This window comes from Heteronotia binoei, chromosome 15, assembly GCF_032191835.1.
Source record: "Heteronotia binoei isolate CCM8104 ecotype False Entrance Well chromosome 15, APGP_CSIRO_Hbin_v1, whole genome shotgun sequence".
Taxonomy (NCBI): Eukaryota; Metazoa; Chordata; class Lepidosauria; order Squamata; family Gekkonidae; genus Heteronotia; species Heteronotia binoei.
In genome coordinates, this window is record NC_083237.1 from 10,649,378 (window position 1) to 10,705,170 (window position 55,793).

At 43.1% G+C, this 55,793-nt stretch overlaps 3 protein-coding genes across 3 annotated transcripts; all 3 read right to left on the reverse strand.

Moving 5' to 3' along the window:
* Positions 1 to 11,689: 11,689 nt before the first annotated feature.
* Positions 11,690 to 20,675, reverse strand: LOC132582987 (vomeronasal type-2 receptor 26-like). The gene is made up of 4 exons (XM_060254652.1): positions 20,467 to 20,675; positions 17,453 to 17,744; positions 13,509 to 13,638; positions 11,690 to 12,591 (listed from the first exon to the last, which is right to left on the reverse strand). The coding sequence occupies exons 1-4, from the start codon at positions 20,673 to 20,675 to the stop codon at positions 11,690 to 11,692; spliced, it is 1,533 nt and encodes a 510-aa protein (XP_060110635.1).
* Positions 20,676 to 23,330: 2,655 nt separating this feature from the next.
* LOC132582988 (vomeronasal type-2 receptor 26-like) lies at positions 23,331 to 32,308 on the reverse strand. The gene is made up of 4 exons (XM_060254653.1): positions 32,112 to 32,308; positions 29,104 to 29,395; positions 25,148 to 25,277; positions 23,331 to 24,232 (listed from the first exon to the last, which is right to left on the reverse strand). Exons 1-4 carry the CDS (start codon positions 32,306 to 32,308, stop codon positions 23,331 to 23,333), a joined length of 1,521 nt encoding a protein of 506 aa, XP_060110636.1.
* Positions 32,309 to 35,414: 3,106 nt separating this feature from the next.
* On the reverse strand, positions 35,415 to 46,831 carry LOC132582989 (vomeronasal type-2 receptor 26-like). The gene is made up of 6 exons (XM_060254654.1): positions 46,638 to 46,831; positions 43,368 to 43,659; positions 41,244 to 42,107; positions 40,823 to 41,050; positions 37,432 to 37,558; positions 35,415 to 36,316 (listed from the first exon to the last, which is right to left on the reverse strand). The coding sequence occupies exons 1-6, from the start codon at positions 46,829 to 46,831 to the stop codon at positions 35,415 to 35,417; spliced, it is 2,607 nt and encodes an 868-aa protein (XP_060110637.1).
* Between the last annotated feature and the right edge of the window lie 8,962 nt (positions 46,832 to 55,793).

A 55,793-nucleotide genomic window follows, 5' to 3' on the forward strand; every position in this document is an offset into this window, starting at 1 on the left:
AAACCTGCCCTTCTTGGGCAAACTTATTGAGAGGGCAGTGGCGAGGCAGCTACAGACTTTCCTGGAGGACGCTTCCATCCTTGACCCACTTCAGTCCGGCTTTCGCCCAGGTCACGGGACGGAGACGGTGTTGGTTGCCCTGGTAGATGACCTTCAACGGCATCTGGATCGGGGTGGCTCGGCAGTACTGATGCTGTTGGACCTATCGGCGGCGTTCGATACGGTCGACCATCGGTTGCTGACTTGCTGCCTCGCCAACGCGGGGATTCAGGGGCTGGCCTTGCAGTGGCTTTCCTCTTTCCTTGAAGGTCGGGGACAAAGGGTCGCGATTGGGGGGGAACTATCCCAGAGGCGCTCACTTAATTGTGGGGTGCCCCAGGGAGCGGTTCTCTCCCCGATGTTATTTAACATCTATATGCGACCTCTTGCCCAGATTGCCCGAAGGTATGGGCTGGGGTGCCACCAGTATGCTGATGACACCCAGCTCTATCTACTTATGGACGGCTGACCGGTCTGCGCCCCAGATAACCTAGATCAGGCATTACAGGCCGTGGCTGAGTGGCTCAGACTGAGTGGACTGACACTGAATCCTGCGAAGACAGAGGTCCTTTGTTTGGGCCGTCGGGGGCCGGGGGGGGGGAAATCCCCCTGCCAGCTTTTGGCGGTGTTCCGCTGAGGCCGGCGGACAGGGTCAGAAGCTTGGGGGTGCTACTGGAGCCGTCCCTAAATATGGAGGCTCAGATAGCGACCACTTCCAAGTCTGCATTTTTTCATCTTAGACGGGCAAGGCAGTTGGCCCCCTTCCTGGACCCCGACAACCTAGCAACAGTGATCCACGCTACGGTCACCTCGAGGTTGGATTACTGCAATGCCCTCTACATGGGGCTGCCCCTGTGCCGGACCCGGAAATTGCAGCTGGTGCAGAATGCCGTGGCCCGGCTGTTATTGGGCCTTCCAAGATGGGGGCACATCCGACCGGGTCTTCGGGCTCTGCACTGGCTCCCAATAATATACCGAGTCTGGTACAAGGTGCTGGTCATTACCTTTAAAGCCCTATATGGCCTGGGACCTGCCTACCTGAGGGACCATCTCTCCCCACACGTTCCCCAGAGAGTACTGACGTCTGGGACTCAAAATCTTCTCACCATCCCCGGGCCCAAGGAAGTGTGTCTCAAGACAACTAGAGACAGGGCCTTTTCCACAATGGCCCCTATGTGGTGGAACCAGCTACCGGAAGAGGTGAGGGCCCTGCGGGATCTTACTCAGTTCCGCAGGGCCTGTGAGACGACCCTCTTCCGGTTAGCCTACGCCTGACTGGATAAATGTAGCTTCCTAGATTTTTGTGATTATACTGTATAGCTTCAATGTATAAATTTTAAGGTTTTTAGGTTTTTAAATGCTTGATTTTAAATGTAATAACTTTGTTCCGATTTTATTGTTTTATTGTTTGTTGTAAGCCGCCCTGAGCCACTTTTGGGAAGGGCGGGATATAAGTTACGGAATAAATAAATAAATAAATAAATAAGTAAGTAAAAGGAAAGGTCCTCTTGTGGATCAAAACCCGGCTAATTAATAGGAAGCTGAGAGTGAGTATAAATGGGCAGTCTTCGCAGTGGAGGACAGTAAGCAGTAGAGCACTCTGATTGAGCAGCGATGGGACCCACATGGGGTAGAACAGGAGCCTGGCTGTTGTCTGATAGGAAAATTTGTTGTGCGGATTATAATAGAGGCACGTTGCAGATGGATTTAATGGTGAGTGTGACCACACCCAAAATTGTTCAGGGTGGTGAGAACCAGAAAGGATTGTGATGAACTCCAAAGGGATCTGTTGAGGCTGGGTGAGTGGGCGTCAACATGGCAGATGAGGTTCAATGTGGCCAAGGGCAAAGTAATGCACTTTGGGGCAAAGAATTCCAGCTACAAATACAAGTTGATGGGGTGTGAACTGGCAGAGACTGACCAAGAGAGAGATCTTGGGGTCCTGGTAGATAACTCACTGAAAATGTCAAGGCAGTTTGCGTTTGCAATAAAAAAGGCCAACGCCATACTGGGTATTATTAGGAAGGGAATTGAAAACAAATCAACTAGTGTCATAATGCCCCTGTATAAATCGATGGTGCAGTCTCATTTGGAATACTGTGTGCAATACTGGTCACCGCACCTCAAAAAGGATATTATAGCATTGGAAAAAGTGCAGAAAAGGGCAACTAGAATGATTACAGGTTTGGAACACTTTCTCTATGAAGAAAGGTTAAAACGCTTGGGGCTCTTTAGCTTGGAGAAACTTCGACTGCGGGGTGAAATGATAGAGGTTTACAAGATTATGCATGGGATGGAGAAGGTAGAGAAAGAAGGCCTTTTCTCCCTTTCTCACAATACAAGAACTCGTGGGCATTCAATGAAATTGCTGAGCAGTCGGGTTAGAACGGATAAAAGGAGGTACTTCTTCACCCAAAGGGTAATTAACATGTGGAATTCACTGCCACAGGAGGTGGTGGCGGCTACAAGCATACTCAGCTTCAAGAGGGGTTTAGATAAAAATATGGAGCAGAGGTCCATCAGTGGCTATTAGTCACAGTGTGTATATATACATATTTTTTTTTTTGGCCACTGTGTGATACAGAGTGTTGGACTGGATGGGCCATTGGCCTGATCCAACATGGCTTCTCTTATGTTCTTACATTCAGTGCTTCTTTATTGGGTTATATTTGTGCCATCAGAGTAAGGGAGATGATTTCCTACATAAACCACGATGACAATTTTCCAATGGAAAACAGCTTCCCTAAGCTGATTTTTATGTTTTGGAACAATATCCCTTTTAGCTGCAGACATGTTTAACCCATTTTGGTGCCTAAACTCAAAATCTAGCTCTTCTGCTGCGGACTAGCGCAGATACCCTTAATACAATTCTGTGAGGCTATGAAAGGCTGTGAAAAAGCATATGTGTGGTGTGTGAATGGCATTCAGAGCATCTTGCAAGTCCTTCCCTCATCTCAACTGACCTCATTTTAGCATGCTGTTGACTGGTTAAGCAATAGTGAATGAATGGGAGGAAATAAACTTACTTCTTTTTCCCCATGCTTCAACCCCTAGCATGAACGGTATCTGTCTGTGCCATAGAAAGATGCTTTTAAAAATGTATCAAATGTAGGTGACCAGCGAAAAGGACATCTGGTCCCCCCTCCACCAGAGACAGAGAAAGAGTGATTATGAAATTTAATAATGTTAGAACACTTTTTATATCCCAAAGTTGTTAATGATACACATTCTAATCAAAGATAGACAAGGTCAAGATAAGGAGCAAAAGAAATTTCCAGCACCCACTTCACCCATCTGAAGACTGAAGTCACCCAGCAAAATACCCATTCAACAATACTTGGCTCATATTTCTTGGCCATGAAATCATTTCCTTTTGAATGATGAATTCTTGTCCTGCAAGAGCCTTGGGATCCACTCTTCCAACTTTCACTCTGAGAAAGGACTTGTTTGGGAAGGTGATGAAGTTTGTTATGTCAAATCCAGTTCCCATTTCTCTCTTTGCATTAAAAGACATGGCTTCTCCTTCTGAGTTATTAAACACAGTGCCTTGAAGGACTGGATGGAGCTGGTTGAAATCAAGGGTGAGAATAATGTCATTTATAACTATATATCAGGCAGAACATATAGAAGGAAATTCATTTCTCCTCCACCCCATATGTCAACCAACCTCTGGTCAACAGTGTTCAGAATGGACCAAGATAGATATTATCTTCCATCCATTGATGGAAACAGAGGCATTTTTATGGTGGAGAGATTACCTGCCAAGGTTGAAGATCTTGAAATTCAACAATTTTCCTACCCAGAATTGCTCTGTAGATGGATCTCGATGAGTACATGGCATGTACCACAGCATAGACTGCATTATAGATGCTATAGCTATAACCACTCATGTCCATTTCAAAAACTGTCCTAGGGAGATTCATTAGCCTCTCCTCCCCAGTACATGCATCTGGGGTCTCCATTCCCTTCTGGGGACTCTGAAGTGTACAATCAAATGCTTGTTCCCAAAAGATCTTTAGAAAACAATCTACTTTTTCCCAGTTAGGGTGTACATTCTGAAGAAATGTCTGAAACCCGGATACTTCATTTGAGTGAGCTGTGAAGGAAATTGCACCATCAAAGTATTGGAAGTCCCAGTGCTTTTGACTGCCTGCTAATGCAAAATCAACCTGGCCTGTCAGAATCCACACCTTTCTATAGGAGGCATTTTCCGTATATCCAGGATCTCCTAGGAACATATGACTGATAAACATCAGAAAGATACTTATTTCTCCATAGAAGATATATGCATTGGCATTGCTCTCTGAAAGGACGATATATATTTGAGATTAACTCATTAACATCAAATAATTTGTCCATGCCGATTGTGTTTGGACATCTTTCAGTGAAGGCTGAACAGATTCCATGTTTGGAAAGCAGTGGCTCCAGGACCTTCATGAAATGTTCTCCATTGTCATTATCCACAGCAAACAACCCGACCCACATCCAGCTAAAATGCTGAAGCAGCCAGATAATCCCTATATACTGATGTTCTTCATTTGAGACCATGCGGTAAAAGGAATGGAACGGTTTTGTATCCCTCTCCTCTGGGGCAAATGAACCATATGTGAGCTAAAAGGAAAATTGAGACGCTCGACAATTAATTTTATGGAGTGTTGGCATGCTTGTGCCTCTTTGTGCAATGAACAGTTGCTGAAAGAAACTGATCTAATGAAGAATTATCATGCCAATACAGGTTATTGTATTGTAGAAAAATTTGGTTACACTGAGTGAAAATTCTAGCTGGAAATACAATGTTGTTTTGCCCCCCCCCCCAACACCCTCTTTCCCCAAGTGAAGGCACAGGATAACAACATATGGGATAAAATAGATTTCATTAAAATGGCTGGTCTGCATCATCAAGCTATACCATGAACTTTGAAGAACAGTTTGGAGTAACCTTGGAGGTTTTGAGGAGGTGCTTGTTGAAGGTGTGGGTTGAGGACCAAAGACAACTCAGCAGGAATGTGATGCTGTAGAGAACTCCAGGCCCCACATAGAGGCTAGAAACCCTGAACTGTAACAAAGGCACTCCATTGGCTGTCAGTATTTGGGGCAACTTCATCGTGGCTCCTGATTTGGCTGGAATGACCAGAAATTTTTTTTTATTCCAGCCTGAAACTCAAAACTCTACTGAGAAGTGTACCCCCATGCCATTCAAGTAAAAAAAAAAAAGTTTGCTTGATGTAACAAACCATTCTGCCAATCCAGGTAATGAAGGAGTGATTTAGAAACAGCCCTTCATCCATTGATAATTCAAGGTATTAATCAGTTATCCTTACTTGGGTTCTATCAGTTACCCACTTGGATCTTGCCATTCCTAATTATGGCTTAACCAGTTGTTGAACTAGGACAGGCGTTCCAACCTTTTTGAATCTATGGGCCCAACAGGAATTATCTACCATGGCCTAGATACCAGCTTCATTCACTAGTGACTTCTCACGCCTCATTTGAAGCAGATAATCTGGAAAAACAGCCTCCCTGGCTTCACTGGATCCATGAAAAAAAAGATTAACCAAAAAAGGGATTAACCGCCTCCCCCAAAATGTGAAATTATACACTGAAAAGTATGTATCCTACCTGTGGAATCTTATAAAGATTGAAGATATCTGCCATTTGAAAGAAGGTATCAGAGGAGAACCCCCCAATGACAGCCATCAGGTTTTTATGAGTGTCGCACATATAATTGGGGAAGCTTCGATGTATCTTGGAGATGATGTCCAGAGAGCTACAGTAGGTCACTCTCGCATCATAATAGCTGTCAGAGATGTGGAAGCCAAGTGTGATATTGGGTAAGATCTGGGTATTCTCATTGACCTCACCAACGGCAAATTCCAAGGCCAGGACATGCTGGTACAACTTAGTCACGACACTATGGATAGACAAGGGATGTTTTATGTGATAATTCTGTAATGCACCCCATTTTATCATACTATTGATCATTTTGTCTCTGAATGAATTAGTTTGATAAAAGCTTGTAATTTGATATATTACTATTTTTTCCCCTAAAACATTAAACATATCTTTGTTTACGTGAAATAACTGGGCTTCCTGCTGAGTTGTCTAGAATATACTGTTCTATGAAGTCATTTAGGGGGATAAAAAGAGAGAGGATAAACTGGCTTTTGCCAGGTCAAAGCAGTGAATGAGAAAAAGAAAGGAAGAAGTTAAACTAGTGGAAAAGTAGAACCAGAAAAAGTAGAACAGAAAGGAGGTGCATGTAAAAATCTTACAAGAAAGGATGCAGTTTTACTAAAGGACTCCTATTTTTAATAAGGGTTATTTTTAATTCATTAAAGAAATGTTTTCATTGCATTACAGGGTGTTATGAATGGCAGGCAATCCTAATCCAAATTTCTTCTGTATTCCACTTCAAATCCCATGCCTGTTTAATGACCTTGATTTTGGACTTCAATAATATTGTTATTGATGTTTGCCATCTAGTCACAACTGATTTATGGTGACAGTCGAGTTTCCACGGCAAGAGATGCTCGGGGGGGGGGGGGGTTACCATTGCCTACCTCCATGTCCTGTCTCTGACTCTTTTTCAGTGTGTTTACATCATTGTAAATAATGGCATCTGTTGTTTACATCATTGTGCTGTTTAGAAGTGTCACATAAATTGTAGGTGGTTTTGGTGCTTGTAAAGTAGTCTTTCTAGCATATAGGTTTCCCAAATCCTCCCAGTGATGAGAAATGAGGGGTAGAGTAGGGTTTGCCAGATCCAGGTTGGAAAACTCCTGGAGCCTGGGGAGGACAGGGATCTCAGTGGGGTACAGAGACATCGAGTCCATCCTCCAAAGCATCCATCTTCTCCAGGGGAACTGATCACTGCAGTCTGGAGACTGGTTTACTTCTGGGGGATTCCCAGGTTCCTACTGGCAGCTACCATCACTACTACCTGCCCTGGTCCTGCTTTCCAAAATAGATATTCTATTGTGGGAGAAGATATTCAACATACTTTGTAACAGACAAAAGTGAACAAAAGCCACAAAAGGATTGGAAGGGTAGAGAGGCAAATCTGGGAGCACTTTTTTTTTTTTTAGAATTCTTGGAGCATCCTGTCTCTTGTATAAATAACTCATGGGTTTTGTGATCTGAGCTCACAGAAGAACTTACGTGGGAACCTCAAACAAGTCTGATGAAGGGTTTTTCTTGAAGTCTATGCCACAAAACACATAGCCAATCTGAGAAACAATCCCACCAAGCAGGAAGTTCCCTGGTTGGTACAACTCATGGAGGTCAGGGAGGGCGTCTCTCAAAGGGCATTTGTCTGATTTGCTGGTCATGGAAGTCTGTAGAAGTGGCACGACCATGAATGGTACCATTTTATGGCAAATTTTCTCTACAGATGCCGGTCCTCCTGGTCTCATCCTCAGTACTGGCTCAACTCAAACAGTATCTTGGCTTTGTTAATACCCTTTGGACAAAGAAGCACGTCCACATTCCTTGCAGCATCAACTGGATAACAAAGGCCACCTGCGTGCCAAATGAGTCTGCAAAAACTTTGATTTCTCTTCCACCTTATCAAAGCAAAATTACTGCTTATTTACTAGCTTCTTTAGAAAATCTTCACTGTGGCTGCATGAACAGATTATAGTGATTTAGTTAATTCAAGGGGAAATAATTGCCACAGTGAGCTTTGAGGTCTGAGAGGTGCCACAATTTGGTTTAATTGATTGTTCCAGATGTGGCCCCAAGTTTCTTGTGCTTCCTCAGCAGGACATATGATTACCACCTCTGACTTGGGAAATGTCATGAAGAATTGGGGAAGGGGGATACTGTGGAGGCCGGGGGTGAGGTGAAACTGTGAGTAGCCGAAGGAACTCAGCAAGGATATGAAGCCATAAGATCCACCCTCAGCAAGGACATGAAGCCATAAGATCCACCCTCCAAAGATGCTGTATTCTCTAGGGAAACAGTCTAGATAACAGCTCAAAGTTAGGGAGAACTTCATCCCATGTGTAGATCTTGTCAACCCCAGTGGAGCAACAAGTGGGAGATGGTTTTGAGATATCCATGGTGTTCAAACACCACCCAGAAAGTTAAGCCCTAAGGCTATTTTTACTGATGTTCCATTTTCTTGTGCATACTACCAGAGGAGATCCAGTCCTCAGCAGCTGAAAACACCTCAGACTTATGCACCATGGTGAAAACCCACGCGTACCTCGTGTGGTCGTCGGTGGCCACCAAGCAGTATCTCCTCCCCGACAGACTCTTTGGCAATGGGCCAATAACGTCTAAATGGACTAGTTCCAGGGCTCGTGTGCTTTCCCTTGAGCTTTCTTTAGCAACAGCACACGCCTTGCTTTTGGTCTTCTTGCAGACCTGGCAATCCAAGTAACATTTGCAAGGATTTACTTTCAAACTAGGCACAAGCTCCAGGGTTTTCTTTAACGCCCTAAATCCGCAGTGCCCAAGTCTCCTATGGAGCAAATGTATACAATTATTGTGCACAGGCTCATTCGACACCTGAGCCACCTGGGCACAATCACTCTGGACCACATACAGTTTACCTTCCCTCTTTCCTGTCACAAGCAACTTTCCCCCACCTCCCAGGATTTTGCAGCAGGTTTTCTCAAATCTCACCTGGTATCCCTGGTCAAACAGTGTGCTAACACTCAACAGGTTAGACTGCAGTGAGGGTACATACAACACATTTTGCAACATACATTTCAGTGCAGGAAATTCCACATTGCCTGAGCAAACAGAATTGGCAGTGGTCCCATCAGCCAATCTCACATACTTATGCTCAGGACTGTCAATGTTTTTCAACAACTCCTTCTCGCAGCAGAGATGGCTCGTTGCCCCGGAGTCTAAAATCCAAGCAGACCCTGTGCTCTCTACTGCAGACGTGACCAGCCGGGTTGCTTCCTCACACGGGCTGGCGGTCCTCCGCTCTCGCCGCACACGCCCCCGCCTCTTCTCCCTCTCAGGGCAAGCTCGGAGCAGGTGCTGCGACGACCCGCATCCATAGCAGCGACGGACTGCAAACGCAGTCGGCTCCACTTCCTCCACCTTCGGACGCCTGCCAGCAGCAAAAGCTGGCTCATTCTTGGCTGTCTTCCCGGACACACCGATAACAGCACGCTGCCCGGCCGACACCCCCGGACAGCTCACGGCCGCAATTCGCTCTTGGAAGTCAAGCAGGTGGGCACAGACGTATTCCATGGTCAGGGTCGCTACGTCCACCGTCTCCAGAGAAGTTATCAGGGGAGTGTACTCAGGTGGCAACGACGACGGCAAAATGTACACTCTGTCGTCTGGAGCTACAGTCTTGCCTCTTGCCTCCAGCTCAACGAAACAGTCCGTTAGCCGTTTGATGTGATCTTTCACACACCCTCCAGCCGGCATAACGGTGCGGAACATCCTCCTTGTCAAGGCCATGAGGGAACCAGCAGTGGCGCTAACATGCACCGCACTCAACGCGTCCCAGGCAGCCTTGGGAGTGTCCTTCCCTCGCACATAAACCAGCTGGCCATCTCCTATAGACAGCACTATGTTGGCCAGTGCCTTATCCGATAACACAGTCTCGGCAGGAGATAAGTCAGCAGGGGGGTTACTCACGAACAGCCATTGCCCTTCACGCTTGAGGTAGTGTTGCATTCTCAGGCTCCACACCGCGTAGTTGGCTGAGGTGAGCTTCTCAACGGCTACTCCAAGCTGTTGCTGAGCCATCGTGCCGACTCCTCCTCACGGCTGGCTGCCGACGTCCCTCTGGCTCTCAAACAGAGAACGGTGGTGCTTCTGTGTCCTTCACCGGCGTTCCTCGCCTCCGGCTCTTTCCAAACTCACAGTCAGCTCAACTCTCAACTCTCTCCTCCGCGCAGCGGAACCGCCCTGGGCCCATAACCCTGTCGGAGCGGGAGTAGCAGAGTGAGGGAGATGACTTGCCCGACACAGGGCTTCAGGAAAGAAAATCAGGCAGACACGTGCAACTAGTGCCAAAAGGTGTATTAACATATATACACAACAAGTGCTCTCTTGTGCAGTCTATACAATATCACCTCCACGGACAAAGTGCTTCGCCTAACCACCATCTCACAGGGAGAGACCTGTGTGATGCACACACAGATCATATATAGTCCAAGCAGCCAATCCTGGCCGTGCTGACTCAGCAGATTGCATCACTTGGCTTCTGCCGGCTCAAGCCGGTCTGCTGATCAGGTCACTGTGACCTAGCCTGGCAGCTAGATCACCAGCTGTCATACTGTGGCTGTCAGACTGGGTTTATGTAGATTCTTGCTCCAACACTCCTCAGGCCAGCAAACATTTTTTAAAAAATCAAAACTTTTGAACCATTAAAATACATTTTAAGCTATCAGATATTTAATAAAAGCACATAAACAAATACCACTAGAATTAGGAAGAAGGGTCAGTAACCATTATTGGGGGTACAGAAAACAAACTGGAAAAGTCTTCACCTGCTGGTGAGAGACACTGACAAAGGGAGACAGGTGAATCTCCCTGGGGGGAGCCAAAGTTTTTGTGCCATGATGGAGAAGGCCTTTCTACTCTCAGATGGTCAGGTATACCAAAGCAGGGCCTCCAAAGATGACTGTTGTATGGGGCATTGTGCACCAACTTCAATTATAAAGAGGAATGGATAGAGTTTGATTATCAAGAATTGTTGTGCAGTGTGACCAGGGAAGGAAGTGAATGTACTCTTTCTTGTTCATGAGTAGACAATTGAGGACCAGCTTTGTGATGCTCCAATAAAGGGCAGAAGTCAGTTAGCAATTCTTCCATTTTATTTTTGGAAGATTGTGTGTGTGTGTGTGTGCACACCTGGAAGACATGGCAAAATCTGGCGGTCCTGGAAGACCTATTGTGGCCCCAGAAGACATTCAGAGAAATGGCTGGATAAAGCCTGTCCTCACCTCACAACTTCTGGTAATTCAAGAAGGTCTACTTGCCAGAGGCGGCCCATTTAGCTTCCAGGATCTGACAAGATTGGACTTTCCTGGGGTATCCAGGTCAGGGTTTAATTCTTCTCTTGACAATTGTTGTTTGCTGTTTCAACAATGGAGGTGGCAGAATGGGGGCTGGGAGCCATGGGGCGGGGCTTGTGTAGAGCGATCATAAGTCTATACTACAAAATCATCTTTATTCATAATCATATATACCGGAGCTACTCAGAATCAGAAAAGCCATAAAGGATTCATTTCTAAAGATCACAACTAGTCATTTTAATGATGATGCCAAACACCTGTGAATCATTAATGCCTAATGTTTACCAGGAAATCTCTGAGCAAATGAACCAATAGTTTCATCATCTACCAGTAAATGTCAATACATGGCTTTTTAGAATTGTTCATATGAAAAGATGATCAAGAGAAATATAGGATCGTTGACAACATTTGAGAAGTCATGTTTATCACAAAAACATTGGTTGTTTTTTTAAAAAAACCCAAATACTTATCAAAAAATGATCACTCATAATTAGCCATACAGAGAATTTCTGTCCTCATATTCAGTCATATGAATCAGTCCAACATTGATTTGTGTTTATTTGAAGTCTGTTACCTAGCTGTAATTGAACAGTAGCCCAAATCAGATAAACTCCACTATCTTCCTTCATTACACACTGAATTCATTACACCATGGAGCACTAAATATTTCTCCTAATTAGCTGTTCCTTGTGATTCATTTGAGGTCTCAGCAGAATAATGTAACATTTTGGGAAAAAGATAAAGTATAGTAACCCAGTACTGGAGGACAAGATGGAGAAGATCTCCACAGCTACCATGTACTTTCCTTTAGTGCTCAGGTAGGTTGGAACAAAAGACAACCAAACACTGAAAAATATCAGCATACTGAAGGTGATGAACTTGGCCTCATTGAAAGTGTCTGGCAAATTCCTAGCATGGAATGCCACCATCAAACTAAGAGTGGAAAGAAGTCCCATGTAGCCTAGGATCACGTAGAACATGGTGATAGACCCTGGATTGCATTGTATCACTATTTCTTCAGTCAAGGACTGTGCATCTAAATCTGGGAAAGGGGGGAGTGTTCCCAGCCACATCACACAAAACCCTGCCTGAAAAAGAGAGCAGGAAAGGACAATTGAATTGGTCAGTCTTCTCCCCACCCACTTTCTTATGCTGCCCCCTGGTTTGGTGGCCATAAAAGCTACAACCACAGTGATGGTTTTGGCCAACACACAAGAAACAGCCACTGAGAAGATGATGCCAAAGGCAGGTTGCTGGAGCCAGCAGATTAACTTCCTTGGTCTTCCAAGGAAAAGCAAAGAACAGAGGAAACAGAACAGAAGAGAAACGAGAAGTGTGTAGCTGAGATCTCGATTGTTGGCTTTGACTATTGGGGTATCTTGGTATTTAATAAAAATTCCTAGAACCAACAGTGTGATTATAGATAAGGTAACAGCAGCAGAAGTCAAAGAGATCCCTAAAGGTTCTTCATAAGATAGGAAGTTTGTCATTTTGGAAATGCATTGATCTTGATCCTTGCTTGGATACTGATTTTCCTGACATACAACACAGTCATCCATATCTGAAAAAATAAGAAAGAAAGAGGGGTAATCCCAGTGTCCATTCACATATAACTTAACACCAGTTTCTCATGATTGGCTTCCAGGGGGGGCTGTGGGAGTTCTTTATACTTACTCCTCCAAGAAGGTTCCATATAAGGAGATGGCCATCTGAAAATGCATTCTGAGATTCTCTTGCAGTTTCATGTTGTTGTTTGTTATTGTTTTTACAAGCAAATGGCTTGCAAAATTCCATTTCTCTCCTCCCCTGTAGGTTCCTAGACCCAACATGTGTGACCCATCCAGGTAATTACCAGTTCTTGAAAGAGCGACATGACGGGGGTAGACCTGGTAGGTGAGGTTTTCAGTGGCAGAATGGAGCTGAAAGCTATCCTACATGCTTTTAGTGTTAATCCACACTGAAGTCACCATCAACCTGGCCCATTCTACATTCTTCCCTCCCTGATTTCTTCCTGCTTCCTCAACTGCCCCATTTTTTTCTTCTTTCTATAGCCTGCTCAGTTGAACATACACCCATGCTTACATATTTCCAGAGATCACATTCATCAATTCATTCATTCATTGGTTCATTCTTTCATCCATTCATTCATAATAGTAGCACCATTAGTTAGACAATGCAAGATACCAGGTGCAGGTTTCTTTCATGACCAAATCAAGACTACATTCTTCCGCACATTGAGGATAAGATATGATTTGCGACAGATATGGCAGTCTTGAAGTGAATTGGTGAACTGGCAGTAAATAAAAACATTTGGATTGAGAAGACATACTGCTGATCTAGAGCAGAAGTTGTCATTCCTATAGGCAGGATGGAAGAGATGGTGGCCTTAGGTGTTAGTTAGATAGAAGGGTAACCATGCATCTAGCAAAACAGTTGGATCTGAATCAATGTAGAATGCTACTGCACTCTGTTACCTACCCACATGGTTTGAAATCTTCCCTTGTGCACATGGAGCACAATCGTAGCAGCAAAATTTCTTCCCTTCCTTCTTCCTCTTGTGATAGCCAGGCGGGCAGTAATCATTGCACAAGGAAAGGGGCACCCCCTGCTGCACTCAAAAGAGAAAGGTTGGGCAGAAGAAATTAGGTTCTTGATCATTAATTGATATGGAAATAAACAACTAGACAGCTGCATTAGAAGAACAGAAGGATTCAGAGCATCTTGCAAGGCCGTCTCTCGTCTCAACTGACCTCATTTTTGCATGCTGTTGTCTGGTTGAACAATAGTGGATGAATGTGAGGAAATAAACTTACTTCTTTCCCCCCATGCTTGAACCCCTAGCACGAAATATATCTGGCTGTGCCATACAAAGATGTTTTTGAAAATGTATCAAAAGTAATTGACCTGCAAAGAGGGCATCTGGTCTCCCCTGTACCATAACTTCTTCCTTTGAAAGTATCTAAAGCCTTTTCCCTTTTCCTTCCTCCTACTTCCCTTTCCACCCACCATAATGTTCTTTAGTTTCCCCTCCTTCTATCTTTCCTTGCAGCTGCTTCCTTAGAAAATTATTGCAGTGCTGACCACTGGGGCCAATCTAGTAATATGGTGGGAATCTCCCAAGGACTTGCATAGAGCACTGTATTATCCCCTGTATCTCCATCCCCACACTATTTCCTTTTTTACTTCCCTCTGGCAATCCCTGTAGCCTCACCTTTTCCTGCTTCCTTTTCTCCGTCCAACCCACCAACTAGGTCTATCTACTCCCCTTTAGCTATATGTATTATCCATTCACTTCTTTTATGCTTCACTCCCCCCTCCCCTCCCCAGACTGGGAATCCAAAGCATCTAGTATCTTTCTTCTCTTTGTCATTTAATCCTCACAAGAATCTGGTGCAGTAAATTAAACTGGATGTATTTGACAGGCCCAGGATCACTGAAAGTGCTTCCACAGCAAATCAGGGATTTATTTGAACCTGAGTATCCCAGATTTAATCTGATACTCTAATTGCTTTACTACATCAATTTTCATGGGGTTGTTGATATTGAAGAGTAGCAAACAGCCAGAACTGTAAATTGGGTGTTAGCAAGTTATTCTGTAGCAGCTGCTAGGTTTAGCCCTGGTAAGCCCTCCCTCAAAGGCCAAAATAAATATAGATATAAGCCTGCTGAATAAAAGCACCTCTGGATATGTCCTTATGCTCCACTGTCTTTTATTGACCCCCACTATGTATTAAACTGACTATAATATTGTGGTTGCTTAGCAAAAGTAACAGATAATTTGTTTCTTAAAGCTACATGATCTGCTTCTAATATTTGGGGTGTTATGTCCCTCAGTGTTTGGGGTGTTTTTTTTTGGGGGGGGGGGGTTAAACCATGATGTTTCTCATGTTTGTAGAAAGTTCCCTCTTATCCAAAGATTGGAGTCGCCCACCAAAATACCCTTTCAACCATACTTGGCTCATATTCCTTGGCCACGAAATCATTTCCTTTTGAATGATGAATTCTTGTCTTTCAAGAGCATTGGGATCCACTCTTCCAACTTTCACTTGAAGAAAGGACTTGTTTGGGAAGGTGATGAAGTTTGTTATGTCAAATCCAGTTCCCATTTCTCTCTTTGCATTAAAAGACATGGCTTCTCCTTCTGAGTTATTAAACACAATGCGTTGAAGGACTGGATGGAGCTGGTTGAAACCAACGGGGAGAAGAATGTCATTTATAACTATATACAGGCAGAACATTTAGAAGGAAATTCAGTTCTCCTTCCTCCCAGATATCAACCAACATCTGGTCAACAGTGGTTCAGAATGGACCAAGCTAGGTATTGTCTTCCATCCATTGATGGAAACAGAGGCATTGTTATGGTGGAGAGATTACCTGCCAAGGCTGAATATCTGGAAATTCAATGTTTTTCCTTCGTGGAATTGCTCTGTAGATGGATCTCGATGAGTACATGGCATGCAATGCATATGCCACAGCATTGACGGCATTATATATGCTATAGCTATAACCACTCATGTCCATTTCAAAAACTGCACTAGGGAGATTCACTAGCCTCTCCTCCCCAGTACATGTATCCGGGATCTCCATTGCATTCTGGGGATGCTGAAGTGTACAATCAAATGCTTGTTCCCAAAAGGTCTTTAGAAAACAATCTAATATTTTCCAGTTAGGATTTATGTTCTGAAGAAATTTCTGAAATCCAGCTACTTCATTTGAGTGAGCTGTGAAGGAAATTGCACCATCAAAGTATTGGAAGTCCCAGTGCTTTTGACTGCCTACTAATGCAAAATCAACCTGGCCTGTCAGAATCCACACCTTTCTGTAGGAGGCATTTTCTTTATATCCAGGATCTCCTAGGAGCATATGAGTGATAAATACCATAAAGGTTCTTGATTCTCCATAGAAGATATATGCATTGGCTTTGCTCTCTATGAAAGGTCGAAATATATTTGCGATTAACTCATTCACAGAACTTAAATTCTTCCAGACAAGAGTGTTTGGACATCTTTCAGTGATGGCTGAACAGATTCCATGTTTGGAAAGCAGTGGCTCCAGAGCTTTCAAGAAATGTTCTCCATTGTCATCATCCACAGCAAACAGCCCGACCCACATCCAGCCGAAATGCTGAAGCAGCCAGATAATTCCCATATACTGATGATCTTCATTTGAGACCATGCGGTAAAACGAATGGAACTGTTTCGTATCCCTCTCCTCTGGGGCAAATGTACCGTATGTGAGCTAAAAGGAAAGTTCAGATATTCTACAATTAATTGTATGGGGTGTTGGCAAATCAAAGCCTCTTTGTGTAAGGAATACTTGCTGAAACAATTTGAGGATTTCATCAACAATAGAGTTACACTGAGTGAAAATTATAGCTGAAAAAACAATGTTCTTTTGACCACCACCACCCTCTTTGCCAAAATGAAGACACAATATAACAACATAATAAAAACAGATTTTATTAAAGTGACTGGTCTGCATTATCAATGTATCCTATGAAGTTTGAAGAACAGGTGGTATTAAGAATGTCAACTGCAACTTAGTGTAGACTTGGAGGTTTTGAGGAGGTGCTTGTTGAAGGTGTGGGTTGAGGACCAAAAAGAGCTCAGCAGGAATGTAATGTAGATAACGCGAAACCACACCTGGAGGCTAGAAACCTTGAACTGTAACAAAGGCACTCCATTGGCTTTCATTATTTGGGGCAACTTCATTGTGGCTTCTGATTTGGCTGGAATGACCACAAACTTAGTTTATTGCAGCCTAAAACTCAAAACCTAATGCCATTCAAGTTTTAAAAAAAGAGGTATGGTTGATGCCACAAACAATTCTGCCAATCCAGCTAATGAAGGATTGGATTAGAAACAGCCCTTCATCCATTGATGATTCAAGGTGTTCATCAGTTATTCCTATTTGGATTCTAGCCATACCCCACTTGGGTCCTTCCGAATGAATGCCTTAAAGAGTTTCCCAATTAATGGCATAACCACCTCGGTGGGGAGGGCGGGCTATAAATTGAATTAAACATAAGCATAAACAAACAAACATTGTAGAACTGGGATAGGGTTCCCAACCTTTTTGAATCTTTGGGCACAACAGGAATTATATCCCATGGCCTGGACACCAGCCACCTTCACTAGTAAATTCTCACGCCTCATTTGAAGCAGAGAATCTGGGACAACAGCGTCCCTAGCTTCACTGGATCCATGAATGATCTTAGAAATTGTTATGGGAAGGAAACTCCTAGAAGTACTATATCCTAACTTCTACTTCCTGATACTTCTTGCTCATCTGAGGTAACCAGCTTTATTGTTTGCACTTTTGCAAATCACACAATTTTGATTTTGCTGTTTGTTATGCCTCTCCCTTCTTCATCGAAATTAAAAAAAAATGTGAAAAATCACACTGCAAAGTATGTATCCTACCTGTGGAATCTTATAAAGACTGAAGATATCTGCCATTTGAAAGGAGGTATCAGAGGAAAGCCCCCCAATGACAGCCATCAGGTTTTTATGAGTGTCACACATATAATTGGGGAAGCTTCGATGTATCTTGAAGATGAGGTCCAAAGAGTTACGATAGGTCACTCTCGCATCATAATAGCTATCAGTGATGTGGAATCCAAGTGTGATATTGGGTAAGATCTGGGTATTATCATTGATCTCACTGATGGCGAATTCCAAGGCCAGGACATGCTGGTACAACTTAGTCACGACACTATGGATAGGCAGGTATTATTTCATACCATACTTCTGTAACGCACCACATTTTATCATACTATTGATTGTTTTGTCTCTGACTAAATTAGTTTGATAAAAGGCTATCTTTCAATATATTTTTTTCTGATTTTTTCCTAAGATAGTAAAGATTATTTACATGAAATTACTTTGGGCTTATCTAGAACTTGCTGCTCTATGAACTTCTCTAGGAAAGGAAAACAGGAAAAACTGTATTTTGCCAACTCAAAGCAGTGAATGAGAAAAGAATGGAAGAAGTTAAATGGGTGGGAAAGTAGAACCAAGGAAAAGTAGAACAGAAATCAGGTGCATGTGAAAATCTTACAGCAAAGGAAGGAGTTTTGCTAAAGGATTCTTATTTTTAATAAGGCTTATTTTTAATTCAGTAAAGAAATGGTTTTATTGCATTCCAGTATGTTATAAACGGCTGGCAATCTTAATCAAAACTTCTTCTGCATTCCACTTCAATTCCTATGCCTTGATTTTGATCATCGGTGTTATTGGTGTTTGCCATCAAGTCACAGCTGATTTGTGGTGACACCATAGAGTTTCCAAAGCAGGAGATGTTCTGAGGGGGTTTGCCATTGCCTGTCTCCATATTGTGGCTCTGGTGTACTTTGGTGGTCTTCCATCCAAACTCTACCCCGGGCCAATCCTGCTAAACTTCCAAGATCTGTCAAGATAGGGCTAACCTGGGCTATCCAGGTAGGGGCTATCAGCAATAATGCTCATAAGCTTATAGGTACTGAAAGAATCTGTTTCCTCAATATTGTGCTCATATTTGAGCTGCTGCTAACAGATTACTGATTAGATTTCACATTTCTGGCTTGAACTGCTGAAAGGTAAGGCCTCAAAAGGGGAAGTTTAAAAAAAGTCCCCCTTTTTTAGAACTTTGAATACATTTTGCCAGTGTTTCTTTTCACTACAGGACAACACCATATAACAAAAAGAACCTTTCTTAATTTAACAGCTCTGACATCTTTGAGAAGTGTTATTTCCTGTCTTTGCAATACTTTCTGGTGTAAGATATCATCTACACATTAGATATTTCTCATTTTTATATCTAACATACATTTCTTAATATCTTTACACAAAAAGTACCATTCCTTCTTTTGGATGCTAATCAATATATCTTCCCTCCCCACCAGGGCTTTCATCTGCATGCATTAAGAATCTATGTTGATACATAGAGAGACTAGACAATAATTTTAACAGCTTTTCTGGTTCACTAAGAAACGTTCCCCACGCCTTTTTAAAGACTAAAATTATTTCATTTGTGGCTATTTAATAAGTATAAATCCTCACTTTTCAAGTTATTGATATTTCAGAAGATATTTCAGAAGATATATCAGAAGATATCCTGCTTGCTTTTTTTGTAGCTTCCATGTATGCCCAAAATCGTTGGTCTTTATCTATCAGTCCTATTAGTCCCAAATCCATTGAAGGTCTAGACACTCCTAGATCAACGGTCTGCCCAACGTATTTCACTGATAGATTCAGTGTACATACTGGTTCTAAACTAAATTGCTTCCCACTTGGAGACATAATATTATCTTTAAATGTTACAGGACAGTGAAAACTTATTGCATAAAACCATTGGCCATTGCACTTGCAGCAATTTACAAGTTAAAAGCAGTCAGGGACTCTAAGATGAACATGTTAGATTATTCAAAATCTAAGTTACATGCAGCAGACCCATGATTCCATAATCAGGCTCAAATAGTCCAGTTAACAGCATCATTCTACTGTCTACTGGATACTGCCTTTGCCCTGATTTTACTAGCAGCCAATGCAAAAAGTGCTACTTTATAAGAAACCTCAAAGTCAATATCTGATAATAGAAAGATTAACTTACCATATCAGAGGCCAAATACAATTGTTTTATTATTTTTAAATGTTGAGCACTGCTATTTTGCCTTCTGGCCAAGATTTTTATGTTATCGTTGACAGAATTCTAAGTTCCTTATTACTCCAAATAGACTTATTAAATAAAAACGGTATCCTAGATAGCAAGAATTGATTTACAAGTAATGAATGATTCATAAATACCAAAAATATCTAGGTTGGGTACCTAAGCTGTCCTAACCAAACTGGCTTTTGAACAATCTCCCCCTCTCTTCTTTTCAGTGTGTGCGGATTTCTGTTAGTTACATCATTGTAGATGGTTGAAACTTATAGAGATATCAGATAAAGTGTACACTTCTTTGGTGCTTTTAAAATATTCTTTCCAACTGGTAGGGTTGCCAGATCCTCCCCCACACAATGAGAGATGGGGGGGGGGGTACGGTTTGCCAGAACCAAGTGGGAAAAATCCTGGACACTTGGGGATGGATACTGAGGAGGACAGGGTTCTCGGTGAGATACAGAGACAAAAGTCCACCCTCCAAAGCATCCATCTTCACCAGGGGAACTGACCACTGTAGTCTGGAGATCAGTTTACTTCTGGGGGATCCCCAGGTTCCAACTGGCATCTACCATCACCACTACTTCCACTGGTTCTGCTTTACAAAATACACATTATATTGTGGGAGAAGACATTCAACATACTTCGTAACAGACAATAGTGAACATAAGCCACAAAATAATTGGAAGGGTAGGAAGGCAAGTCTGGGAGCACTTTCTTTGAGCATTCTGTCTATTCTATAAATAATACATGGGTTTTGTGATCTGAGCTCACAAAAAAAAGGGGTGTCATTCCTTACTTGGGGATCTCAAACAAGTCTGATGAAGGATTTTTCTTGAAGTTCAGGTCACAGAACACATAGCCAATGTGAGAAACAATCCCACCAAGGAGGAAGTTCCCTGGTTGGTACAACTCATGGAGGTCAGGGAGGGCATCTCTCATAGGGCATTTGTCTGATTTGCTGGTCATGGAAGTCTGTAGAAGTGGCACGACCATGAATGCTACCATCTTATGCCAAATTTTCTCTACAGATGCCGGTCCTCCTGGTCTCATCCTCAGTACTGGCTCAACCCAAACAGTATCTTGGCTTTGTTAATACCCTTTGGACAAAGAAGCACGTCCACCGTTCTTGCAGCATCAACTGGATAACAAAGGCCGCCTGAGTGCCAAATGAGTCTGCAAAAGCTTTGGTTTCTCTTCCACCTTATCAAAACAGAATTGGAGAGTTCAAACAGACAGAGCCCTTCCCCTGCTGAGCCTTTTCTCCAAGCTGTTAACGGTGAAGGAGTTTTTTATCATCACAGTCTGGCTGGATTACTACTGATTTTCCTAGCTTCTGTTGAAAATCTTCACTGTGGCCGCATGAACAGATTACAGTGATTTAGATAATTCATGAGGGAATAATTGCGACAGTGAGATTTGAGAGGTACCACAATTTGGTTTAATTGATTGTTCCAGATGTGACCCAAAGTTTCTTGTGCTTCTTCAGCAGGACATATGGTTAACCACCTGTGACTTGGGAAATGTCATGAAGAATTGGGGGGCGGGGATACTGTGGAGGTCGGGGGGTGGGGTGGAATACTGTGAGTAGCAGAAGGAACTCATTAAGGATATGAAGCCATAAGATCCACCCTCTAAAGATGCTATTTTCTCTAGGGCAACAGTCTGGATAACAGCTACAAGTTAGGGAGAACTTCACCCCATGTGTGGATCTTGTCAACCCCAATGGAGCAACTAGTAGGAGACGGTTTCGAGATATCCATGGTGATCAAACACCATTCAGAAAGTTAAGCACCAAAACTATTTTACAGATGTTCCATTTTCATGTGCATAGTACCAGAGGAGATCCAGTCCTCAGCAGTTTAAAACAATATAAAACAGCAGGCCATTTTTAAACTGAGTGGATACTTTTATTTAAGACAATCATATGTACATTGCAGAGTAAGAATATGAAGGGGGTCTTGAAACATACCTTAAATAACTTTGTCAAAATAAGAGTAGTAAAAAAAAAATTAGTCATACACTTCAGATTCACTCCTACATTGATAGGGATATCTCCTTTTTAATTAATTTTGAGGTGTCACCCCCACAAGGATTAGCTTCTTAATTTGTCCCAGAACAGCAACTTATATTTATACGCTTTCAGACAGTTGCATGAAATCCACCTGTTTAATTCACCCAGTATTTCCTGAGCATTCTCTCAAAACCAGCTCTAGCTGTATGATTGTATCATTCATTCAAAACATTTCTATACCGCCTTTCCACCTTTTCAGCGTCCCCAGGCCAGCAAACATTTTTTTTTTTAAAATCAAAACTTTTGAGCCTTTAAAATACATTTTAAGCTATCAAATATTTAATAAAAACACATAAACAAATACCACTAGAATCAAGAAGAAGGGTCAGTGACCATTGTTGGAACTACAGAAAACAAACTGGAGAAGTCCTCACCTGCTGGTGAGAGACACTGACAAAGGGAGTCTGGTGAATCTTCCTGTGGGGAGGGAGTTCCAAAGTTTTCGTGCCATGATGGAGAAAACCCATTCAGTCTCAGATGGTCACGGATGCCAAAGCAGAGCCTCCAAAGATGACTGGTGCGTATGGGGCATTGTGAACCATCTTCCATAATAAAGAGGAATGGATAGGGTTTGATTGTCAAGAATTGTTTTGCAGTGTAGCCAGGGAAGGAAGTGAATGTACTCTTTCTTGTTCATGAGGAGACAATTGAGAACCGGCTTTGTGATGCTCCAATAAAGGACAGAGGTCAGCTAGCAATTCTTCCATTTTATTTTTGGAAGATTGTGTATGTGTATGTGAGTCTGTGTGTGCATTTGTGTGTTTGCACCTGGAAGACATGGCAAACACTGGTGGTCCTGGAAGACCTATTGTGGCCCCGGAAGACATTCAGAGAAATGGCTGGATAAAGCCTCTCACCTCACACCTTCTGTTACTCCAAGAAGGTCTACTTGCCAGAGACAGCCCATTTAGCTTCCAAGATCTGACAAGATTGGACTTGCCTGGGTATCCAGGTCAGGGTTTAATTCTTCTCTTGACAATTGTTTTTTGCTGTTTCAACAATGGAGGTGGCAGAGTGGGGGCTGGGAGCCAGGGGGCGGGGCTTGTGTAAAGCGATCATAAGTCTATCCTACAAAATCATATTTCTTCATAATCAAATATACCAGAGAAACTCAGACTCAGAAAAGCCATGAAGGATTCATTTCTAAAGATCACAACTGGTCATTTTAATGATGATGCCAAACACCTGTGAATCATTAATGGCTAATGTTTACCAGTAAATCTCTCAGCAAATGAACCAATAGTTTCGTCATCTACCAGTAAATGTCAATACATGGCTTTTTAGAATTGTTCATATGAAAAGATGATCAAGAGAAATATAGGATAGTTGGCAACATTTGAGAAGCCATGTTCATCACAAAAACATAGGTGTTTTTTAAAAAAAAAAACCCAAATACTTATCAAAAAATTATCACTCATACTTAGCCATACACAGAATTTCTCTCCTCATATTCAGTCATATGAATCAGTCCAACATTGATTTGTGTTTATTTGAAGTCTGTTACCTAGCTGTAATTGAACAGTAGCCCAAATCAGATAAACTCCACTATCTTCCTTCATTACACACTGAATTCATTACACCATGGAGCACTAAATATTTCTCCTAATTAGCTGTTCCTTGTGATTCATTTGAGGTCTCAGCAGAATAATGTAACATTTTGGGAAAAAGATAAAGCATAGTAACCCAGTACTGGAGGACAAGATGGAGAAGATCTCCACAGCTACCATGTATTTTCCTTTAGTGCTCAGGTAGGTTGGAACAAAAGACAACCAAACACTGAAAAATATCAGCATACTGAAGGTGATGAACTTGGCCTCATTGAAAGTGTCCGGCAAATTCCTAGCATGGAATGCAACCATCAAACTGAGAGTGGACAGAAGTCCCATGTAGCCTAGGATCACATAGAACATGGTGATAGACCCTGGATTGCACTGTATAACTATCTCTTCAGTCAAGGACTGTGCATCTAAATCTGGGAAAGGGGGGAGTGTTCCCAGCCACATCACACAAAACCCTGCTTGAAAAAGAGAGCAGGAAAGGACAATTGAATTGGTCAGTCTTCTCCCCACCCACTTTCTTATGCTGCTCCCTGGTTTGGTGGCCATAAAAGCTACAACCACAGTGATGGTTTTGGCCAACACACAAGAAACAGCCACTGAGAAGATGATGCCAAAAGCAGGTTGCTGGAGCCAGCAGATTAACTTTTTTGGTCTTCCAAGGAAAAGCAAAGAACAGAGGAAACAGAACAGAAGAGAAACGAGAAGTGTGTAGCTGAGATCTCGATTGTTGGCTTTGACTATTGGGGTATCTTGGTATTTAATAAAAATTCCTAGAACCAACAGTGTGATTATAGATAAGGTAACAGCAGCAGAAGTCAAAGAGATCCCTAAAGGTTCTTCATAAGTTAAGAAGTTTGTCATTTTGGAAATACATTGATCTTGATCCTTGCTTGGATACTGATTTTCCTGACATACAACACAGTCATCCATATCTGAAAGAATAAGAAAGAAAGAGGGGTCATCCCAGTGTCCATTCGCATATAACTTAGCACCAATTTCTCATGATTGCCTTCCAGGGGGGGCTGTGGGAGTTCTTTATACTTACTCCTCCAAGAAGGTTCCATATAAGGAGATGGCCATCTGAAAATGCATTCTGAGATTCTCTCGCAGTTTCATGTTGTTGTTTGTTATTGTTTTACAAGCAAATGGCTTGCAAAATTCCATTTCCCTTCTCCCTTGTAGGTTCCTGGACCCAACATGTGTGACCCATCGAGGTAATTACCAGTTCTTGAAAGAGCGACATGATGGGGGTAGACCTGGTAGGTGAGGTTTTCAGTGGCAGAATGGAGCTGAAAGCTATCCTACATGCTTTTAGTGTTAATCCACACTGAAGTCACCATCAACCTGGCCCATTGTACATTCTTCCCTCCCTGATTTCTTCCTGCTTCCTCAACTGCCCCATTTCTTTCTTCTTTCTATAGCCTGCTCAGTTGAACATACACCCATGCTTACATATTTCCAGAGATCACATTCATCAATTCATTCATTCATTGGTTCATTCTTTCATCCATTCATTCATAACAGTAGCACCAGTAGTTAGACAATGCAAGATACCAGGTGCAGGTTTCTTTCATGACCAAATCAAGACTACATTCTTCCGCGCATAGAGGATAAGATATGATTTGCGACAGATATGGCAGTCTTGAAGTGAATTGGTGAACTGGCAGTAAATAAAAACATTTGGATTGAGAAGACGTACTGCTGATCTAGAGCAGAAGTTGTCATTCCTATAGGCAGGATGGAAGAGATGGTGGCCTTAGGTGTTAGTTAGATAAAAGGGTAACCATGCATCTAGCAAAATGGTGGATCTGAATCAATGTAGAATGCTACTGCACTCTGTTACCTACCCACATGGTTTGAAATCTTCCCTTGTGCACATGGAGCACAATCGTAGCAGCAAAATTTCTTCCCTTCCTTCTTCCTCTTGTGATAGCCAGGCGGGCAGTAATCATTGCACAAGGAAAGGGGCACCCCCTGCTGCACTCAAAAGAGAAAGGTTGGGCAGAAGAAATTAGGTTCTTGATCATTAATTGATATGGGAATAAACTACTAGACAGCTGCATTAGAAGCACAGGAGGATTCAGAGCATCTTGCAAGGCCTTCTCTCATCTCAACTGACCTCATTTTTGCATGCTGTTGTCTGGTTGAGCAATAGTGGATGAATGGGAGGAAATAAACTTACTTCTTTCCCCCCATGCTTTCCCCCCATGCTTGAGCAGCATGAAATGTATCTGGCTGTGCCATACAAAGATGTTTTTGAAAATGTATCAAAAGTAGTTGACCTGCAAAGAGGGCATCTGGTCTCCCCTCCACCATAACTTCTTCCTTTGAAAGTATCTAAAGCCTTTTCCTTCCTCCTACTTCCCTTTCCACCCACCATAATGTTCTTTAGTTTCCCCTCCTTCTATCTTTCCTTGCAGCTGCTTCCTTAGAAAAGTCTGTCCAAATGATTGCAGTGCTGACCACTAGGGCCAATCTAGTAATATGTTGGGAATCTCCCAAGGACTTGCATAGAGCACTGTATTATCCCCTGTATCTCCATCCCCACACTATTTCCTTTTTTACTTCCCTCTGGCAATCCCTGTTCCCTCACCTTTTCTTGCTTCCTTTTCTCCATTCAACCCACCAACTAGGTCTATCTACTCCCCTTTAGCTATATGTATTATCCATTCACTTCTTTTATGCTTCACTCCCCCCTCCCCTCCCCAGACTGGGAATCCAAAGCATCTAGTATCTTTCTTCTTTTTGTCATTTAATCCTCACAAGAATCTGGTGCAGTAGATTAGGCTGAATGTATTTGACAGGCCCAGGATCACAGAAAGTGCTTCCACAGCAAATCAGGGATTTATTTGAACCTGAGTATCCCAGATTTAATCTGATACTCTAATTGCTTTACTACATCAATTTTCATGGGGTTGTTGATATTGAAGAGTAGCAAACAGCCAGAACTGTAAATTGGGTGTTAGCAAGTTATTCTGTAGCAGCTGCTAGGTATAGCCCTGGTAAGCCCTCCCTCAAAGGCCAAAATAAATATATATATAAGCCTGCTGAATAAAAGCACCTCTGGATATGTCCTTATGCTCCACTGTCTTTTATTGACCCCCACTATGTATTAAACTGACTATAATATTGTGGTTGCTTAGCAAAAGTAACAGATAATTTTTTTAAAAAAAAACTACAGGATCTGCTTCTTATATTTGGGGTGTTGTGCCCCTCAGTGTATGGGGTGGTTTTTTTTCTGGGGGGGGGGGTTAAACCATGATGTTTCTCATGTTTGTAGAAAGTTCCCTCTTGTCTGAAGATTGGAGTCGCCCACCAAATTACCCTTTCAACCATACTTGGCTCATATTCCTTGGCCATGAAATCATTTCCTTTTGAATGATGAATTCTTGTCTTTCAAGAGCATTGGGATCCACTCTTCCAACTTTCACTCGAAGAAAGGACTTGTTTGGGAAGGTGATGAAGTTTGTTATGTCAAATCCAGTTCCCATTTCTCTCTTTGCATTAAAAGACATGGCTTCTCCTTCTGAGTTATTAAACACAATGCCTTGAAGGACTGGATGAAGCTGGTTGAAACCAACGGGGAGAAGAATGTCATTTATAACTATATACAGGCAGAACATTTAGAAGGAAATTCAGTTCTCCTTCCCCCCAGATATCAACCAACATCTGGTCAACAGTGGTTCAGAATGGACCACGCTAGGTATTGTCTTCCATCCATTGATGGAAACAGAGGCATTGTTATGGTGGAGAGATTACCTGCCAAGGCTGAATATCTGGAAATTCAATGTTTTTCCTTCCTGGAATTGCTCTGTAGATGGATCTCGATGAGTACATGGCATGCAATGCATGTGCCACAGCATAGACGGAATTATATATGCTATAGCTATAACCACTCATGTCCATTTCAAAAACTGCACTAGGGAGATTCACTAGCCTCTCCTCCCCAGTACATGCATCCGGGATCTCCATTGCATTCTGGGGATGCTGAAGTGTACAATCAAATGCTTGTTCCCAAAACGTCTTTAGGAAACAATCTAATATTTTCCAGTTAGGACTTATGTTCTGAAGAAATTTCTGAAATCCAGCTACCTCATTTGAATGAGCTGTGAAGGAAATTGCACCATCAAAGTATTCGAAGTCCCAGTACTTTTGACTGCCTACTAATGCAAAATCAACCTGGCCTGTCAGAATCCACACCTTTCTGTAGGAGGCATTTTCTTTATATCCAGGATCTCCTAGGAGCATATGAGTGATAAATACCATAAAGGTTCTTGATTCTCCATAGAAGATATATGCATTGGCTTTGCTCTCTATGAAAGGTCGAAATATATTTGAGATTAACTCATTCACAGCACCAAAATTGTTCCAGACAAGAGTGTTTGGACATCTTTCAGTGACGGCTGAACAGATTCCATGTTTGGAAAGCAGTGGCTCCAGAACTTTCAAGAAATGTTCTCCATTGTCATCATCCACAGCAAACAGCCCGACCCACATCCAGCCAAAATGCTGAAGCAGCCAGATAATTCCCGTATACTGATGATCTTCATTTGAGACCATGCGGTAAAAGGAATGGAACAGTTTTGTATCCCTCTCCTCTGGGGCAAATGAACCATATGCGAGCTAAAAGGAAAGTTCAGATATTCTACAATCAATTGTGCGGGATGTTGGCATTTCCGAGCCTCTTTGTGTAATGAATACTTGCTGAAACAATTTGAGGCTTTCATCAACAATAAAGTTACCCTGAGTGAAAATTATAGCTGGAAAAACAATGCTTTTTTGACTACCCCCACCCTCTTTGCCAAAATGAAGACACAATATAACAACATAATAAAAACAGATTTTATTAAAGTGACTGGTCTGCATTATCAATGTATCCTATGAAGTTTGAAGAACAGGTGGTATTAAGAATGTCAACTGCGACTTAGTGTAGACTTGGAGGTTTTGAGGAGGTGCTTGTTGAAGGTGTGGGTTGAGGACCAAAAAGAGCTCAGCAGGAAAGTTATGCACTAGATAATGCCAAACCACACCTGGATGCTAGAAACCCTGAACTGTAACAAAGGCACTCCATTGGCTGTCAGTATTTGGGGCAACTTCATTGATTTGGATGGAATGACCACAAACTTACTTTATTCCAGCCTAAAACTCTAAACTTCATGCCATTGAAGTTTTAAAAAAAGAGGCATGGTTGATGCCACAAACAATTCTGCCAATCCAGCTAATGAAGGATTGGTTTAGAAAACAGCCCTTCATCCATTGATGATTCAAGGTGTTCGTCAGTTATTCCTACTTGGATTCTAGCCATATCCCACTTGGGTCCTTCCGAATGAATGCCTTAACGAGTTTCCCAATTAATGGCTTAACCATCTCGGTGGGGAGGGCGGGTTATAAATTGAATTAAACATAAACAAAACCAAACAAACGTAGAAGTGGGATAGGGTTCCCAACCTTTTTAAGTCTTTGGGCACAACAGGAGTTATATCCCATGGCCTGGACACCAGCCACCTTCACTAGTAAATTCTCACGCCTCATTTGAAGCAGAGAATCTGGGACAACAGCGTCCCTAGCTTCACTGGATCCATGAATGATCTTAGAAATTGTTATGGGAAGGAAACTCCTAGAAGTACTATATCCTAACTTCTACTTCCTGATACTTCTTGCTCATCTGAGATAACCAGCTTTATTGTTTGCACTTTTGCAAATCATACAATTTTGATTTTGCTGTTTGTTATGCCTCTCCCTCTCCATCAAAATTAAAAAAAAAAGAAATGTGAAAAATCACACTGCAAAGTATGCATCCTACCTGTGGAATCTTATAAAGACTGAAGATATCTGCCATTTGAAAGGAGGTATCAGAGGAAAGCCCCCCAATGACAGCCATCAGGTTTTTATGAGTGTCACACATATAATTGGGGAAGCTTTGATGTATCTTGAAGATGAGGTCCAAAGAGCTACGATAGGTCACTCTCGCATCATAATAGCTATCAGTGATGTGGAATCCAAGTGTGATATTGGGTAAAATCTGGGTATTATCATTGATCTCACTGATGGCGAATTCCAAGGCCAGGACATGCTGGTACAACTTAGTCACGACACTATGGATAGGCAAGTATTATTTCATACCATACTTCTGTAACGCACCACATTTTATCATACTATTGATTATTTTGTCTCTGACTAAATTAGTTTGATAAAAGGCTATCTTTCAATATATTTTTTTCTGATTTTTTCCTAAGATAGTAAAGATTATTTACATGAAATTACTTTGGGCTTATCTAGAACTTGCTGCTCTATGAACTTCTCTAGGAAAGGAAAACAGGAAAAACTGTATTTTGCCAACTCAAAGCAGTGAATGAGAAAAGAATGGAAGAAGTTAAACGGGTGGGAAAGTAGAACCAGGAAAAGTAGAACAGAAATCAGGTGCATGTGAAAATCTTACAGCAAAGGAAGGAGTTTTGCTAAAGGATTCTTATTTTTAATAAGGCTTATTTTTAATTCAGTAAAGAAATGGTTTTATTGCATTCCAGTATGTTATCAACGGCTGGCAATTTTAATCAAAACTTCTGCATTCCACTTCAAATCCTATGCCTTGATTTTGATCATCGGTGTTATTGATGTTTGCCATCAAGTCACAGCTGATTTGTGGTGACACCATAGAGTTTCCAAAGCAGGAGATGTTCAGAGGGGGTTTGCCATTGCCTGTCTCCATATTGTGGCTCTGGTGTACTTTGGTGGTCTTCCATCCAAACTCTACCCAGGGCCAATCCTGCTAAACTTCCAAGATCTGTCAAGATAGGGCTAACCTGGGCTATCCAGGTAGGGGCTATCAGCAATAATGCTCATAAGCTTATAGGTACTGAAAGAATCTGTTTCCTCAATATTGTGCTCACATTTGAGCTGCTGCTAACAGATTACTGATTAGATTTCACATTTCTGGCTTGAACTGCTGGAAGGTAAGGCCACAAAAGGGGAAGTTTAAAAAAAGTCCCCCTTTTTTAGAACTTTGAATACATTTTGCCAGTGTTTCTTTTCACTACAGGACAACACCATATAACAAAAAGAACCTTTCTTAATTTAACAGCTCTGACATCTTTGAGAAGTGTTATTTCCTGTCTTTGCAATACTTTCTGGTGTAAGATATCATCTACACATTAGATATTTCTCATTGTTATATCTAACATACATTTCTTAATATCTTTACACAAAAAGTACCATTCCTTCTTTTGGATGCTAATCAATATATCTTCCCTCCCCACCAGGGCTTTCATCTGCATGCATTAAGAATCTATGTTGATACACAGAGATAGTAGACAATAATATTAGTTGCTTTTCTGGTTCATTAAGAAACGTTCCCCACGCCTTTTTAAAGACTAAAAGTTTTTCATTTGTGGCTATTTAATAAGTATAAATCCTCACTTTTCAAGTTATTGATATTTCAGAAGATATATCCTGCTTGCTTATTGTGCAGCTTCCATGTATGCCCGAAATCGTTGGTCTTTATCTATCAGTCCTATTAGTCCCAAATCCATTGAAGGTCTAGACACTCCTAGATCAAAGGTCTGCCCAAAGTATGTCACTGATAGAACCAGTTTACATACTGGTTCTAATCTAAATTGCTTCCCACTTGGAGACATAATGTTATTTTTAAATTTTACAGGACAGTAAAAACTTATTGCATAAAACCATTGGCCATTGCACTTGCAGCAATTTACAAGTTAAAAGCAGTCAGGGACTCTAAGATTAACATGTTAGATTATTCAAAATCTAAGTTACATGCAGCAGACCCATGATTCCATAATCAGGCTCAAATAGTCCAGTTAACAGCATCATTTTACTGTCTACTGGATACTGCCTTTGCCCTGATTTTACTAGCAGCCAAAGCAAAAAGTGCTACTTTATAAGAAACCTCAGAGTCAATATCTGATAATAGAAATATTAACTTACCATATCAGAGGCCAAATACAACTGCTTTATTATTTTTAAATGTTGAGCACTGCTATTTTGCCTTCTGGCCAAGATTTTTATGTTATCCTTGACAGAATTCTAAGTTCCTTATTACTCCAAACAGACTTATTAAATAAAAAAACAGTATCCTAGATAGCAAGGATTGATTTACAAGCAATGAAAGGTCCATAAATACCAAAAATATCTAGGTAAAAGAAATCATTTTTAGGGTACCTAATCTGTCCTAACCAAACTAGCTTTTGAACACTCTCCCCCACTCTTCCTTTCAGTGTGTGTGGATTTCTGTTAGTTACATCATTGTAGATGGTTGAAACTTATAGAAATATCAGATAAAGTGTATGCGGTTTTGGTGCTTTTAAAATATTCTTTCCAACTGGTAGGGTTGCCAGCTCCTCCCCCACACAATGAGAGATGGTGGGGGGTAGGGTTTGCCAGAACCAAGTGGGAAAAATCCTGGACACTTGGGGATGGATACTGAGGAGGACAAGGTTCTCGGTGAGGTACAGAGACAAAAGTCCACCCTCCAAAGCATCCATCTTCACCAGGGGAACTGACCACTGTAGTCTGGAGATCAGTTTACTTCTGGGGGATCCCCAGGTTCCAACTGGCATCTACCATCACCACTACTTCCACTGGTTCTGCTTTACAAAATACACATTATATTGTGGGAGAAGACATTCAACATACTTCGTAACAGACAATAGTGAACATAAGCCACAAAATAATTGGAAGGGTAGGAAGGCAAGTCTGGGAGCACTTTCTTTGAGCATTCTGTCTATTCTATAAATAATACATGGGTTTTGTGATCTGAGCTCACAGAAAGACAAAAGAGGTGTCATTCCTTACTTGGGAATGTCAAACAAGTCTGATGAAGGATTTTTCTTGAAGTTCAGGTCACAGAACACATAGCCGATCTGAGAAACAATCCCACCAAGGAGGAATTTCCCTAGTTGGTACAATTCATGGAGGTCAGGGAGGGCATCTCTCAAAGGGCATTTGTCTGATTTGCTGTTCATGGAAGTTAGTAGAAGTGGCACGACCATGAATGCTACCATCTTATGGCAAAATTTCCCCACAGATACCGCTCCTCCTGGTTTCATCCTCAAACTGGCTCATCCCAAACAGTATCTTGGCTTCATTAATACCCTTTGGAAAAAGAAGCACGTCCACCTTCCTTGCAGCATCGACTGGATCACAGAGGCCACCTGAGTTTGCCAAAGCTTTGGTTTCTCTTCCACCTTATCAAAGCAAAATTGGAGAGTTCAAACTGACAGAGCCCTGCCCCTGCTGAGCCTTTTCTTCAACCTGTTAACGGTGAAGGAGTTTTTAAACATCACAGTCTTGCTGGATTACAGCTTATTATCCTAGCTTCTTTAGAAAATCCTCAGCTGTGGCTGCAGGAACAGATTACAGTGATTTAGATCATTCAAGGGGGGATAATTGCCACAGTGAGCATTGAGGTCTGAGAAGTGCCACAACTTGGTTTAATTGGTTGTTCCAGATGTGGCCCCAAGTTTCTTGTGCTTCCTCAGCAGGACATATGATTACCAGCTGTGATTTGGAAAATGTCATGAAGAATTGGGGGGGGGGGGGTTGATGCTGTGGAGGCCAGGGTTTGAGTAGCAGAAGGAACTCAGCAAGGATATGAAGCCATTAAATCCACCCTCAAAAGTTGTTATTTTCTCTAGGGGAACAGGCTGGATAACAGCTACCAGTCAGGGAGAACTTCACCCCAATGTGGATCTTGTCAACCCCAACTGAGCAACAAATGGAAGATGGTTTTGAGATATCCATGGGGTCCAAACACTACCCGGAAAGTTAAGTCCTAAAACCATCTTTTACACATGTTCCATTTTAATGTGCATACTACCAGAGAAGCTCGAGTCCTTGGAAGCTTAAAACAAAACAGCAGGCCATTTTTAAACTGAATAAACACTTTTACATAATCCATTCTTACATACAGTCCACAATAAGAATTGGAAGGAAGTCTTGAATGATACTTTGAAACATTTCTTAAATAACTTTACCAAAATCAAAGTAGACATACATTGCATATTCACTCATGCATTGATTTGAAAATGTAAAATAATTTTGAGGTGGTATTTATTTTTCCATATCAACTTCTTGATTCGTCTAAAAACAGCAAGTTATATTTAGACTCTTGCAGACCATTGTGTGATGGGGATGTCTCATGAACTCTATGTGTTTGGTTCACCCAGTATTTCCTGAGCATTCTCTCAAAAGCAACTCTAGGCTCATGTTTTCTTTCTTTCTTTCTTTCTTTCTTTCTTTCTTTCTTTCTTTCTTTCTTTCTTTCTTTCTTTCTTTCTTTCTTTCTTTCTTTCTTTCTTTCTTTCTTTCTTTCTTTCTTTCTTTCTTTCCTTCCTTCCTTCCTTCCTTCCTTCCTTCCTTCCTTCCTTCCTTCCTTCCTTCTTTCTCTCTTTCTCTCTCTCTTTCTTCCAAAATATTTTTAGACTGCTTTTCTACCTGCTCAGGGTTTCTAGGCCAGCAAACATTTAAAAAAACCCCCAACACATTTGAACCATTGAAATGCTTTTAAAAACTATCAAATATTTAATAAAAGAACATAAACAATCACCCCCAGTATCAGGATGGCAGGCCAATAACCATTATTGGGGTGGGGGGGTACACAAAAGTGGAAACATCTTTCCACCAGTATCTGCTGGTGATAGATACTGACAAAAGGAGACTGGTTAATCTAGCTGGAGGGAGGGAGTTCCAAAGTTTTTGTTCCATGATGGGGAAAACTCATCCAGTCTCACATGGTCGGGGCTACCAAGGCTAGGCCTCCAAAGATGACTGGTGTGTATGGGTCATGGTGCACCGACTTCCATAATAAAGAGGAACTGCGGGGGTTGGATTATCAAGAATTGTTGTGGAGTGCAGCCGGGGAACAAAGTGAATGCAGTCTTGTTGTGAGGAGAGAATTTGTGGTCCAGTATATATTGGTGCAGTTGACCTGTCCTTTATAAAATAAGCTGATGGCAACAGATACAGTCTGGCTTTCACTGCTTGATCTGTGCAACAACCCTGTGAGAGAAGAGAGGTTGATAGCAGATAAATGGCTCAAAGTAATCAAGATGAAGGATTTGAACCTGGGACTGTCTTAGTTGTAGATCTCTAACCAGAACCCCTCCAGTGTCTTTGTACTTGATGTTTGAGTTTGACTTCACACCTAGAACATAGTATCACATTCCATGCTTCTTTATTGATTTATATTTTCTGTCACCAGAGTAAGGGAGATGGTTTCCTAACTAAGCCATGAACGCCATAAAATGATGTCCCAATGAAGGACAGAGGTCAGCTAGCAATTCTTCCATTTATTTTGGAAAGATTGTATGTGTGTGAGCCTGTGTGTGTGTGCGCACCTGAAAGACATGGCAACCTCTGGTGTCTGACCAATTGGGGGCATGGAAGTCATTCAGAGAAGTGGCTAGATAAAGCCTGCCCTCATCTCCTGACTTCTGGTATTCCAAGGAGGTCACCCATTCAAGTACTTGACAGAGTCAGCCTGGCTTAATTTCTAAGGTCTGACAAGATTGGGTTGCCTGGGCTATCCAGGTCAGGGTGTAATTTTTCCTTTGAAAGGTGTTTTTTTTTTTTTTTTGCTATATCAACAATGGAGATGGTAGAATTGGGGCTATGAAATAGGAGGGGGTTTGTGGTAAAGCGATCATAAGTCTTTCCTACAAAACCATCTTTTTGCATAATCAAATATACTGGAGCCACTCAGATTCGGACAAGCTGTAAAAAATTCATATGTAAAGATCACAACTTGAAAGGTGGACATTTTAATAACCATCCCAAACAGCTGTGATTCATTAATGGTTAATGTTTACCAGTAAATCTCTGGTAAATCTCCAGTAAATCTCTGAGCAAATGAACCAATAGAATCTTTTTCAAGAGAAATAAAGGATTGTTTAGAAAATCTGACTACTCACATTCATCGCAAATACAGATACTTATCAAAGAATAATTGCTCATAATGAGCCATGCACAGAATTTCTGTCTCCATATTCAGTCATGTGAATGAGTCAAACTTGGTTTGTGTTTCTTTGAGGTCTGCTATATAGTTGGAATTGAACTGTACCCCAAGTTAAACTTCTTTAATTCATTATACTTGGAGGACTAAGTATTTCTCCTAATTAGCTGTTTCCTGTGATTCAGTTGAGGTCTCAGCAGAATAATGTAACATTTTGGGAAAAAGATGAAGCATAGTAAGCCACTGCTAGAGGCCAAGATGGAGAAGATCTCCACAGCTACCATGTATTTTCCTTTGGTGCTCAGGTAGGTTGGAACAAAAGACAACCAAACACTGAAAAATATCAGCATACTGAAGGTGATGAACTTGGCCTCATTGAAACTGTCTGGCAAATTCCTAGCAAGGAACGCCACGGTCAAACTGAGAATGGAAAGAAGTCCCATGTAGCCTAAGATCATGTAGAACATGGTGATAGACCCTGGATTGCATTGTATCACTATCTCTTCAGTCAAGGACTGTGCATCTAAATCTGGGAAAGGGGGGAAAGTTCCCAGCCACATTAAACAAATACCTGCTTGAATAAGAGAGGAGGAAAGGACAATAGAATTGCTCAGTCTTCTCCCCACCCACTTTCTCATATCGGTCCCTGGTTTGGTGGCCATAAAAGCTGCAACCACAGTGATGGTTTTGGCCAACACACAAGAAACAGCCACTGAGAAGATGATGCCAAAAGCAGGTTGCTGGAGCCAGCAAGTTAACTTCCTTGGTCTTCCAAGGAAAAGCAAAGAGCAGAGGAAACAGAACAGAAGGGCGACCAGAAGTGTGTAGCTGAGATCTCGGTTATTGGCTTTGACTATGGGGGTATCTTGGTACTTAATAAAAATTCCTAGAACCAACAGGGTGATTACAGATAAGGTCACAGCAATGGAAGTCAAAGAGATCCCTAAAGGTTCTTCATAAGATAGGAAGTTTGTCATTTTGGGAATACACTGATCTTGATCCTTGCTTGGATGCTGATTTTCCTGACATAGAACACAGTCATCCATATCTGAAAGAATAAGAAAGAAGGAGGGGTCATCCCAGTGTCCATTCACATGTAACTTAGCACCAGCTTCTAATACTCGTCTTCCAGGGGAGCACTGAGGGAGTACTTTAAGCTTACTCCTCAAAGCTGGTTCCTTATAAGGAGATGGCCATCTGAAGATGCAGATTTATAGTCATTCACTGTTTCATGTTGTTGTTATTATTGTTTGTTGCTGTCAGGGGTGGAATTCTAGCAGGAGCTCCTTTGCATATTAAGCCACGTACCACAGATGTAGCCAATCCTCCAACAGATTACAACTATCTTTTTTTTTGTAAGCTCATGGAGGATTGGCTACATTAGGGGTGTGTGGCCTAATACACAAAGCAGCTCCTGCGAGAATTCCACCCCCAGTTGTTTTTCTTACAAGCAAATGTCCTGTAAAATTCTATTTCCCTCCTCCCCTGAAGGTTCCTGGACCTACTATGTGTGACACATCTAGGTGACAAGTGCTTGAAAGAAGGATATGAGGGGGGCAGTCCTGGTAGGTGAGGTCTTCAGTGGCAGAACAGAGCTGAAAGCTGTTCCACATTCTGCCAGTGTTAATCTGCCATTGAAGTCACCATCATCCTGGCCCCATTGCACATTCTTCCCTCCCTGATTGCCCTGATTTCATCCTGCTTCCTCACGCTCCCCATTCTCCATTCTACAGACTGCTCAGTTGACTATACACCCATGGTTACTGCAAGACATCATTCATTCATTCATTCATTCATTCACTCACTCGCTCATTCTTTCATTCATTCATTCATTCATTGAAGCAGCACCAGTAGATAGTTAGGCAATGCAAGACACCAAGTGGAGGTTTTTTCCATGACCAAATCAAGACTACATTCTGCCACACATTTGAGACAGATAGGGCAGTCTTGAAGTGACTTGGCGAACGGGCAGTAAATAAAAACATTTGGACTCGGAAGACCTCTTTCCACATACTGCTGATCCAGAGCAGAAGTTGCCATTCCTATAAGCAGGATGGAAGAGATGGTGGCCTTTGGTGTTAGTTATTTAAAAGGGTATCCATGCATCTAGCTAAATGGCTGGATTTGAATCAACGTAGAATGCTTGTGTACTCTGTTACCTACCCACATGGTTTGAAATCTTTCCTTGTGGACATGGAGCACAATCATAGCAGCAGAATTTCTTCCCTTCCTTCTTCTTCTTGTGATAGCCAGGCGGGCAGTAATCATTGCACAAGGAAAGGGGCATCCCCTGCTCCACTCAAAAGACAGAAAGTTTGGGTAGAAGTAAATAGGTTCTTGCTCATTAATTGATATGGAAATAAACAACTAGACAGCTGCATTAGAAGAATAAAAGATTTATTGCACCTTGCAAGTCCTTCCCTCATCTCAGCTGACCATATTTTTGCATGCTGTTGTCTGGTTGAACAATAGTGAATGGGAAGAAAGAAACTTACTTCATTCCCCCCCTGCTCCAACGGATAGCATAAACTGTATCTGGCTGTGCCATAAAAAAAGATGGGTTTTTTTTTAAATGTATCCAAAGTAGGTGATTTGCAAAGAGGGCATCTGATCTCCCCTCCACCATAACTTCTTCCTTTGAAAGCATCCTCAGCCTTTCTCTTTTTCCTGCCTCCTACTTCCCTTTCCAATCTGCCTTTATCTTCCTCCATCATGGTCTGTAGTTTTCCCTCCTTCCCTGTTTCCTTTGCAGCTGTCCAAGTTGTTACAGTGCCAACCACTGGACCCAATCCCGTAGTATGGTGAGGCTATCCAACACTGCATAATCCCTTGTATCACCGTCCCCACACTATTTCCTTTTTTACCTCCTTCTGGCAACCCCTGTACCCTCACCTTTTCCTGCTTCCTTTTCTCTTTCTGACCCACAGAGTATTTCTATCTGCTCTCCTTCAGCTATATGTATTATCCATTCACTTCTTTTATGCTTCACTCCCCCCACCTCCCACGCCCTGACTGGGAATCCAAAGCATCTAGCATCATTCTTCTCTTTGTCATTTAATCCTCACAAGAATCTGGTGCAGTAGATTAGGCTCAATGTGTATGACTTGCCCAAGATCACAGAATGAACTTCCATGGCAGATTGGGGATTTCTTTAAACCTGAGTATCCCAGATTTAATCTGATACTCTGCTATACTACGCCGACATTCATGGGGTTGTTGCTATTGGACAGTAGCAAACAGAACTGTAAAATGGGTGTTAGCAAATCATTCAGTGGTGGCTGCTAGGCCTAACCCAGATAAGTCTTCCCTCAAAGGCCAAAACACCTCTGTAAATGGCCTTCCCCCAATCATCTTTTGTTGACACCCACTAAGTCTTAAACTGACAATAATGTTGTAGTTGCCTAGCAAAAGCAACAGATAATTTGTTTCTAAAAGACACCGGATCTGCTTCTATGATTTGAGAACATAAGAGAAGCCATGTTGGATCAGACAAATGGCCATCCGGTCCAACACTCTGTGTCGCACAGTGGCCAAAAAACCCAAGTGCCATGAGGAGGCGCACCACCGGGGCCAGGACACTAGAAGCCCTTCCACTGTGCCCCCTCCAAGCACCAAGAATATAGAGCATCACTGTCCCAGACAGAGTGTCCCAACGATAAGGTTTTCCACTGATGGACCTCTGCTCTATATTCTTATTCAATCCACTCTTGAAGCTGTCTATGCTTGTAGCCGCCACCACCTTTTGTGGAAGTGAATTCCATGTGTTAATCACCCTTCGGGTGAAGAAGTACTTCTTTTTATCCATTCTAACCTGACTGCTCAGCAATTTTATTAAATATCCACGAGTTCTCATATTCTGAGAAAGGGAGAAAAGTACTTCTTTCTTGACCTTCTCTATCCCATGGATAATCTTGTAAACCTCTATCACGTCACCCCTCGGTCATGGTTTCTCCAAGCTAAAAAGCCCCAAGCATTTCCACCTTCATAGGGAAAGTGTTCCAACCGTTTAATTATTCTAGTTGCCCTTTTCTGCACTTTTTCCAATGCTATAGTATCTTTTTTGAGGTGCAATGACCAGAATTGTACACAATATTCCAAATGAGGACACACCATCGATTTATTCAGGGGCATTATGATACTGACTGATTTTTTTCAATTCCCTTCCTAATCATTCCCAGCACAGCACTGGCCTTTATAATTGCAATCAAACACTGTCTTGACATTTTCAGTGAGTTATCTACCATGAACCCACGATCTCTCTCTTGGTCAGTCTCTGCCATTTCACACCCCACCAACTTCTATTTATAGTTAGGATTTTTGGCCCCAGTGTGCATTCCTTTGCATTTGGCCATATTGAACCTCATTTGCCATGTTGACGCCCACTCACCCAGCCGCGACAGATCCCTTTGGAGTGCCACACAATCCTCTCTGGTTCTCACCACTCTGAACAATTTAGTGTCATCTGCAAACTTAGCCACTTCACTGCTTACTCCCAACTCCAAATCATTAATGAACAAATTAAAAAGCATCAGACCCAATACTGAGTCCTGGGGCACCCCACTGCTTACCATCCTCCACTGAAAAAAATGCCCATATATACTCACTCTCTGTTTCCTATCAATTAGACATTTTTTGATCCACAAGAGTACTTGTCCTTTTACCTCATGACTCTCAAGCTTACTAAGGAGCCTTTGATGAAGAACTTTATCAAAAGCTTTCTGAAAGTCAACGTAAACAACATCAATTGGATCCCCTTTGTCCATATGTTTGTTCACTCCCTCAAAGGACTCCAACAAGTTAATGAGACAAGATCTTCCCTTACAGATCCCAGATGCTGAGTTTTCCTCAATAACTTTTGTTTATCAATGTGCCTGCTAATTCTCAGATTGATAATGTTTTCCAAAAACTTTCCCGGTATTGAAGTCAGACTGACTGGCCTGTAATTTCCCAGATCGCAAGCCTTTTTAAAGATGGGAGTGACATTTGCTACCTTCCAGTCCTCAGGAACGGAGGCAGATTTCAATGAAAGATTACATATTTTTTGTCAGGAGATCCAAAATTTCACCTTTGAGTTCATTTAGAACTCTTGGATGTATGCCATCTGGGCCTGGAGACTTATCACTTTTTAATTTGTCTATTAATTGTAGGACCTCCTATCTTGTCACCTCAATCTGACTCAGGTCAGATTTGGGGAGTTATACCTGTCAATGCTTGGGGATTTTTTTGGGGGGTGGGGATGGGACTTAACTGGGATGTTTCTCAGGTTTGTAGAAAATTTCCTCCTGTCTGTTTACTTTTCCAATTTCCATCTTTATGTATCCACAGAAGTGGCCACATTGAAGATTATAGCTATTGATGATATGAGAGCAAGAAGGAGAGATATTCTGAAGTTTAATAATGTTAGAACTCTTAGATTTTGTATCCCAGAATGTTTAATGATACACAATAGAATCAAAGGAAGACAGGGTCCAGATATGAGCAAAGAAAACTTTCAGAGCCCACATCACCCATATGAAGATTGGAGTTCCCCACCAAAATACACTTTAAACCATACTTGGCTCATATTCCTTGGCCATGAAATCATTTCCTTTTGAATGATGAATTCTTGTCCTACAAGAGCATTGGGATTCACTCTTCCAACTTTCACTCTAAGAAAGGACTTGTTTGGGAAGGTGATGAAGTTTGTTATGTCAAATCCAGTTCCCATTTCTCTCTTTGCATTAAAAGACATGGCTTCTCCTTCTGAGTTATTAAACACAATGCCTTGAAGGACTGGATGAAGCTGGTTGAAACCAACGGGGAAAAGAATGTCATTTATAACTATATACAGGCAGAACATTTAGAAGGAAATTCAGTTCTCCTTCCCCCCAGATATCAACCAACATCTGGTCAACAGTGGTTCAGAATGGACCAAGCTAGGTATTGTCTTCCATCCATTGATGGAAACAGAGGCATTGTTATGGTGGAGAGATTACCTGCCAAGGCTGAATATCTGGAAATTCAATGTTTTTCCTTCCTGGAATTGCTCTGTAGATGGATCTCGATGAGTACATGGCATGCAATGCATGTGCCACAGCATAGACGGAATTATAGATGCTGTAACTATGACCACTCATGTCCATTTCAAAAACTGCCCGAGGGAGGTTCGCTAGCCTCTCCTCTCCAGTACATGCATCCAGGATCTCCATTCCCTTCTGGGGACTCTGAAGTGTACAATCAAAGGCTTGTTCCCAAAAGGTCTCTAGAAAACAATCTCCTTTCTTCCAGTAAGGGTGTACATTCTGAAGAAATGTCTGAAATCCAGCTACTTCATTTGAGTGAGCTGTAAAGGAAATTGCACCATCAAAGTATTGGAAATCCCAGTGCTTTTGACAACCTACTAATGCAAAATCAACCTGGCCTGTCAGAATCCACACCTTTCTGTAGGAGGCATTTTCTTTATATCCAGGATCTCCTAGGAGCATATGCATGATAAATATCAGAAAGGTTCTTGATTCTCCATAGAAGATATATGCATTGGCTTTGCTTTCTGTGAAAGGTCGATATATAGTTGATATAAACTCATTAACATCAAAAATTTTGTTCAATCCAATAGTGTTTGGACATCTCTCAGTGAAGGCTGAACAGATTCCATGTTTGGAAAGCAGTGGCTCCAGGACTTTCAAGAAATGTTCTCCATTGTCATTATCCACAGCAAACAGCCCGACCCACATCCAGCCAAAATGCTGAAGCAGCCAGATAATCCCCATGTACTGAAGTTCATCATTTGATACCATGCGGTAAAAGGAATGGAACAGTTTTGTATCCTTCTCCTCTGGGGGAAATGAACCATACGTGAGCTAAAAGGAAAGTTCAGATATTCTACAATTAATTGTGTGGGGTGTTGGCACGCTTGATTTTCTTTGTACAATGAATAATTGTTGGAAGTAGTTGATGACTTCATCAACAATTGAGTTACACTGAGTGGAAATTCTAGCTGGAAACACAGTGCTCTTTTGACCACTGCCACCCTCTTGCATCAAGTGAAGATACAAGATAACAACATATGCAACAAAACTAAATACATTAAAATGGTAAGTCTGTAACATGAAGCAATTTCATGAACTTTGAAGAACAGGTTGTATTAAGAACGTCAATTGCAGCTTGAAGAAACCTTGGAGATTTTGAAGAGGAGTTTGTTGAAGGATTGGGATGAGGACCAAAGCAGGCTCAGCAGGAATGTGATGCTGTAGAGAACTCAAGGCCTCACCTGGAGGCAAGGAACCTAAACTGTAACAAAGGCACTTCATTGTCAGCATCTGGGGCAACTTCATCATGGTTCCTGATTTGGCTGGAATGACCACAAGCTTTGCTTATTCCAGCCTGAAACTCAAATCTCTGCTGAGAAGTGTTATACCACATCCCAACTACCCCATACCATTCAAGAAAACAAAGGTAAAGGTGATGATAGTCAGAACCAAGAGTGTCCCTTCCAGAACCCATTCTGTCAATCCAGCTAATGATTGACAGAATGGGTTCTCTCACTTCTTCACCAAAATTTAAAAAAAAAATAACAAAAGAAATGTGAAATGAGTGTTCCTTCCAGAACCCATTTTGTCAATCCATGTAATGATTTTAAAACAGCCCTTCATGCATTGATGAGTCAGAGTATTCTCCAATTATCCCTACTTGAGTTCTACCCATTACCCAGTCAGATCCTGCAATTCCTATTTATGGCCTAACCAGTTGTCGAACTGGGACAGGAGTCCCAACCTCTTTGAGACTGTGGGCACAACATGAATTCTCTTCCATTGTCGGGACAACTGCTCAGTTCACTAGGGATTTCTCATGGCTCATTTGAAGCAGGTAAATTGGCTTCACTAGATTCACTAATGAACCTATCAGAAATAGCTATGGGAAAGAAATATCCTAGAAGGACCTATCCTAACTCCAACTTCCTGATACTTCTTGGCTGTCTGATGTAACCTTCCTTTTTTTTGGTACTTTTGCAAATCACACAAACTTGATTTTGCTGTTTGTTATAACTCTCTCTTCATCACCAGAATTAAAAAACAAACAAAAGAAATGTGAAATTAAACACCACACAGTATACTTCCTACCTGTGGAATCTTATAAAGACCAAAGATATCTGCCATTTGAAAGGAGGTATCAAAGGAAAGTCCGCCAATGACAGCCATCAGGTTTTTATGAGTGTCACACATATAATTGGGGAAGCTTCGATGTATCTTGAAAATAAGGTCAAAAGAGCTGCGATAGGTCACTCTTGCATCATAATAGCTGTCAGAGATGTGGACTCCAAGTGTGATATTGGGTAAGGTCTGGATATTAGCATTGACCTCACTGATAGCGAATTCCAAGGCCAGGACATGCTGGTACAACTTTGTCACGACACTGTGGATAGACAAGGGTTATTTTATACGATAATTCTGTAATGCACCACATTTTATCATACTATTGATCATTTTGTCTCTGATGACTGAATTAATTCAATAAAAGGCTATTTTAAATATTTTACTGATTTTTTTCTAAGATATTAAACATTTCTTTATTTACATGAAATAACATTTGGCTTATCTAGAATGTACTGCTCTATGAATTTCTTTAGGAAATAAAAATAAGAGAAACTGTCTTTTCCCACCTCAAAGCAGTGAACAATAAAAGAATGGAAGAATGGAAGAAGCTAAACTGGTGGGAAAGAAGACCTCGGAAAAGCAGAACAGAAAACAGGTACATGCAAACATTCTGCAACAAAGGAAGCAGTTTTACTAAAGGACTCTTATTTCTAAGAGCCAGTTGGGTGTAGTGGTTAAGTGTGCGAACTCTTATCTGGGAGAACCGGGTTTGATTCCCCAATCTTCCACTTGCACCTGCTAGCATGGCCTTGGGTCAGCCGTAGTTCTGGCAGAGGTTGTCCTTGAAAGGGCAGCTGCTGTGAGAGCCCCCTGCAGCCCCACCCACTTCACAGCGTGTCTGTTGTGGGGGAGGAAGATAAAGGAGATTGTGAGCCGCTCTGAGACTCTTCAGAGTGAAGGGTGGGTTATAAATCCAATAATTTCTTCTAATATGGCCTATTTTTAATTCAGTAAAGAAATGGTTTTATTGCTTTCCAGGATGTTATAAATGACTGGCAATCCTAATAAACATTTATTCTATATTCCACCTCGAATCCCATGCCTTGATTTTGGTCATCGGCGATATTGTTATTGTTGTTGTCCTTCAAGTCACAGCTGAATGATGGTAACACTATAGAATTTTCAAGACAAGAGATGTTCAGAGGGGGTTTGCTATTGCCTGCTTCCATGTCATGACTCTGGTGTGCCTTGGTGGGCTCCTATACAAACACTCATCAGGGCCCACCCTGCTTAGCTTCCAAGGTCTGACAACATAGGGCTAACTTGGGCTATCCAGTTAATGGTCATCAACAAAATGATAATCCAGATTTAATGCTTACAAACTATAGGTACTGAAAGAATCGATTCCCACAATATTGTGCTCATATCATTTTGGTTGTCACTAACAGATTCCTAATTAGACTTTGCATTCCTGGCTTCAATTGCTAGAAATAAGGTCTCAAAAGTGCATTTGTCTAGAACGTTGAATACATTTTTCCAGCATTTCTTTTCACTACAGGGAAACATCACATAACAGAATATTTCTTACTTTTCCAGCTCAGATATTTATGAGAAGTATTATTTTCTGGTTTTGCAATACTGTCTGGTGTAATAAGAGCCCCGTGGCACAGAGTGGTAAAGCTGTAGTACTGCAGTCGGAGCCGTCTGCTCACGACCCGAGTTCGATTCCAGCGGATGCTGGTTCAGGTAGCCGGCTAGAGCTTGACTCAGCCTTCCATTTTTCCTGATTGGTGAAATGTGTACCCAGCTTGCTGGGGTGAAAGTGTAGATGACTGGTGAAGGCAATGGCAAACCAACCCATACAAAGGTTTGCTGTGAAAACGTTGTGAAAGCTGCGTCACCCCAGAGTCGGAAATGACTGGTGATTGCACAGGGGACCTTTCCTTTCCTTTTCCTGGTGTAATGTATCATCTACACATTCTTTATATATTTCTCATTTTTATATTTACCTACCTTTCTTAATATCTTTATATAAAAGGTACCATTTTTCTTTGAAATGCTAATCAATAGATCTTCCCTCCCCACCAGGGCTTTCATCTGCATGTGTTAATAAACTATGTTGACACACAGAGAGAGTAGACAATAATTTTAACAGCTTTTCCAGTACCTTAAGAAAGGTTTCCTTTTTAAAGACTAAAATAATTTGATTTATGGCTATTTAATGATATAAACCCGCACATTTCAAGTCACTGACAGCTTTTTGTGTAGTTTCTCAGCCTTTTGACTAAGATCAAGTGTGTGTTTGGTAGCAATGTTTAGTCGTTATCTACTAGTCCAATTATTCTCAAATCCATCCAAGGATTAGACACTCCTAGATCGAAGGCCTGCCCAAATTATTTCCCTGGTAGGAAAAGCATATATAATGTTTTTAATCTAAATTGCTTCCCACTTGGAAGCATAATAGTATTTTCAATATTGGGTATGGCCATTTTGCCTTGTGGCCGAGATTTTTCTTTTATCCTCGTCTAAATGCTAAGTTTCTTATTACTCCAAATAGACTTATGAAATAAAAAGAGTATGCTAGATAGCAAGGATTGGTTTACAAGTAATGAAAAATCCATAAATACAAATACATACACAATTGTAGTTAAAAAAAAAAAATCATTGTTTAGGTACCTACACTGTCTTAACCAAACTGGCTTTTGAACAATCTCCCCCACTCTTTTTCAGTAAGTATGGATTTCCCTTAGTTACACCATTCAAGTGGTAGCAATGTATAGAAATATCACAAAAAGCGTATGTGGTTTTGGTGCTTCTAAAATATTATTTATAACTAATAAGGTTGCCAGCTTCTCCCCAACGAACGGTGAGGGATGGGGGGGTTGGTTTGCCAGATCCAAGCTGGAAATTTGGGGATGCAGACTGGGGAGGACAGGGATCACAGTAGGGTGCAAAGACAAAGTGTCCACCCTCCAAAGCATCTATTTTCTCCAGGGAACTGATCACTGTAGTCATGGAGATGAGCCTTACTTGTGGGGGATTCCTAGGTTCCAACTGACAGCTGGCATCTTTCCTACCTGCCCTGGTCCTGCTTTCCAAAACAGAGATTCTGTTGTGGGAGAAGAAAGTCAGCATTCTTTGTAACAAACAATAGAGAACAATAGCCACAAAATGATTTGAAGGGTAGGGACGCAAGTCTGGGAGCACTTTCTTCGAGCATCCTGCCTATTGTATAAATAATTCACAGGTTTTGTAATCTGAGTTCATAGAAAAGACCAAAGAGATGTCATTCCTTACTTGGGAACCTCAAACAAGTCCGGTGAAGGGTTTTTCCTAAAATCCAGGTCACAAAACACATAGCAGATCTGAGAAACAATCCCACCAAGGAGGAAGTTCCCTGGCTGGTACAACTCATGGAGGTCAGGGAGGGCATCTCTCAGAGGACACTTGCCTGATTTGCTGGTCATCACAGTCTGTAGAAGTGGCATCATCATGAATGCTACCATCTGATGGCAAAATTTCCCCACAGATACTGCTCCTCCTGGTCTCATCCTCAGTACTGGCTCAACTCAAACAGTATCTTGGCTTCATTAATACCCTTTGGACAAAGAAGCACGTCCACATTCCTTGCAGCATCAACTGGATAACGGAGGCCACCTGAGTCTGCCAAAGCTTTGGTTTCTCTTCCACCTTTTCAAAGCAAAATTGGAGAATTCAAACTGACAGAGCTCTGCCCCTGCTGAGCCTTTTCTCCAGCTGTTAATGGTGAAGGAGTTTTTAAACATCACAGTCTTGCTGGGTTATTGCTTATTTTCCTAAATTCTTTAGAAAACCCTCAGCTGCAGGAACAAATTACAGTGATTTAGATCATTCAAGGGGGAATCATTGCCACTGTGAGCATTGAGGTCTGAGAGGTGCCACAACTTGGTTTAATTGATTGTTCCAGATGTGGCCCCAAGTTTCTTGTGCTTCCTCAGCAGGACATCTGATTACCTGCTGTGATTTGGGAAATGTCATGAAGAATTGGGGGGGGGGCGTGAAACTGTGGGGGCCAGGGTTTGAGTAGCAGAAGGAACTCAGCAAGGATATGAAGCCATGAAATCCACCCTCGAAAGTTATTTTCTCTTGGGGAACAGTCTTGATAACAGCTACCAGTCAGGGAGAACTTCACCCCACATGTGGATCTTGTCACCCCCAACTAAGCAACAAATGGGAGATGATTTTGAGATATCCATGGGGTCCAAACACTACCCGGAAAGTTAAGTCCTAAAACCGTCTTTTACAGATGTTCCATTTTAATGTGCATACTACCAGAGAAGCTCGAGTCCTTGGAAGCTTAAAACAAAACAGCAGGCCATTTTTAAACTGAATAGACACTTTTACATAATCCATTCATACATACAGTCCACAATAAGAATATGAAGAAAGTCTTGAATGATACTTTGAAACATATCTTAAATAACTTTACCTAAATCAAAGTAGACATACATTGCATATTCACTCATGCACTGATTTGGAAATGTAAAATAATTTTGAGGTGGTATTTATTTTTCCATATCAGCTTCTTGATTGGTCTCAAAACAGCAAGCTATATTTAGACTCTTGCAGACCATTGTGTGATGGGGATGTCTCATGAACTCTATGTGTTTGGTTCACCCAGTATTTCCTGAGCATTCTCTCAAAAGCAACTCCAGGCTTATGTTTCATTTCTTTCTTTCTTTCTTTCTTTCTTTCTTTCTTTCTTTCTTTCTTTCTTTCTTTCTTTCTTTCTTTCTTTCTTTCTTTCTTTCTTTCTTTCTTTCTTTCTTTCTTTCTTTCTTTCTTTCTTTCTTTCTTTCTTTCTTTCTTTCTTTCTTTCTTTCTCTCTTTCTCTCTTTCTCTCTTTCTCTCTCTCTCTCTCTCTTTCTCTCTCTCTCTCTCTCTTTCTTTCTTTCTCTTTCTCTCTCTCTCTCTCTTTCTCTCTCTCTTTCTCTTTCTCTCTTTCTCTCTCTCTCTCTCTCTTTCTCTCTTTCTTTCTTTCTCTTTCTTTCTTTCTCTTTCTCTCTCTCTCTCTCTCTTTCTCTCTCTCTCTTTCTCTCTCTCTTTCTTTCTTTCTCTCTCTCTTTCTCTCACTCTTTCTTCCAAAATATTTTTATGCTGCCTTTCTACCTGCTCTAGGTCCCTAGGCCAGCAAACATTTTTTAAAAACTAACACATTTGAACCATTGAAATGCTTTTAAAAACTATCAAATATTTAATAAAAGAACATAAACAATCACCCCCAGTATCAGGATGGCAGACCAATAACCATCATTGGGGTGGGGGGGGGGGTACACAAAACAAAGTGGAAAAATCTTTACCTGCTGGTGATAGATACTGACAGAGACTGGTTAATCTACCTGGAGGGAGGGAGTTCCAAAGTTTTTGTGCCATGATTGGAAAAACCCATCCAGTCTCAGATGGTCAGGGCTACCAAGGCGAGGCCTCCAAAGATGACTGGTGTGTATGGGTCATGGTGCACCGACCTCCATAATAAAGAGGAACTGAGGGGGGTGGATTATCAAGAATTGTTGTGGAGTGTAGCCAGGGAAAAAAAGTGAATGCAGTCTTGTTCGTGAGGAGAGAATTTGTGGTCCAGTATATATTTGTGCACTTGACCTGTCTTTTATAACAGGTACAGTCGGCCTTTCACTGCTTGATCTGTACAACAACCCTGTGAGAGAAGTGAGGTTGATAGCAGATAAATGGCTCAAAGTAATCAAGATGAAGGATTTGAACCGGGGGCTGTCTTAGTTGTAGATCTCTAACCAGAACCCCTCCAGTGTCTTTGTACTCGATGTTTGAGTTTGGCTTCACACCTAGAACAAAGTATCACATTCCATGCTTCTTTATTGGTTTATATTTTGTGTCATCAGAGTAAGGGAGATGGTTTCCTAACTAAGCCATGAACGCCATTTTCCTATTGAAAACAGTTTCTCCAAGCTGATTTTTATGTCTTGGAATTATATCCCTTTTAGCTGCAAACATGTTTAATCCTGCATATCCTGAAAACCATTTTGGTGCCCAGACTCAAATCGAGTTCTTCTACTGTGGGCTAGCACAGATATCCTTTCATAAATTCTGTGAGGCTTTGTGAAAAGTGGATGTGTGGATTCAGTTCTTGAGAACTCATTAAACAAGAGACTATAAAATGATGTCCCAATGAAGGACAGAGGTCAGCTAGAAATTCTTCCATTTTATTTTGGGAAGATTGTATGCCTGTGAGCTTGTGTGTGTATGTGCACCTAAAAGACATGTCAACCTCTGGTGTCTGACCAATTGGGGGCATGGAAGACATTCAGAGAAGTGGCTGGATACAGCCTGCCCTCAGCTCCTGACTGCTGGTATTCCAAGGAGGATTCCCATTCAAGTACTTGCCAGAGTCAGCCTGGCTTAATTTCTAAGGTCTGACAAGATTGGGTTGCCTAGGCTATCCATGTCAGCGTGTAATTCCTCCTTTGAAAGGTGTTTTTTTGCTATGTAAACAATGGAGTTGGTAGAATCCGGCCCCGCCCCGGCCGCGCTGCAAAGCCGGCTGCATCCGCGGGGCCGTGCTTTGCAGCCTCGGAGGAGGAAAGGCTGCTTCCCAGGCATCCGGGACCTTGGTGTGGGCGGAGGGCTGAGGCTATAAGTAGCCTCGGCCCCGCCTCTCCCCACGCAGTCCTGGGAGTTGTTTGGAGCGATCGGGCACGTCTGCTGCCTCGATCATTTGGGACTGCGTCAGCTCAGGCCTTGGGCGGCTCCAAGCTAGGTGTGCTATTGTCGGCGGTTGGGTTGGCTCTTCCTGGCGCCTGCCACAATGGGCTGAGGCGCGGAGTCATCGTTGGCATTTTGCTCGGATCGCCGGTCGTCGGCCCGATCTAGTAGCGATCGGGCGGGAGGCTTCCTGCGGCGTGCGGACTCCAGCAGTGCTTGCTGGGTTTGTTGGGAGTGAAGCAGGGCTTTAGGCGCTGCCTTCCACCCCCCCTTGTTTGTTTGTCGGGTATTTCTTCTTTCCCCCCTCGTGGCGCCCCAGGGCCTGGAGGCCAGCTAAATTGCGTGGTGTGCCTGGGTGGGCCCGTGTGGAATGCATTTGGTAGGCTGCTTCTAGGAGGAAGGGCAGGTGGAGTTTGGCCTGGGGGGTGAGAGCCTCTTTAGGGTGTTGACAGCATTCGCTGAGGCAAACCCCCCCTTCCAGCTTTTTTGACAATTCATAACCCACCCACACACCTCCTCGCTTGGAGGCCTTCAGCGGCACTCCCCCCCCCGCCTTTTTTCACTGCTCAACTTCTGTTGGTGGTGATTGTTGGTTTTCTTAGGGGTGGGGATTCGTGGCATGGCCCCCAAGAAAGGACAGGGCCCTTCTAAGGGCAAACAGCCAACTAAGGCTGCACCCAAAAGAAGGAATCGGACCCCCCAGGGGAGGATTTAGATAGTACTGTTGTGAGACAGGTGATTTTGGATAGAATTGGGGTAATGGAAAGAGTGCAGGGGGCGTCAGGGTTGCAGGCGGTGTGGCAGGGGCAACACAGTGCCACCGGCTGATCCGGGACATTGCCTTTCGAAAGGGAGTTGCTGTCCAGGCTTTCTGTTTTGCAGGAAAACATGGCATCAATGGAGGACCGTGGTCAGGATGTCGGTGCGGCCAAGGAAGCAGTGTCGCGGGAAGCAGCCTGCGACCAGGATGATGTTGTGGAGCTGCAGAAGGCAGCACAGCCAGTTGCGGTGGCAGTGACGCCTGCATCGGATGAAGGTAGGGCAGCATTCACCTCCCAGCAGGCAAACTCACCATGGGGGGTTTGGGGCCCAGGGGCAACACAGCTTCCCGGAGATTCAGGTCAGACATCCTCGCCCGTTGAGGGTGGGCAGTGGCCACCCCCGGCTCAACCAGGACCATCTTGGACATTGAGTGGGCTACCTCTAGGCCGGCCTCAATGTGTGCAGGCGGGGTGGGGTCAAGTGCCTCTGGCCATTGCGGGGCTGATTGCCACACATGGGCTCCCTGCAACAGCCGGAGCAACAGGAGTTCTCCCATGGGAAAACCAAATGCCTGTGGCCCAACCATTTGGGTGGCCTGCTGTGAGTTGTTATCTGTGGGGTTACGCGCATAACCCCTATGGGTCTGTTCCCCTGTTATCCATCCCTTTTGGAGACCCAGCCATGCCTTTGGGAGACCACCTCAGTCCTGCGACGAGGGAAAAGATTCTGAGAGGGTAATATGTGAATGTATTTAGTCTCCTCTACAGGGAACTGGAAAAGAAAAATAAGGATGAATTAGATGAGAAGGAAAAGGAAAAGCTTAGGCGACGGAGGGTGGATAGGACCTGGGCTAACTGGCTTCCAGGTTTCCTTATATTCGCGGGGGTCATAGCTAGGGCTCAGCCTAATAGGGCTGCCTCCTTGTTTCAATACTGTGACATAATTTATAGGGCCTACACCGATTTTGTGGGTGCGGCCTGGTTACAGTATGATGAGACCTTCCGCATGAGGACGGCGATTAACCCTTTGCTTCCATGGGACCAAATCAACCAACAGTTGTGGTTGCAGCTAATGGCCCCTGCTAAGCCTAACCTGGGTGACAGGGTGGATATGGGCATTTGGTCCACAGGCAAACAGGCATCCCAACAGCCCGCTCCATGGTGGGTCAGCCGGTTCAACCCCGGCTGTTATGTTGGGAATATACCTCACAGGGAATATGTTCCAGGAAGTCATGTAAATTCCGACATGAATGCCCATTATGCGGTGGCCCCCATGCATTTTTGGCATGTAGTAAGTCAAAGCCAAAGAGCGGGCCCAAGCGCCCTGGAGGAGGCGGCAACTCACAGCCTTTGGGTAAAGGGTCCCACCCCCATTCGGCTGAGGGTTCTTGAGCACTTTCTGGAGAATTACCCTAGGGTAGCTGATAAAGTTTATTTGTTTGAGGGATTTTCATTCGGTTTTCGGATCCCATATATGGGGCCAAGGGCCCCATCCATGGCATCTAATTTACGTTCCACTGTAGGCATGGAGGAGGTTGTTAGGACCAAAATCGCAAAGGAATGCGCTGAGGGGAGAGTGCTAGGTCCTTTTAAGGCTCCACCGGTGCCTTGTTTCAAGGTTTCCCCTTTAGGTGTTGTACCTAAGAAAACTGTGGGTGAATTTAGGCTTATTCACCACCTGTCATATCCCTCTGGTGGCTTGGTGAATGATGGCATTCCCGACCACCTTTGTTCTGTTCGTTATACATCGTTTGACCAGGCGGTCAAGGTTATTCGGGACTGCGGGGTTGGGGCTGAAATGGCGAAGTGCGACATTAAGTAGGCATTTCGGCTATTGCCGGTCCACCCCAATGACTTTGAGTTGTTGGGTTTCCAGTTTGAGGGTAATTTTTTCGTGGACCGCGCATTACCCATGGGATGCTCGGTCTCATCTGCAGCTTTCGAGCGGTTCAGCTCATTTTTGGAGTGGTTACTGAAGGACAGGTCGGGCCGTACCGAGGTCGTTCATTACCTGGACGATTTTTTATTCGCGGGCGCGCCTGGCTCTGGGCACTGCGCCTGGCTGCTGGACCTTTTTATTAGATTGACCGACGAGCTCAGGGTTCCTTTGGCCCATGAGAAGACAGAGGGCCCCGCAACCTGCATTACATTTTTAGTCATCGAGCTAGACACGGTGCAGCAGACCTCCCGGTTGCCTGAGGAGAAGGTACAGCAGCTCAGGACAAGGTTGGCCACGTTGAAGGTGAAACGGAAGGTTTCACTCTTAGAGTTACAGCAACTTGTGGGGTATTTAAATTTCGCCTGCTGGGTAGCTGCTCCAGGCAGGGCATTTCTACAGCGACTTTGTGACGCCATGGCGAATCTTCGCTTACCGCACCACAGAGCACGCATAACGGAGAGTATGCGTAGTGACTTAGAAGTCTGGGAAAAATTCCTCGAGGTATTTAACGGGGTTTCATTTTGGAGGGAGGATATGAAGGTTGAAGTGGACCTTCAAATTTCCTCGGATGCCGCTGGGTCCTCTGGTTTTGGGGTCTTTTTCAGGAGGCAATGGTGCGCGGAGCAATCGCTGCAGGATTGGCACTTCAGCGGCATTTGCAGAAATTTAACTTTCCTGGAATTTTTCCCGATAGTTGTGGCAGTTTGCATATGGGGGGACCAGTTGGCCAACCGGGTCGTACATTTTTGGTGCGACAACCTGTCAGTGGTGCACGTGATCAATTCACTGTCCTCCAAATCCAAACTGGTTATGGTGCTGGTCAGAGTTTTTGTGCTACGTTGCCTCAGTTTAAATATTTTGTTTCTAGCCAAACATGTGCCAGGTGTTAATAATGGGGTGGCGGACGCCCTGTCTCGCCGGCAGATTGAGAGATTTCAGCAGTTAGCCCCGGAGGCCGATCCTCTCCCGTTCCGGATGCCGCCCGACCTTTGGCTGCTTGGCAGGTTGAAGCCGGTAGGGCAATCCTGTTAGCTTTGGCCCCAAGTATGAGGAGGGCTTACGATCGCGCAGCCACACAGTTCAAGGTATTCCGCAACTCCGCGGGGCTGGGTGAGGTTTGGCCCATCCCGGTGGCACATTTAATACAATTTTGCGTGCTGCAGAAATCTAAGGGTTTGTCAGTTAAGTCCATTCGTTGGCGTTCATTAGTCGGGCACAAGGTTTTCCCGCCTCTGGGGAGGACTTCCGGGTTAAAAAGATGCTCAAAGGTTGGTCCAGAGAGTGTGCGTTGACGGCGGACCCAAGGCAGCCCATTTCCCCTTCTATCCATCATGGTCTGGGCGGAGTTTGGCCCGCCGTTTGTAGTTTCGATTATGAGGCCATTCTATTTCACGCAGTGGCACTCACGGCCTTTTTCGGGGCACTGCGGGTCAGCGAGCTGGTTCAGTCGTCGCGTAACGACCCGGGCGACAACGCATTGCAGAAAGGCGATGTATCATTTGAGGGGAAACAGGTCTTGCTTCTTGCACTACAATTATGTTGGGCCCTTGCGCTGAGCAAGGGCTATGTCCGGTTCAAGCCTTATCTGATTATGTCAAGGTCTGGGGGGACACGCAGGGACCGTTTTTCTGGCACGAGGGTGGTTCCCCCCTCACAAAATACCAGTTTTGGACGGTGACCTCGCGGGCACTGGACAAGTTGGGTTTGGGCCAAATCAAATTTGGGACCCATTCCTTCAGGATTGGGGCCACATCGACGGCAGCGGCCATGGGTTATCCGGGACCAGCCATCCAACGCGTTGGACGATGGAGGTCAGCGGCTTATCGGACTTATGTGCGTCCGTTGTTGTTTCCCTAAGGGGGCGCTTTCTTGTTGTTCGGTGTTTAACTATGTTTTCTTGTTTCAGGTGCTGTGGCTCGTCATTGGAGGCTGAGGATCCTCGTATGCGGGCACAGCATGATTTTTTGGGCGGTCCACTTTGCCAGAAGACCATCGGTTGGGTCTCAACTGGGGCTGAGCGAGTGGGCCAAGATCGAATGGTTGGGGCGACGAGGGCTCAGGTGGCCTGGGCTGTTGCCATTGTTGTTTGGGAGGAGGGCCTGTCCCATGCCTGATATACTGGTCATTCACCTGGGTGGGAATGACCTGGGCCTGTTGAAGGGGAAGGCCCTCTCCCTGCAAATGATTGTGGACCTGTGGGTCATCGTGAGGAGATGGCCCGGGGTCCGGATCATTTGGTCCCCTATTTTGCCGAAGAGAGTCTGCCGGGCCGCTTGGAATCTGGCTGGGATTGAGCGGGCCAGAAGGAAGGCAAATAGGGCCCTGCGGTTGGCCCTGGAGGGGGGGCTGGGTACCTTCCTCCCCCACCCCTGTATTAGGGTGGATAGATTAGAACTTTACCGGCCAGATGGTGTCCATCTGTCCGACGTGGGAAATCGGGCCTTTTTCTCAGACTTGCGGCAAGGTTTTCGGGAGGCTCTGGGCCTCCCGGGGGTCGTGAATGCCTAAGCAGAGGCTTGGCATTTGCGGTGGCAGAAGGAGCAAGGGGTTCAGACCTTGCCGGTGAGCACCCAGGCCTAAGCACCTGCGTTGGGCAGGCAATCCGTAGGAAGGCAGATGCGCTTCACGGCTCAATGTCATGAATATGGATCGAGTTTTCATGCCTCCCCTTAGTCACCCCCTTCTGGTGATCGGGGTTGGGGTTAAGGGGAGGGCATGTGTGGTCTGCTGGCCCAGTTCTAGCCACTTCTGTATGGCTTGGACTGGGGGTTGGGTGGCTCGCCCTTTCGTGGGACTTGGCGAGGTCAGGCGTTGACCTCAGGGCTCGTCCCACTTTAGTTACCTTGCCATGTTATGTTAATAAAGTGGCCCGTTTTCCCAAACTTTGTGTATGCCTTTTTATTCTGTACTGAGGGTGTAATCCGGCCCCGCCCCGGCCGCGCCGCAAAGCCGGCTGCGGCCGCGGGGCCGCGCTTTGCAGCCTTGGAGGAGGAAAGGCAGCTTCCCGGGCATCCGGGACCTTGGCGTGGGCAGAGGGCT

Excerpts from the sequence above, each read along its gene's own strand:
- LOC132582987 (XM_060254652.1), bottom strand. The coding sequence starts at position 20,675 with ATGGTAGCATTCATGGTCGTGCCACTTCTACAGACTTCCATGACCAGC. Across the intron at positions 17,745-20,466 it reads GACTTGTTTGAGATCCCCAA|TGTCGTGACTAAGTTGTACC; the intron begins GTAAGGAATGAC and ends GCCTATCCATAG. Across the intron at positions 12,592-13,508 it reads GAAGATTTCAAACCATGTGG|ATATGGATGACTGTGTTGTA; the intron begins GTAGGTAACAGA and ends TTATTTTTTCAG.
- LOC132582988 (XM_060254653.1), bottom strand. The coding sequence starts at position 32,308 with ATGGTCGTGCCACTTCTACTAACTTCCATGAACAGCAAATCAGACAAA. Across the intron at positions 25,278-29,103 it reads GTCTTTATAAGATTCCACAG|CAGGGGGTGCCCCTTTCCTT; the intron begins GTAGGATGCATA and ends TTTTGAGTGCAG. Across the intron at positions 24,233-25,147 it reads GAAGATTTCAAACCATGTGG|ATATGGATGACTGTGTTGTA; the intron begins GTAGGTAACAGA and ends TTATTCTTTCAG.
- LOC132582989 (XM_060254654.1), bottom strand. The coding sequence starts at position 46,831 with ATGATGCCACTTCTACAGACTGTGATGACCAGCAAATCAGGCAAGTGT. Across the intron at positions 42,108-43,367 it reads GTCTTTATAAGATTCCACAG|CTCACGTATGGTTCATTTCC; the intron begins GTAGGAAGTATA and ends CTTTCCTTTTAG. Across the intron at positions 36,317-37,431 it reads AAAGATTTCAAACCATGTGG|ATATGGATGACTGTGTTCTA; the intron begins GTAGGTAACAGA and ends TTATTCTTTCAG.